This window comes from Talpa europaea, assembly GCF_964194135.1.
Source record: "Talpa europaea genome assembly, chromosome: 15".
NCBI lineage: Eukaryota > Metazoa > Chordata > Mammalia > Eulipotyphla > Talpidae > Talpa > Talpa europaea.
Window position 1 is genome coordinate 77,444,939 of NC_140083.1, and position 72,089 is coordinate 77,517,027.

Sequence of the window (72,089 nt, forward strand, 5' to 3'; positions counted from 1 at the left end):
CGCCGCCAGGGAGGCCCTGCATGCTTTACCTTTTAAAGTGGACTTAACGAAAAATCCTTTTATGCTCTATGGGGAAGAGGAAATGGAAGGGAACATAGTGGTTTATTTACTAGTTTATGGATGGGTAAACTGAAGTTGAGAGAAGTCTAGCAGCTTGGTCAAGGTTAAATAGATAAGAACTGGTAGAGCTGGACTTCTAAGCTAGAAAAGTCTTCAGACTGCAAAACTCTGAACCCTTATTCTATATAAGTCACCTTAATTTTCAGTTTCTACATTGAACATTAAATTCCTTCCAGGGTCTACATGAACAGGGAAGCCACAGATGAGACATCTTCAAAAGGCTAAACTTGTTTCTTGATAGCCAGAAAACCCTTAAACCTGGATGCTTTTAAAATCTGACTGCATCCAGCAATTCCACTCCTAGGTATTTACCCAGAAGACACAGAATCGTTAATTCAAAAGGGCACCTGCACCCCTATGTTTATAGCAGCACTATTTGCAATAGCTGCGCTATGAGAGCAACCCAAATGCCCCCAAAATAGATGACTGGATCAAGAAGATGTGGTATATATACACAATGGAATATTACTCAGCAATCAAAAAAAGTAAACTCATGCAATTCACAGCAACTTGGATGGAGCTGGAAGGGATCATGCTCCGCGAAATAAGCCAGAAAGAAAAAGAAAAATACCGGATGGTCTCACTCATAGCAGGAATTTAGAAAACCTAAATAAGGGACCAGGAAAATGACTAATTATAATAAAGTAAAAATCAAAATCGACAAGCAACTATAAACCAGAGACAGACTACCAGGGGAGCAGGGGATATAGGGTGGAAGGATTAGGGTCAAAATAAGGAGGGTGGGGGCCTCCCCAGTGGCGCAGCGTTTGAGCGCTGGGCTGTGAAGCTGTCCGCAGCCTCTGCAGCGCTGGTTTGATCCCAGGCTGCCAGGCGAGGGTCCGACATGGCGCGCAGACCTCTCCTGCCGCCCGCTGCTGCTCCCCTCAGCAGTGTGTTTCGTCAGTCTGCCTGTTCTGTTCCCCGCTCTGGCTCTGGTGAATTCTCTCACCCTCCCGCGCTTCTGGCTGTACCCAGTGCTTGTATAAATAAATGAATAAATCTTAAAAAAAAAAAGAGCAACACATATTTATATAAAAAAAAAGGGGGTGGGTGGGAATTGTATGGGAAATACAACCGAGATGAAAATGCATACATTGTGCAAAAATGAAAAAGGAATTAACAGTATATAAAATAAAAAAAAATATAAAAGCTCTCTACAGAGAAGAGAGCTGCTTAAAAAATAAATAAAATCTGACTGCAAGGTTAATTACCAGAAGCTAAGCACAATGACCTAAAAATGATTAAAAGAATGAAATTTCTCCCTCTGGTCCAAGGACAAAGTAACTTTATAACTGGTAAAGCATGCTTACACCAGAAATTAAAGTTAGTCAAAGGAAGAGGGAGGGGGAGAGTAGAGGTTAGTGGGGGTGGGGGTGGGGGTGGGGTGGAAGCATTCATCCTCAGTAGGTTTTAGCTCATGGTTCTAACTTTAGCGTTGTTATAGGACAGGGAGAGAGGCAGCCCAAACCCCGCAAACCTGCCTATTCTAAATGGGTTCTGCCATCCGCCGCATCAACACAAAACACATGGGACTTTAATGGGAAGGCTCTTTAATAAAACTAGGAAACAATACAGGTAAGGCAAAGAGTCTAGTTTCTAAATGAAGCACCCAAAGTTACCGGTCCCCTCGTGGGTAAAAGTCCATCCAAATGGGATTGGCCCAGAGCAAAGCCCCAAAGCCTGCCACAAGTCTAAGGCATCTTCCAGTGGGGACCCTCAGAAAAGGGTCAGAAACAACCAGACAAGCCCGGAAGGAAGAGCAAAATCAAAATCAAGATAAAAGCTGCCATTGTCACCTCCCCATGGGTCTCACCCACATCTGTGTCACCCAGTCCACGACCAAAAGACAAGCGCAGTTTCTTCACGTGTCTCTAGGCTCCATCCTGCTTCCTTCCTCAGTCCCTTCTGCATCTTCTCCTCTTCCTGCTCAGCTCCACCTTCCCTTGGGTGGGGCAGGGAAACGCCCCCTTTGCTGGGGACCACCCTGTTACAGTGTGATCAAGCTAAGACAGTAGCTTGTGCAATGGTGGACAGAGAGTTTGTTAGTTTTCCAGACCCCAGCCATAGAGATTCTATTTAGGAGGTTCAGGGTAGTGCCCACGAATTTGCATTTCTCATTTCTAACAAATTCCCTGAGGACCACTGCCTGAAGCCATTTCCTGCCACACCTAGTATTGTCTTTGATGGTAACTATCCTATATTCAAGATGCATTTTAGGGGCCTCCCTGGTGGCTCAGCTGTGAAGCTGTCTGTAGCCTCCGCAGCGAGAGTTCGATTCCTGGGGGTCAGGGGTTCGGTTCCCTGCCGGCCAGGGAGATTCACACATGGCACAGCAGCCCTCTCCTGCCTCGCCCATTTCAGTAGATCCACCTGTTCTGCTCCCCACTCTGTCTCTGGTGAGTGCTCTCACCACCCTCCCTCGCACCTCTGATCTGCACCCCAGCTCTTGCATGCATAAAAAATCTATTTTTTAAAAAAGAATGTTTAGTGTTTGCAGTCAGTCATTCTCTTGATAAGGATATTCTTTTATTACATTGAGTATGGAGCTAGTCCTTGTTTCAACTCCCTATGCCTATGATAGCCTTGGAAAAGCAAAGGAAAGGACTTATCTAAGTTTAATCTCATTCTACACTTACCTGAAATATGTGACATAACTGATATTCAGAAATGCCAGGCATAGGTGCTCACATGTTTTTGTATAGTCACTAGGTATGGTGAATTATTCTGAAAATATAACAGATGACTCAAAAAGCATAACAATCTTTTAGGAAACAAATACTCCCATACCCCCACTTAAAAAAATCAAACTATTAACTATGCCTCTGCCTAGAGAGGAAAACAAGCCTATTTTCAGCAGAGGTATTTGGAAGTTCCATTTAGCATATTAGATGTAACTGTGAGGTGAATTATTAAATATTGAGTATAATTAGCAATTTAAAAAGCACTGTATTTTTGAATTGGTAAAACAAGTGACTTATTTTGAATGTACACACTAATTTTCTTGCCAAGTCGCTTTCAATTTTCTAGAAAAAACTTTATCTTTATTCAGGGAGGAAGAAGGCCCAAGAACAGCCTAACACCACCATCTAGTGGTATGATTTCATAATAGCACTTACTCTACAAACATCAGACCTTTCTTTGAGCCTTTTCTTCCCAAAATGCTAAGGTAAAAGGAGGTTATAGCAGTGTAAAATTATAACAGAAAATAAATACTGGAAATTCCAAATGTAAATTAAAAGCTTTATTGAATAAAAATGTTTCAGAAAATGCAAGTGTATAGAAAGCAGAATATTTTACATCTCTGAAAAATATTGGAGTTAAATCTCTAAAAATGCAGTACAAAGAAAAGCCAATAGTTTAAAAACACTTCTCTCTCCACACCCACATACAATACGGAATATCAATTATGTACAAATTATCAAATATAGTCAAGTTTATAAAGTTCTAAAGCCATTAACACTAAAGTCCCCCTAGCCCCCAAATGTATATAATTGGTTTAATTGCACCCTGGGAATACTGTCCTCTATAAAAATCAATACATTTCAAAGCTGGTATTTTAAAAACTGTCTGCGAAAGGGGATATCAGAAGTGGAATACAGGGCATGGGGATCTGAACCTTAAGATATTCCCCTCTGCTCTTCCTCTTTTAAACATCTCACTTTGCTCTAATGTGCAATGTGGTAAACAACAATACAAAAGATCTTATAAAAATATTGCAGCTTTGGTAAATTATGCAAAGCATGGATGCCACACCAAAGAAAAAAGCGACCGCTTGTGGTGTAGTCAAACTCAGCAAATACCGCAGCATATTTTAGGAGACAGTGGATCTCTCCAAGCACCAAAGGTGCTCAAAGGGTATTCCAAAAAGATGACTGTGTCATATTTCAATAATCCAGTTCTAAATGTGGCTTAGAGAACAAGATACAAAGCAATAAATTCCCCATATATATCACAGTAAGAAAAGTAGACTAAAATATTTTTAAAAGACTAAATATTTGATCTCTTAACAGATGAATACGAAACAATTTAATTGATATTCATTTAAAAATATATAAACTGTACCCTTTATACCAAAGTACACTCATTCATGTTTGGGTCCCTAAATCCCTTCTGTATGTTCTCTAATTCCATAACTGAATTTTAGTGTAACAATATACTACTATCTACCTAATTTCATATTGCCTTTTGGGAATACAGTGGAATCTGGACTGTATCAGTTGGAATATCCATCCTCCCTTGGAAGCCCGTAAAGCACTTAGGCATGTCATCATTTGCTAAAACAGAGGATTAAAATAACTATCTCTAGATTGTAGAATTGGTTTACTTAAACTGCAGCATGGGATTTTTTGAAGCAGGAACTCTTCCAAAGTTACATCCATATAAATTAGACTTCATGCTAAGATACCTGTTTACATGAATTACTTTCATAAAGGGCAGTGGCTCTCTAACACTAACATGAATTTAAGGCCCTGCATCACGGTAATTTGTCATTCCTCATCCTCATCTTCATCCTCATCATAATACCGATTTCTCTTTATCTGTTCTTCCACAGACAGCTCTACATCGCCCTCCCAGAAGCCTGCATCCTGGGATTTCTGCTTCTGAGTAGTGAATTCATTAGTGGAGGTGTCGTCTGCAAAGCTGGGCCAACTTGGGTTGGGTTCCAGGGGCAACTGCTGTTTGAGAAGGTTTCTATCATCTTCATCTGAGTTTGCACCATTTTCTATCAGATTCTCATTCCCCATCTCAAAATCATGAACTTCCTTACTTCTCCTTCCGGCCTCCCCTCCTTCAGATTCCTTGTTCTGCCAGGTCGTTCTTCCCACAGCCCCAGTCTTCTCACAGGTGTCGGCATTTTCCACTTGTTTCGTTGCCGTTGCTGCTCCTCCTCCTAACTCCTCACTCTGCTCTGATACACTCCTGCCTTTCCTAATAGGTGAGGACAGGGTTTTGGGGCCCTTAATAGAAGTGGTTCGAAAGGAAGCTGCTACAGTGAAGGGGCGGCTTCTTTCCTTCAGCGAAGACGACCGTCTTAGCTTCTTCAAATCTAGATCTACATCCTCAGGAGCTTCAGGCTTGCTGACGTCATCCTCAGGTGGCCACTTGGGCTTGGATACCTTGATCCCTTCCTCCAAAGCACTTCCCGAACTGCCAAGATCCGTGGGGGGTGGCCAGGCGATCCTCAGTTTCTTAGTTTCGGCTGGTTTTTCCTCCTTCTCCCGCTGAGAGGAGGCCTTGGCTTCCATGCTCGCAGTTAGCACACCGACCTTAGCGATGGGGGCATCTTCAACACCTGGGCTCTGAGGGGTCTCCCCTGCATTTGGAACCTGAGCTGGTCTCTCCAAAGTCTCTTCATTTTCATTTTTGCTTGCCCATAGATCTTTGTGGGGTCTGTGCCCAAAGCCTTCATCATAATTGCCTTTAGATTTAAAGAGCTGATTGAAGTGAGGCTTGCAGTAGATTCTCCCATGTAAAGATGCGTATGTCCCTAGACTGTCATTAAAAGAAAAAGAGAACAATATCAGCAAATCTTTCCACTCTTATTTACACTAATGGGTTAAAATCTGGCAATTCCAGTATTTTCAGAAGGTGCTAAACGAGAAAAATGTCCTTAAAATGACAAATCATCTTCTCTACCCCTTTTAAGCACATTTGTTTTATTATCCTTATGAAAAGCATACTTCCGTGCCTAGAACTTCATAAGACTTTCTCTCCCCTCATACATGCTGCCATTGGTTAATAGTTTCTCTTCCTTCTGTCGAAACTGTTTAAAAAAAAAAATTACTTCTTCCAGTAAGTCTTCCCTAGGTAGTCCCACCTAGCACTGACCAATCATGTATTTCCTAAGTATTTATAATGTATAACGACTTATAATGTTACTCTCAGTATCCCATTTGAGTTGTAATTTACATATACATCATTACAGGAATGGATATAGTTTTCTGGGACTGGCCCCCTTGCATACACACGACTGACTCAATGGAAGTAAGCAGTGGCTAATAGAAGAGAGAACAGGAGTCAAGAAGTAAGTTCAACCTAATGTTGGTGCTAAACAGGCTTTTATCAGATTTGGTGTTTCTCACAAGGTATCAAATTTTATTTATTTATTTAAGATTTATTTATTTATGTACACAAGAATTGGGATGCAGGCCAGAGGTGCAGGGGTTGAGAGGATTCACCAGAGACAGAGTGGGGAGCAGAACAGGTGGAGTGAATGAAATACACTGCTGAGGGGAGCAGCGGGTGAGACAGGAGAGGTCTGCTGCGCCATGCGGGGCAGCTCCCTGGATGGGGATTGAACTTATGCTGCAGTGGCTGGTGATAGCTTTATCACTTGCGCCACCCTTGAGATTTCTTAATGCTTCTATGATACACCAAAGGAAAACATTCTACCACATTAGGTCCTAGAGGTGTTTCTCTGCAAACCATATAATTTAAGCTTCTGTCCTAACATATAAATTAACCTATAATACATCAAGAGTTCCAAACAGTATTATTATCATTTGATATGAAATACTTGTCATTAAGTGGTACTTTCCACTTTTTTCCTACTTTTTCAAGAGACTTCATCAGCACACTATCAACATAACAGCTTTTAGTACCAACCCATGCTATAAAAGCCAACGACTCCCTCAGAGATCTGACTGTACCAGGTGATGGCTGTTTGTGGAGGCTTACGTAAGTTTGTTGTTGCAGTAGGAGCACCGGAAGCAGCTGATGTGGAACACCTGCTGGTTGGCCAAAAGTCGCTCCATCGGGTAGACGGTCTTCTGACATTCCACACAAGTCTCTCTTGCAGGTGCCTGAAACTTCTAGGAAAAGGGAAAAGGGCCTCTGTAAGTAGCACAGGCAGTGGTGAATTAGAACTCTGCTGAGATAGGCCCTGGGATTTACTTTGTTGCCTAAGGGCCCGCTTACCTGGTCTGTCAATTTGCATAGGAACTAAGCCTGCGCCAGTCCTATCAGCTGACGATTTGAAACCAAGAGATTCCCCAGAATTCCTTTCCCAAATTGTCTGGCTGCCCCAAGAGTAGCAGTCACTTAGAATGGGTGGAGCTAGGGCTGGATTGCAGAGAAAGGCTTAGACAAGCTACCACACACACAAAAATGCATGTAAAATGTTTCCACATACAGGAAATTGGGAGAAAACATCATCACATATTGAAGAAAGAAGTTTGTTCGATTCAAGTGCCAAGTAAAAGCAGGACAGACTTTTATAAGAACAGACTCTGAGGGGGATTAATTTCCAGAAGAGCACTTGGCTTTGGGAATTAGGATACGGACATTGATAAAGGATCTTTTAGTTCCCTCTTATAATATTGACTTGCTCAATCAACTAGGTATAATACTTTTTAGATACATCAAAACTGACACACATGTGGTATGGTTTAAAATTTAAAAACAAACTATTAGCCTCCAAAAGAAAGCATACCCAATAAAGTTATAGGTTCTATAATCTTTTTAAAAACCAATGGAGAATAACACTAATGTAATGGGGAGTAGACAGTCATAATAGAGTGGGAATTCACAAACTATTAGTAAACTGTGCATTAAGGGTGGGGTGAGTACAGCTGTCTACCTGGTAAACCCAGCCCTAAATAACAAAATAGTTGTTAGCACTGATGAAAACCAGTATTTCAAAACTAAGTTTTCACATGATATTAAATGGTTACATTACTACTAGGGCTGGGGGTTAAGAAGTCTGCAGGGGAGCATGGGTATCCCCTAACTTGACCCTGCAGAAACACCTCAACCAGGAAATGCAGAAGCCGCTAGGTAAAGGTGACCAGGAAGCTCCCAGGCCGCCTCACAGGCTCCTTTGCTGCCAGTACCAGTCTGATGGCAAACAATGCAGATTCGTCCAAGGCCGAGGACCTGAATGGCTAAATTAAGCCTAAAATAAATCAAGTTAAGGGCAGATGAGATTTTTATTACTAACCCAAAAACAAACCCACAAAAAATTCACATATTGGTTCACTAGGAGGTAAAGCAAAAAACAGGAAATTTTTCCAAATAAATTTGGATAGAAAATAAGGATAAAATGGGCAAAAGTGGAAATAAAAGGAAAACGCTCTAAAAGGGATCTAATAAAATTAGCAGTAAACTCCCAAATAGCACCAAGGGACTTAAGAACTAAACTGCAGAACCAACTGGAAATGACTGGGAATAGAACCTCTATTCCCTGTGTTAGAATCTTAAGAAGAAAAATTTAAATAGTTAAAGACCCGCAAAATAGTTTACAAGCACAAGGGAGGTATTTATTTGAATGTGATCAGATGTTATTTTATTAAATATTTTGAAGTAATTAAGGCATTATATGGAGCTCAGAATTTCTTTCTTACACTGGCATTTTTTAACAAGATAGGACCTAAGTGGAGATTCCTAAAATTAAGTCATTGCATAGATAGTTTTAATTAGGTTTTCTCTAAAAGGCCTAGGTCCTTGACTAACGAGCAGGAGATACATTAAGATGGAAACAAAATTTGGGTTTAATAGTTCAACTGAAGTCACCGGATCGAGGGCCTATACAAATCATAGTTCACATAATACATAGACAACAGGACACTTTTTGTCAAATCGAAAGTCTTTTTCAGTTGCAGAGTGGATTTTGAATTTGTACCACTGGACTTAGGTGAATAAACATTCATTGAGGTCAGTGAAGATGGCGGGAGACAGAAATTCCGTGTGGTATAAGAGGAAATGGATGATTCTGCTAAAGGGGATAGAGGTCTAGGGAGCATTCCTCCCGTTACAAACACAGGGAACACACAGCAGGAGGAGGATGCAGCCCAGGGAATAGAAAGGAGAACCTGAGAGAAAGCTGAAAGTTGAGCTCACATTAGGAGGAAAGTGGAAGGCAGGAGCAGAAATTAGGTACCGGGAGCAGGAAGCAGAAGCTGGAAGAGATAAACAGGAACCTTCGGTGAATACACAGCATTCGTGCACCCTAGTGCTTTACTGCAGCTGGGCTAAAACTCAGTTACAGACTCAGATCCAAGAATAAAACCGTAATTTATAATTTATTTTTTCAAATAGCTCTGCCAATCATGGCAAAATCAGCTTCACTCACATCTACCTGAGGCTGGAACATATGCCAGCTCAGGAAAGAAAACTTTTATGAGCTTTCACCCACACAAGGAGGGTCTCATTAACAATTCTTTAGTGTCTTGCAACCTCCCACACCTGACCCACAACAGTTCTCTCTTGAATGGAGGAATGAAAAGTCATTCCTCCTCCTTACATCAAATTAGTAGACAGCCAGCTTAAGCAGCTGACTAACCACAGGCCTACTAGATTCCCATTATTTTTATTATTTGTTAAATACATCCTTTTCAATATTACTTAAGGTTTTATGTGGTAGCTGCCCGAGGGCCCTGATAGTTTCATAAGACAAGAGGATTCCAACATGGTCATATGCCAAGTCAGAGCGGCTACGGCTGTGCCTTCCCTCCTTCCCTTTATTTCGTCTATTCTGGGCGTTCAGCCATTTTTCTATAATTGCCCCCGTGTCTATTCAGACAACAGGAAATATAGTCAGTGCCCAAAAATCTCTACCATAATGGTGGGCCTGGCGTGCATCCTCCCTATGCCTTCATGGCATAGTTGGGCTTGGCACAGCTACGTTTAAAACACTGCCAAGATGAAAATGTTAGGCATTTTCAAATTTTTATATTTTTTCAGTTAGTAAGGTTTTTTCCCCCCTTTCTTTCTCATCTCCTCTCCCTCACCATTTTTCACATGTAAAAACTAAATCATTGCCATGTCAGGTGTTTTGGTCGCACAGTCAGCAGCAGAATTAAAATTAAAACTCAGAACTCCCAACTCACAAGCACAATAGCACCTGCTAAGCTGTCGGGAATGTTACATTTCTGTAACTAAAGGAAAACTCCTTGTGGGGAAGAGAGCAGGTGCAAACCCAAATGAAAACACCCTCACTACAGCAGGGCATTGTGAACCAACATCATCACACTTTGTTTCAAATTCAAATATGTAGACAATATCATCGGGATATTCTAGAATGAGTGAGGCAGTATGTAAATAACTGATGTTCATGAACACTTTCCCCATGTGAGGGTTCTTACAGGTCCTCTGTTAACAGCACCTACTTGAAGCTATTTTCCCAACAAATTTCCATGGCTTCAGCAACATTCTTTCATACTCTTGTCTTATGTGTATACTTTTAGCCTAATGAAGGCTTCAGTTGGGGCATATGTACATGCGGGCGAGGGTGAGCGGGGGCAGCAGCTGGCAACACACAGTGACACTAACTGACCTTTAGTCATAGTGGAATCAAAAGAAAATTTTGTATTGAGGGCCTCCCAGGTGGCGCAGCGGTAGAGCGCTGGGTTGCGAAGCTGCCCGCGGCCTCTGCGGTGCCGGTTCGATCCCCGGCTGTTCCCCGGCCACCAGAGGAGGGTCCCACATGGCGCGCAGACCTCTCCTGCCGCCCGCTGCTCCCCTCAGCAGTGTACTTCGGTCCCTCTGCCTGCTCTGCTCCCTACTCTGGCTCTGGTGAATTCTTTCACCCTCCCGCACTTCTGACTGTACCCAGTGCATGTATAAACAAACAAATAAATAAATAAAAACATGCCTCAAAAAAAAAAAAAAAAAGAAAATTTTGTATTGATGTCAGGCCTCCATTCCTCAGAAAGAACACCACAAAATGCTTTCATTTCCTCTTTCCAATTTGTGCAAAATATTTAGATAGTTAAACTCATTGTTCGCTGTAGTAAATGGTCAGACTGGCTCTTTATAGCCTTAACCCTTCCCCTCGCTTCCTGGAAAACTCTTTTTGAAATCATTTGGGGGATATTCCTATCTTAAACAGACTGCTTTCAAAGTAGAGAAAAGGTTAATATTTTGGATACGCAGTAATAATATATAGTGAGAAAAGATTCTTTTTTAAAAAAGATTTTATGTATTTATGCATACAAGAACGGGGTGTAGTCTAGAGGTGCAGGAGGTGAGAGGATTCACCAGAGACAGAGTGGGGAGCAGAACAGGTGGATCTATTGAAATATACTGCTGAGGGGAGCAGCGGGTGAGACAGGAGAGTTCTGCTGCTCCATGTGGGTAGCTCCCTGGCTAGGGATCAAACTCATGCTATAGTGGCTACGGATAGCTTCACAGTGCTGTGTCTTTAACTCCTACGCCACCAGGGAGGCCCAAGAAAAGATCCTTGAGGCCCATCTAGCATAATTCTGACAGCTATGCATAAGAGCAGATGCCCGTAGAGGGAGAGACACCCAGGGCATGTCTATTCATGCAGACCACCGAGTTTCCTCTGCACATCCATCAGGAGGACCAACCAAGGAAGCCTCCGACTCAGTAGTACTGGACAGTTGGGGCACCAACTAGCCTTTTCCTCCTTTAGCTTCCCTCTGGGAACATTTAGGGGATAATGTCTTTCAAACATACAACATACAACTTAAAGACTTCTGGGTCTCTTGAGTGAAAAAGCCCTGATCCGTTAACAGGGTCCACGGAGCTCTGCTCCCCTTTGAGAATGAACCTGCTACTTAAAGCTGCAATCTTCATTAGCACCAAGTCTCATCAACTGAACTCTCTAGTCAGTGTTCAAAATCCTTACTTTTAAAGACCAGTATCATTTTTTTTACTTCATTAAGCTAAATTTTGAAATGAATTTAGTGTCTATTTTAGATGTCTTATTTTCAATAACATACAGGCACTAAGGAATAGTCCCCAGGATGTGTGGGACCTAAAAATCTATTCTAAGTGAATAAATTTATTCTTAGCTGTATGTAATGTCCAAAAATGGAGACTCAACTTCTGTTGCATGGTCTATAGCTATGAGACCAGTATGTCAGCAGGTCTTCCGATAAACACTAAAGTATCTATATTCTTGCCGGCAGAATATAAAGGGTAACTTCAAGGAAGAGAAAGTAAACTTCCCTTAGATAAAAGTAGCGACCTGACTGAGTCCCACCCAGGCTCTATACATGATCAGTTGAGCTTTGAACTGGAAGCAAACATAGGTAGCAGGGCCACTTTATTCCAGTCTTCAAACAATGTTCAAAACCTGAGGTGTATGTCTGATGAAAGGAGGCCTGTCTGCATTCTACTGCGGAATAGCCAGGTCACAGGAGCAGGTGTTGAGGGAGTTTTATCTCCATTTCCTCGCCAAGGGAGGCCAACGTGTGGGGTGTTTCTTTTATATTGCTCATTAGCTCAGACCCTCAGACACTACAGTTTGTTCCAAAGGGATCTCAAAGGTCCAATCCAGTACCAGGAGGTTTGGTCTTGAAGTTGAAGGAGGGAAGCAAAACTGGGTGGAGAATTCAATCTACTCAAGAAGAGATTTTAGTTCTTAAATTAGTCATGGAACTCCCCTAGTCTCTCAGTTCTACAGTATCCACAGTCGGGCCTCCCCAGTGGCACAGTGGTTGAGCGCTGGGTTGTGAAGCTGCCCACAGTCTCTGCAGCACTGGTTTGATCCCTGGCTGCCAGGCGAGCGTCCCACATGGTGCGCAGACCTCTCCTGCCGCCCGCTGCTCCCCTCAGCAGTGTACTTCGTCAGTCTGCCTGTTCTGCTCTCCACTCTGGCTCTGGTGAATTCTCTCACCCTTCTGTGCTTCTGACTGTACCCAGTGCTTGTATAAATAAATAAAATTTAAACAAACAAACAAAAAAACAGTATCCACAGCTGAGTCAGATTTGCTGACTTTTCTTGATCCAGAACCCAGGGACTCAAATCTGGGCAGGGTTGCTGATAGTGAGAAAATTAACACCACAGCATCGGCTGCTTTGTTGGACTTCAGATACTGGAAAAAGTGCTGATAACATCACAGGCCTCTTTAAGGCCAGAAGTGAGAGTCACTCTGAGTACATGTGTAGATTCAATCACTGTAATTCGGTTCTCTTTACTTGCTTCTCTCTTGCTACTGTCTTCCTTTTCAATAAGCCTTCCTTTCCTCATAAATTTCTGCTGCCTTTAAAATTTTCACGTTTGCACTTTATCCATTTTCCCCCTTTTAAATCCACCCTTAAAATCCTGGATTCTCCCCTTTCCTCCTTTTGTTTTGAACACTCATCTATGTTCTCTTCAATTTTGGGGGTACTAGAACTTTCACTAAGGGCTCAATCACACACACAGCTGAGAGTTAGAAGCTTTGCAGATGCGTGCATGCAGTTAGAGCAGTACACCTTATAACTCTACCTATGAGTTTCTCTCAACATTAAAATTTCAAAACAAAATCCACCTACTTATGAGAGTACCAGAGGAGAAAGACACTAAAAAAGTGTATATTTGGTTATTAATCTAAATAGGTAAATTAGTACTGCATAGAAGAGCATTCTGTGAAAACAAGTCAGTGTTAATAATAAGCCTAAAATAAGTGTTTGGGTTTTTTTTTAACCTTTGTTTATTTTCATTGGAATATATTTTTATTCATATATACAATATATCACTGCAATATAGACATTCCATCTTTAAATATGCTGACCATCAATTTTGTTATGGTCAAATTCCTCTGATCAGGGGGCCACCATCTTTAAACTGACATTGCATGTCCGATCTAAAGGGCTGCTCTGAGTTTATAGACCTCTTGTATTTCTCATTCATGGGCTCTTATCCATTCACAGATTTAAGAACTTGGACTTCATTTTTTCAGAAATGTTTCAAAAATTTATTTCCTTTAACTTCAGGTTTTCTTGAAACTTTGAGATTTCCAGATTTCAAGTTGAGATATTAGTGAGCCTCCCCCTTGCTGATCCCAAACCCGAGCATAACAAGATTTCCAAGGAAAGTGGGCCCTTATTTGGCATTTTTATCCCAGGAAAGCAAAAACAGGGTATAGTCAAAATAATGACAGTAGGTACATTAAGTTCTACTACTGAGGGCTCAGAGAGAAATCACTATCATACCTTCACTGCTTTGGCAGGAGAACTTTCAGAAAGGCTGGAGGCTCTGGCATCTGGATTTGGTGGCTTGGGATGGACCGGCTGTTGGACCTCACTCTTAACCTTAGAGTTACCTGTGTAAGTGACCACAGGAAGATGGTTTAGAGCACCTCATGGAAAGTCTCAGAAAATATTCCTCCCCAAATCAGTTTATGTACTTTGCCTAAAGATTGATCCTTTCACCCACCAGGAAAAACATCCTTCTGCTGAAGAATATTCTAATACTAAAAACTGTGCTCTAAGGTTCTCTTACACATGGGGTTCTCAGGTAGAAGGCTTGAGTCTCGCCCTTTGCACACACAGTGGGAATCTAACCACCATATATAAAAAAGCTTTTTGCTCAGGAGCATTTGTCAGTTTTAAAGGCTTTGATAACTTTTGGTAGCTGGCACTTGTAATAACTCCTGGGGAGATTCAACTGAAGTTGGGGCAATGTGAGGGTAAAAATTTCATTGTGTGTGTGTGTGTTTACTCTTTCTTTGGTCAATCCTAAAACAGAATATTATGGGAAAAGGCTCCATGAAGCTTTTTCATAATCACTGAAATTGTCCCCGGTGTGAGTTAATTTCCTGTCAATATATTCATTATGTGGAAAACACAGAAAGACATAGAAAAGTCATTTACATAGCTGCTAAGGAGCCATAAATGGATTCTTTAAAATCTGGAGTTAAGTCAACAAAATACTAAAAAGGCTTGTTTTTCAAAAAAATGTTTTGCAAGTCTAGTAAAAAATCAGAAAAATTTCTAGTCCAAACAAAATGATTCCAAAAGGAATATTCCTGGATTCAAGCAGCAAGAACTTTTCGCTGAGTTTTCCTGGTAGGTTTATTAGAGATCTGTTTAGCTCATGCTTCTACTTTAGTTGCAGAATTTCCAGTGCCTAGTAATCTAACTGTGGAAAAACTAGAAATCCACATAAATATGTATTTGAAAAATAATACACTGAAAATCAGAATCAAAAGTGACTATGGTAAGGGGAAAATAAACCCCAAGTTTCTGTCTTTTGGAGAAGAGAGGCTCAAAGTGACTCCAAAATAGGAAGAAAAGGTGAACAAATTTAGCACTAACAGGGAAATCTCTACAATCTGGCCAGAGGGTAAACCACAATACAAACTGAGATAAGTGTAAGTAGGGGAAAGGGTATTTTTAAAAGGTTACTTAAATACCAATTCCTTATCCCTGTAAATGAATAAAATCCTTTTTGGCTAAACTTCTATTAAAATGAAACTTCAAAATTAGTTTTCACAGCTTTAACCCCTGAAGAGGTTTGGTACAAAAAGGTGGCATGAATTCAATGAGAGAAGCCCCAAAATAATTCACTTGGCCCCATGTTAATAATATTTAATTGAATTTAACTTCTTCCTAAACCAAAAAATGTATGGAGGGTATGTAAGCATCAGTCCTTAAAATCAAGCGCAAGATTTGATCAGCTAAATAACTGTATTTAATGTTACTTTCTCAACACCGACAATTGTGGGAACACCTCCTGCAGCAACTAGGAGATGAAGAATAAGACCCTCACCTTCCAGATCTAAGAACAAATGCTTACAGGAGTCATCTTCAGCAGGGGTGGAACGGACTGGCAGGCTATTTTCAGTTGCAGAAAACTAGAGGAAAAAAAAAGGGGGGGATTAAGAATCACATTAAAAATAAAAGAGCAAACTGCTGTTAATGCCATAAAAACCTGCTGACTCCAGTCAGTCACTGGCTGCCTGGGGGAAATTAAGGCCCCAGAACAGCTGAGCATTTAAACAAGAGGCAGCAAAATGTCTTTTATGAGGATATTAACATGCCTCTCAATTACAAAGTAACTGGAGAAACAGACTGCACTCAACTGCCAAAAGTGTGCATCATCTCCCTTTACAAAAGAACTTCTAAATAATACTTTCCTAGTCTGGAAAAAAAAAGAAAAAAGAAAAAGTAAAACAAAACCTTCTATCAGGGAGAGCAAAACTGCTCACTGTAAAACCATAACTCACTCCAAGGCAAAATAAAAGATAAAGTTTTCACATATAGGAGCTATTCTTAGTCATTTATTTATTTCTAGTCATTTATTTTTCTAATTCCTATTTCCCAACCAAACACAAGCGTGCCAGTACAAAAGACCTTTCAACAGCTATAAAACAAATTTACTGAAAACCAATCTCTGGCATTATCTTCAAGGTTAGTTTGGATTTTCAACCCTAATTGCAAGATGGCACATTTTATGCATAGGTATCTTTTCCCAGAAGCAATCAAATTTAAATAAAATACTTTCTGCTAGCTCTCTTTCCTTTCTACACTCGCCTACGAATTTCTGCTCTGCTCTTCACACTCAAGATCATGAAGGATCAATAGGTGACCCAATAATCCCTCTTCATGCACTTAGCCTTTCATTCAGATGTCAGGGTTTCATGGGTGATGCTAAGAGTTTATATCAGGATGTCTAAGATACTGAATAAATTTACAATGGAGAGTAAATTGTTGACTGACTGCACCTGAATTTCAGTAAGGTCATTTGCCCCACTATTCTCTTTTCATTACAGGAGTCCTGTCAGGGCATAAAACAAATGAATAAAATAATAGCATTTATTGAATGTTTACTATGTGCCAGATATGGAGTGATCACCTTACATGCATTATTTCATTTACTGATATGAAACACTTTTAAAAAATATTTATTTATGCACACAAACTGGGGTATAAGCCAGAGATGCAGGCGCTGAGAGGATTCACCAGAGAGAATGGGGAGCAGAACAGGCAGATCTACTGAAACACACTGCTGAGGGGAGCAGCGGGCGAGTCAGGAGAGGGCTGCTGCACCATGTGGGTTAGCTCCCTGGCTGACTAGGGATCAAACTAGTGCTGACAATAGCTTGATAGCTCTGTGCCTTTAACCCCTGTGCCACCAGGGAGACCCTGAAACACTTTTTTTAAAAAGATGTGCATGGCCATTAAAAGCTCTGCAATTCTGCTAATTAGTAGGTACATCCACACCAGGATGGACTCACCCCAGCCAGGACACTAGCTTATCTGTGCCCTTATTTGGCATTTTTATCCCAGGAAAGCAAAAACAGGTTATAATGAACATAACCTGTTTCAATTTGGTCACCTTGAACCTACAGGGTAAACTTCATGCCAATCATGACCTCATTGCACATGCCCAACCAGATGACTTCACTGCAGGAACAGCCAGGAGACAGCATGTGAGAGTTTGCTCAAACATTTCATTACAGGAAAGTACAAATTCATTCATAAGAGGAAGAAGCAAAGACTAATATCTTGACAAAATATTCTATTTCAGGCAAGTTTACCCTAGCATTAATGTCCTTTTATAACATGCTTAAGTTTAAATGGCCTTTGGGCACTGATTTAAACAAAAGCTAAGTCAACATCCAAAAGGACAGCTGAGGCTCTGTAAAATTTTGATGAATTTAAAAAAAATTTTTGATGAATTTTAAGACAAAGTTTATGAACCTGTAGTATGTGCCAGAACACTGCATCGTCTTTCTCTCCTTCTGTCCCCACCTATTCCCCAATTTGTGATGCAGTTGCACTGATGCCCTTTAGGCTATAATTCAAATGTTGTGTTCCTCCAGTTCAGCTCAGAGTTCCAGTTTCACAGCAGCACAAAGACAATCAAGATGGAAACATAAAATTAGATATAGGGACAATGCAAGTATTATTTTCTGTATGATCAGTTCTCAAACTCTTAGGGTAGGTGGGGGGACTTCAATGCTGGAAATATTTTTCCCTTGAAATGTTACAGTATATATAGTTATACAGTCTAAATTGAGCCCAAACTCAATTGTTCTTAAGACCACCCCTTAAGAATTGTGAAATCACCCACTTAAACAATGCAAAAACTGGCAGTTGACTTAGTGACTCACTTGAATGACATGTGATCCATGTCATATGCCCACTGTTGCAAGGATCTATATAATTTTATGCTTTTGATTATGAAACACATTATTGTCAATATTTTTCTTATTATTTCAACATAAATTTGTGACTTTTTGAAGGGATTTAATTTTTCTAATTATTTTTCCTACTTTATTTTATGACAACTTTTTAGCCAATCATCTGAGATCTTTTTTTATATACTCCTACTTTGGTCCAAGTGTACAGTATATTTCCTGAGTTCCTGTTGGTGTTCTATCAGCACAACAGAATTTTTTTTTTTTTTGACCCATTAGCTTCTGCCACTCCTTTAATAATTAGACTGGTTGAACCTACTTATAAATCATGCAGTATATTGCAAAATATTTCTTCAGTGAATTAATTTTAAACATGAAATAAGGCATTGCTTTGTTATCATGGAATTTGTGGCCTCTTATATTACATTTTCTAGAAATAATTGATCTTACAGAATGATAGGATAGCTTCATACAGCCTGTCATCTGCATTGAGATATTTAGATTATGGTCACAATGAATACTATACATAATATATATATATATATTATAATATATATTATAATATATATATTATTCAGGAAATAATACATGTTGTTCTATTCAAAGTCAAAATGCCCATGTTTAGAAATCAAAGAAAGGGAGTAGAAGTCTCATCAATCATAACTGTAACTGCTTTTAGTACCCAAAACCTGTTTCTGTTGCTCAGAGGTCTAAATTCTTTTTTTTTTTTTTTTTATAAATTTTATTGTTATATTCCCCATACAATTGCAGCCCCCCCATTCTGACCCCAATCCCTCCCCTCCCACCCCGCCCCCCTAAAAGTGTCTCTGGTTCATAGTTTTTTGTTGATTTTGATTTTCACTTTCTTATAGTTATTCATTTTCCTGGTCCCTTATTTAAGTTTTCTAGATTCCTGCTATGAGTGAGACCATCCGGTATTTTTCTTTTTCTTTTTGGCTTATTTCGCTGAGCATGATCCCTTCCAGCGCCATCCATGTCAGCACAACAGAATTTTTAAAGTCTGTTAAGAGTCATAAGTTTGAGAACGACTGCTCTTAACGCATTTTAATTATGTCCTCACCTTTTGGAAGAATGGTGTCGATATATGTTAACAGAAGCAATGATTTTTCTCCTCAGTGAGATAATTGCTAATAAATTTGGAAAGTTCTTCTTCCTCATCTAACTTCACATTTGATTATCACATTGACTGAATGAGTGAGGAGACTAGGTAATAGATTGCCAGAGAAAATGATAAATTCACCTGACATAGATGTTTCTACTTACTCCAGTTAAGACATTTATCTACCAGTTAATGCATAAAACATAAATCTGATTTGCTTAAAATCTTCCAGTGGCTTTCCACCATTGCAGGACTACATCCAAACTCTTTTTTTTTCTTTTTATTTAAAGTTTTTTTTTTTTTTAAATAGAGGCATGTTTTATTTATTTGTTTGTTTGTTTGTTTTGTTTATACATGCACTGGGTACAGTCAGAAGCGTGGGAGGGTGACAGAATTCACCAGCGCCAGAGTGGGGAGCAGAGCAGGCAGAAGGACTGAAGTACACTGCTGAGGGGAGCAGCGGGCGGCAGGAGAGGTCTGCGCACCATGTGGGACCCTCCTCTGGTGGCCGGGGAGCAGCCGGGGATCGAACCGGCGCCGTAGAGGCCGCAGGCAGCTTCGCAACCCAGTGCTCAACCGCTGCGCCACCGGGGAGGCCCTACATCCAAACTCTTAAAGGTGGCATACAAAGTTTTCAAGGTCTGTCCTGGCCTTCTCTCTCCCTGTCTCTCACCATAACATTTCAGTTACGAGCCACATCATGAAGTAAAGTTTCAGTCGGGAGCCCTGACACATAGTCTAAGTGTGTGGTAGGGTATGTCATGTAGGCTTGGGAAAGTACACTCTGTGACACTGGCACAATGACAAAACCATCTGACCATTACAGGTCATTAAGCGACACACGACTGGTATTTACCTCATGCTCTAATTAGGCCATCTTGGTTCAGATCTCTGGTTTCAAAACCTCTACTGTGTCTGCCGGAATGTCTCTTTTCTTCTCTTTTTTTTTCTTAAAGATTTATTTATTTATGCATACAAGAACTGGGGTATAAGCCAGAGGGGGTTCTGGGTGGTTCTGGGGGTTCTGGGTGGCGGGGGGTGAGAGGATTCACCAGAAAGAGTAATGAACAGAACGGGCAGATCCACTAAAATACACTGATGATTGGGAGCAGCGGGTGAGACAGGAGAGGTCTGCTGCACCATGTGGGTTGGCTCCTTGGCCAGCTGGGGATCGAACTTGTGCTGCAGTGGCTGGCGATAGCTTGATAGCAGTGTGTCTTTAACACCTGTGCTACCAGGGAGGCCCCTGGACTATCTCTTTTCTTTATTTAACCTTTCCCTTATATATTTGGCCTATTTCCATACATTCTTCAACATTTGGCTCAGACATCACCTTCTTGAGAAAGTCAGGTTAAGTGTCCTTAGTCTGGGCTTCCATGGCCCAGCACAACTGTCTCCCAGCACGCTGTCACAGTTTTATTAAGATAGTAACCTGCTACTCATCTCCCCTTTAATCTACCAGCTTTCTTATAGATCGAGACCATGGAATAGTTTGGTTGGGGTTTTTTTGAATGGAACAGTTCTTTACTTTCAAACACTTTCACAAAGCAGTTTTCAGTAAATAAACTTTCCAGTGGAGGAAAGAATATGAAAATCCACCTTGATTCATCACAGCTGCTCTGCTCCTTGCCGAGGGGTGGGGTGGAGGTGTGTATACTTCCTCTCCTTGGTTAGCTTATCCTGCTGCCTCCTGATGGCACTCAGCTGATGCTTCATTCCTGCTCAAGTGACATTCTGCAATTCTATCTTGCATTCTTTCTCTGCTCAAATACCACCAATTCCATGTGAACATTCTATCCATTCCTCTTCAAAAGCATGGCATCGAGCTGGGACCTTACAAAACTGCTCAGTGTGCTTTGAATTATCATTGTGAGGCTTAAGTCAAGGCCCTGCCATTACCGCTTGTCAAAGAAAGGCCTGGCGTCTGCCTCCCACTGTGCCCTTGCCTCCTGGCTGGCCACTCCACCGCACTCTCTGGAGTGGGTTTTTTTTTTTTTTAAGGTTTATTTTTATTTATTTATGCATACAAGAACTGGGGTGTAGCCCAGAGGTGCAGGGGGTGAGAGGATTCACCAGAGACAAAGTGGGGAGCAGGCTATGTGGATCTACTGAAATACCCTCCTGAGGGGAGCAGCAGGTAAGACAGGAGAGGTCTGCTGCGCCATGTGGGTCAGCTCCCTGGCCAGGGATCAACTCATGTTGTAGTGGCTGCGGAAAGCTTCATAGTGCTGAGACTTTAACCCCAGCACCACCAGGGAGGTCCTGAAGTGGTTTGTTTGGCTTGCAAAATACTTTCAGTGAAAGGGTGAAATATTTTTGCATAAAGTGTATTAAATTGAGACTATATAAATAATTTGAAAACAGCATCTCTAATAAAAACAGACTAAAAAAAAAATGACTAGCGGGCCTCCCTGGTGGCCTAGGGGTTAAGGTTCAGCTTTACCACTGCAATGGCCTGAGTTCAATCCCGGTCAGGGAGGTACCCACATGGCGCAACAACCTCTCCTGTCTCGCCCACTGCTTCCCTCAGTGTATTTCAGTGGATCTGCCTGTTCTGCTCCCCACTCTGTCTCTGGTGAATCCTCTCATCTCCTGTACCTCTGGGCTACACCCCAGTTCTTCTATGCAAAAATAAATAAATATTTTTAAAAAATAAAAAAATCACTAGCCTATACACTCTGAGCATTTACTGGGCAAAAGAATTTTCCGATGAAGGTTCATTATTTGGTCAGTTATAAGTCACAGAGGTCTCCAACCAATACTATGTGACCTGCAAAAACTGACAGTCTGTCCTGGCACCTGTTAGCAAATTCCCAGGCATTCTACAGTCTGCAGTTAGAGTTGCTTCTAATTTAGGCTTTAATTTAGAACACATGCTTTCTTGGCAACTGGACATCAGGCTTTTCAACCCACCTTTTCTCCATCCTGATGGGAGATGCAGACCTCAGGACCTGGAGGCACATTCTCCTTTTGCTCCAACTTATGGGTTTTGATTTCACCACCATTGGCTCTCAACTCGTTCTACAAAATAAAAATAATCTTTCAACTAAAAAAGACATACCACTCTTCTAGTCTCTTCATACCACATCTATTAAGTCAACTTGGCATGTTAAAAAAAAGTCTCCTAAGAGATCTCAGGTCAAATCAATCCTCTAACTCTCACAAGCAAAACCTACTGACTCGTGAAATGACAAAAGTGGCTTTGTGGACACATACCTCAGAGTTAAATATTTGTACACATGTCTAACTAGATGCTCATTAGAATACAGACACATCAGCACGCGCGCACACACACAGTCTTGTGATTCACTCTTGTGGCAGCAGAGCTTGTGGGAATGCAAAGCTTGTGAGTTTTGTCAGAAAAGACCATTCTGGAGCAGGGGAAAGGAGATGCCAAAGTGCGAATAATTAAGAAAATATACTGACCATATATATATAAATGCCCGGCCTGGAAAGAGAGACAGGATGATGTATACATATAAAAACTGAAGTTAGGTAGATCTTATAATCACATTTTACAGAGAAGAAATTTCAGATAATGTAAATTTACTATTATGAGGGAAAAATTAATTTCATTTATTTCCTATAAAAAGAATATATGTTAATAAAACATGAAAAAGCTAAAATTATATTTAATGATACCATAAAGCAAGCCCTTTTTGCGAACCCTTCAAAAGCATGTTTTTCACATAAAATTCATACATTGAACTAAAGACATTTTATCCTAGTTCTCATCACAGAACTTCAACATAAAAAAAACAGGCATTAATACTAATACTGTTATAAGCAGTAAGCATAAACACATATTTCTTTGTGAAGAATGCTTAGGGCAAGAATATTTAAATTGACAATGTGTGGAAGGACAGGTAACTATGGCAAAAGGAGTCAATTTATGGAGGTGGAAGGAAACTAGACTTTTGATGGGGATCATAATGCAGCATATGCAGATGTTGAATTATAACACAGTATACCTGAAACCTATATAATATTATAAACCAATGTTAATTCAATAAAAATTTAAAAAATAAGTATAAATAAAAGGTGATGAGACTGTTACTTATAAAATCTAAAAACTACATAAATTTAAATACAAATAACCCAAAGCTTCTGCAAAACAAAAACAAACCAACAAAATAAATTAAGATATAAATCAGATATGAATATGAACATTTCCTACTTTTTGTTCCTTAGTAATTTAGTATTGTTAGTATCTTTCTGTTCTCTGTATTTATTAGGGTTAGGGAGGAAACATAACAATTTATGGCAATAGGGTCAAGGAAAGGGATATGAGTGTGCTGACTTATTCAGGTATGGGATTCCAGATTGAGCTCTGGAATTGCATCTGGGGGCACACAGCTATAGGGGTACATCTCAGGAGGAGCTGGCAGCCAAGACTGCAGAATACACCAGTACTGCCCAGCAACTCATTTCTATCTAACCCATCTCAAAGTCCAACCTCCAGTATCACTGCCCACAAGAGTACTTTGTTAGAACCATCCTCTGTAAGGGGCTGAGAAATTCACTTACTTTTTACAAGAATTCTTAAGAATTTTCAACTCTTAAAATTTATAGCACAGGAGAACTGCAATGCGGAAACTCTATTAGGAGGTTAGAGAAAAAAGTCACTGAACAGGTTTTTCCACTTAGAGAGTCACCGGGTTGGAATGTTATACCAGGAGGGCACTGGGAAGCAGCAAAATCCTATAACTAGAGGGAATGAAGCTACACAGATGACCTATTTGCTGTATCTCCTGACTTGCCTTCTAGGAGGAGTCTAAATTTGCTTAATTTTTATCCTTATAGTGAATAATGACCCTGTGACATTCCACATCGCTATACAGACTTACATCATCTTTTCTTAAAACTTCAGTGAAATCAAGATGAAGTTATTCATACCCAAAGACTTAGGTCCATCCATAAATACTGAATATTGTAGAGAATGCATATTTTAATATTGTGGGGGAAAGAAGGCTCAACTCCTGGAATACATGTCATGATTTCTAATTACCAGTTTTAGAGTGCCCAGGAACAAAGGGAATTCAATACCATTCTTTTGACTTCATTTAAAAATTGGGACATCAGGGGCCTCCCCTGGTGGTGCATCGGTTGTTTGGGACATCAGGAGATTAACAGTGTGTAATCTGAACTCTCAGAAGGAACAAATGCTTGAAAGATATACACATGTATGTGTGCATATATATATATATATACACACGTGTGTGTATGTGTGTGTTATGTATGAATTAATGCCATTTAAAATAACTTAGTTATTTTAGTTCTGTTGTATCAGTCTGCTAGTTCAGCCTAAAAAAATGTAAAATGAGACCTTCCATTCTATTTAGAGTACCGAATTTTGGTGCTTCCTGAGCATATCATCTTCTTGTCATTTCTTGCCACTTCTTCTTATCCATTCTATTTCCTTAAAAAACCATTATATCATAAGGATTACAGAGTATCCTTGTAATCCATATATCACATGATTTCATTAATATGAAATATCCAGAAATAGGCACACCCAATAGACACAAAGTAGATGGTGGCTGCCAGATGTGGGAGCTGAAGCTGGGAGGCACTACACAGGGGTGGGGTGTGTTTCTAGGGTGATGGAAATGTTCTGGAATTAGACAGTGATGAGGCTACATAACCATGTGAATATATGAAAAATCAATGAATTATATAATTTAAAATGGTGATTTTTTATGCCCTATGACATATATCAATTAAAAAAACGATAACCTCCCACCCTGCGTTAGTATTGATCTGATATTTCTCTTCGTATTCTACCTTTCTTCCCTCAAAAACCAAAATAAAATAAATGTTTCTATTAATATGAATAAAATACTATTTATTTAACAATGACAAGATTAACTAAAAGAGATAGGCAATCTATGACATGACTAGATGGTCACATTACCAAAAAATGAGTGGGGTGGGAATAAGGAAAGAGAAGTCAGGATTAGACCATGGTAAGGATTATGATGAAACTAGGGTAGGGTTTATGGCTAGGGACAGGCAAGAAGCCAGGGCTCACAGGTCAGGAAGGTATTTCTCTTTGCTGTGCTCAGTGACCATTTGATATATGAGTGAATGAAAAGATGATCCAGAAAACATACCAAGTAGTTGGTGGAATTGCTTTGCTTGGACACAGCAGCTTGGTACTTTGCCATTCGATCCTTGATGGAAGTTTCTGACAGGCGGGGTAGCTCCAGATTTCTCCGACTCTCGCTTTTCTCTGAGTTGAGTGCAGAAGATGACAGCTGACCTGGAAGCATAAAACAATGAGCTTTATTAGAAGATAAAATGTGATTTGAATGGTTTAGTCAAAATCTTGGGCTATGGCAATGTAATGTAATCATTTCTTCTAGTAAAAGTACAAAGAAAGAAATCAGGAATATAACTGTCATTTATAAGGTAATCACTTGCCTTCCAACATGAAAAGGAGAACCCTTACTATAATTATGTATGACATATTTAAAATTTTTGGTTTAACATGTGAAAAACATTAGATATCAATGCCATTTTAATTTGCATTTCTTTGGTGAGTAGATGGTGATTTTCCCGTGTCTATTAATTTTATTTTTTCTTTTGTAAAGTGCCTGTATATGCTCCCTTTGAAACACAATAATTTACTTCCAAAGCTAAGATTCGTTACCATTAGTAACACACAACAACCAATCTTGATGGAGGATTCTGTCCATCTATGGTGTCCCCTACCCACAGGTGACCATAGTCAAAACTGTCAGTAGCACTTTCCTGGTGATTCCATAAAGGTCCCCTTTGGTTACCACTGACTAGTATGGATTAAAAATACTAAGAAACTACTTGTGGGGAGCAATGAAATTTGGAAATGTGTCCAACAGGCAGCCTTCCTTTTGATTTGTTCCACTTTTCCTTTAAAACATTGGTTTTGAAGCTAAAAGTTATCAGCACCAATGATTCCTTCCTAAAGAACTTCACATACTTGGAGGGACCTCTCTATTTACCTGGGCCTAGTTCCAAGTCATCCAGAGAATAGTTGTTTTCAGAGACCTTCCTTCCACCTGTACTTCTGCTTTGGGTCCGAAGAAGCTGTTTGGAAAACAAAATCCAACATTAGGCTTTGTATAGATGATCGGAATTCTTGATGCAATGCTCAACAAGGAGGCCTGCAATCTCCTTTTTAAATAAAACCCAGAAGAGATTTGATTTTATATTAGTTTTCATAGTCCACAGAATGTGTTTTCAACATTATAAATATCAAGCACTCTATACAGGGGCTTAGGGAAAAATAACTATATGGGTAATGCTCTCTGCTAATGATCATGCCTAACCAATTTAATGAGCAAGTCTTGTAATTAAACAGTCATTGGAGGGGAATCCTTGTGTCCCAGATGACAAAAACATGGCTCTCCAAATTGCCAAGGGCTGATGCAGAATCTGCTATTTGCCTTCTCTATGCTACTTTCTCTCTCCCATTCTTACCTTCCTTCATGTATTCATCTCTTTCCCTGGACTACTGCATTACCTTTCTATTCTTCTATATCTTCCATCAAGTCTCTATGATACTGCCATTATCTGAAGTAATACAAAGTGATTATCCCAAAATATAAATCTATGTCATTCTTTTGTTCAAAATTCTTTTAAGGATCCCTAGTCACTCCTTGAATTAACTCTAAAGTGCTAGTATGGGGGGGCCTCCCCGGTGGCGCAGCGGTTGAGCGCTGGGTTGTGAAGCTGCCCGCAGCCTCTGCAGTGCCGGTTCGATCCCCGGCTGCTCCCCGGCCACTGGAGAAGGGTCCCACATGGCACGCAGACCTCTCCTGCTGCCCGCTGCTCCCCTCAGCAGTGTACTTCGGTCCTTCTGCCTGCTCTGCTCCCCGCTCTGGCTCTGGTGAATTCTCTCACCCTCCCGTGCTTCTGACTGTACCCAGTGCTTGTATGCATGTATGTATAAATCAATCAAGCAATAAATAAATAAATCTTTAAAAAAAAAAATAAATAAATAAATAAATAAAGTGCTAGTATGGGCCTCCCTGGTGGCGCAGCGGTTGAGCACTGGGTTGCTAAGCTGCCCGCAGCCTCTGCAGTGCCGGTTCGATCCCCGGCTGCTCCCCGGCCACCGGAGGAGGGTCCCGCATGGCGCGCAGACCTCTCCTGCCGCCCGCTGCTCCCCTCAGCAGTGTACTTCGGTCCTTCTGCCTGCTCTGCTCCCCGCTCTGGCTCTGGTGAATTCTCTCACCCTCCCGCTTCTGACTGTACCCAGTGCTTGTATAAATAAATAAATCTTAAAAAAAAAAAAAGTGCTTAGTATATTACAGAAGACCAGTTCTAGACCAGGTCCCTAAGCTATTCTCACTGAATATTCTCTTCCTCATCCTTTGTCCTCCAGGAAAGGCAAACTGCTGTGAAGTCCATGATATTGTAAATGCTTTCCTGGATTACTTTTTATCCTTCCATTGTCTAGCAAATGCTTGTTCCTGCAGGATTCAGTGCAAACCATGAGCCACAATTCCCTCTGGACAGCCTGCCCTACCTCTCCTACAGAAATCTAAGTAGTCCTTCCTGTGTTCCCAAGGTATCTGGCCACACTTCCATTACAATTCCGGTCAAATTATTGTGTGTCCCTTTACAGGGACTGAAAGTTTACTGAGGGCAGAGATCATGACTTTTTCATCTATATATTTCTAGCATATAAAGAAAAGTATTTTGTAAAGTATTTTGTGATTTTTACAAATATTAATATACCTATACCTCTCAGACCTAGGGTAAATCTCGTAATTTTTAAGACTAGAAAAGTAACTCAAGAGAAAGTAACTTAAGTTTTACAGATTGCTCCCAGACATGGTACACTGAAGGTATGCCATGTTTATTCAGCTTGTAATGAGACCCTTCAACCAGAGTCTATCATTCAAATCTCAATTTATTTTCAGACAACTTAAAGTAGGATCTCTGATATCCAGCATGACAGGAGATAAAACACCTTTTTGAATTCAATATTAGTAATTAGCGTTCAGTTCAAAGGACTAATAAACTCAACAATAAAGTTTAAGACTGTGAACTCTCTATTTTGTCTTCTCTCCCCTTGGAGATATAAAATGTGTCACTTCAGAAATCAGAGCCAAGGCTTGGTTGCTTATGCCACACCATTAAGAGTTTCTTGCAGATTCAGTGTACATTTAATATTATTTATCTCCAGCCAGATTTTCTATTTACACTGCACTACTAAATCTATTTTTAATAAAACCCCAAATAAGCTGTGGTAACTCTAACCTTGCCACCTCATCTTCAGATCAGCTGCATCAACACTGACCATGTTCAAATGGCTCAACACACACCACCAATACACAACAGGGAGCAGCCTCCCATATGAAAATTGGCTGAGTCCCCTTTTTTTTTTGTGGGACCCTCGCCGGCGGCCTGGGAATGAACCGGCGCTGCAGAAGCTGTGGGCAGCCTTGCAGCCCAGCGCTCAACCGCTGCACCACCAGGGGAGGCCCTGAGTCCCCTACATTTGGCTAAGTCCCCGATAGTCACATTTTTTGCTTTTGTTTAGTTTTTAAAACATTTCTCATTATCTGACCATTATAGTAAAGGAAATTCCAACGATTTATTCCAAATACTGCTGCACTGTAAGATGATCACTATAAAAATTAGAATTTTTAGTGTTCAAAAGGGGAAAAGCCTGGAAATCCCACTTTTCTTAACAAAAAAGGAATAGGTCCTGCATTCATACTGCTGGAGCAATGTTTCAAATATTTACATTCTGTTAAAGGTAAAGTTCAAGTATTATTCCAAGAGTGTCACATGTCACAACCAGTAGAGTTCAGTTTTCTGTCTGTACTTGTAGTTGCATCCTGTCTTGTGCAAAGTCCAGGCACTGGTGTGACTGTCAGCAGAGCCATTTAGAACCAGAACAAGTGTTCTATTAGGGTAGAGGCTTTTTTTGACTTTAGATACATAAAATTTCCCTTCTGTTCTAACTTTTTAAACCTTTGGGTTAAATTAAGAGCTTTAAAAAAAAAAAGGCTTCTGGTTCATGAGGGCATTGGTACTCTGATTATTTTTTCTCAAATACTAAAAAAAATGAATCTACCAAGCCATTTTGTCTTAAAGAAAAAATAGAACTGTCTCTGGAAATCAGTTAAACCGACAGTGAGTGGCTCTGAGATGAGCTGGCACTTAGGGAGCTCCCAGGGGCCCTGAATGTGTCTTTCAGTACCTTTTCACCTCCAAACCACTGATTATTAAGGGTAACAAGATCTCAACTACTCTGGCCTTTGCCTATGCTGTATTTATGATAAATTTTATGATCTTCATTTTATAAGTGGTAATCTGAAGTTCAGGAAAAAGGAGGGGTTTCCTTCAATATTTCTCAAGGAAACAGAGGGGCCCTGAAAGAAAAACAATCTCTTACTGAAATCCTCTTCAGTAACACATTTTTATCACACTTCAACCCTTTTTACTCAGATACCTGAGGGAATGTTAATCATCATGATCTGTTAAGAGAGAATAGACACTTTAAAGATTACTTTCTGGAATTTCCTAAGGCTGGGCCTCTGCCTCACCCCACCCCACAAGTCCTCTTTCCTGTCAGCTGACTCTCATTAGTGTGAACGCCCCTGAAATATTCTCTGTGAAACCATAAACCAAATACTTGTACCAATAAGAGAAGAATGGTTTGGGTCTTTTAGTCAGCAGTCTGTAGAATTTTTTTTCTGGAAAATATTTTTAAAGAAATAAAATAAGTTAGGTTACAACTTAAACCCAGGATTTCCTGTGCCCTGTATCCCTATTTTCAGGAAAAATTTCTCTTAAAAGCTGATTCTGAACACTTTAATTACTGAGGGGCTCCTACCTTTCTCACCTACTTCCTTAAGCCTTCATCTTCAAACTTTGATTCTGATTCTCTCACCCTTCCAAAATCAACTGGGAGGAAGGATGGTTTTCAGGAAAAATGGAACTTTGCTGAACGATGGCATAGGATAAGAGGGTGTAGATAAAACTTGGCTTTAATTTCTCAAAATACTGAAAGAGAAGCATTTCTGTCTCCAGGAACCCTCTTTAAAAAATTACAGTCCACTTGAGTAAAACAATACACATAGAAGGAGCACTTATCTACAGCTGGTGTGATTTCTCCACATTTTTCTGTATCCCTTAGTATTCTACAAAAATTATGTGTTTGTCTTACAACTAGAAAAAAAAAAGGTAATATTTACTAAATTAATACAGATAGATAAAATGATAAAACTGAATGCTGACAAGGTTTTGAGGATTGTTCTCAGATTGTGCGGGTGGTGCTATTAAATAGTATAATCTTTTTAGGTGCATCTCTTTTGATCATGACTTCACTTCAGTTATATGGTTCCCCCCCCACAAAAAAAAAGACTAAAAACAAAATGTTTCTGCTGAGATGCTTAGAGCTTTTTGATTAGGCTGAAAGAACCTAGTTATTGGGAAATGATTAAACTGTAGAATGAAACGCCATATTACCATGAAAGGATAATTAGATGAAATAGGAAGATGTATAGGAAGGTCTGTATAGAAAACAGACTAAACCAAAGATAAAGCACATATAACAGTAAGCACAGTGACTAAAGCATGTAAAAATTAGTTATGCAATGATAAAGATATTACTGTGCAAAATTGGTAGTTAAATCTTTCCCCAATTTACTTGATGACTAACTTGATAAGTCTAATTTGATAAGACTTACACAATAAGATAAATAAACCTTCTAAATGCACAAACTTCTACTACAAATCCCTTGCAGGCCAATGTACTGCTCTTCACTGCCTCAATAAAATGTGGGCAGACAGACAGCTAACGTGAGAGCACAGCTAAACGTTTACCAAGGTATTTTAGATTTGCCCTGATTTCCTTAGATGTTGTTTCTCTTTTCTGAAACTCTGTCTGTTCTACTGCTAGACTTTTGCCTGTGCTGATATGTAAAGCCACGGTCACTTGTTTTTATCCATTTAAACAGTTATAATATCTCCGAAGATAGTGTTATATAGTAGAAGGGGCACACCACAACTTCAGTTCTTGTTCTGAGACGAATTAGCCATATGACATTGTATCTCAGTTAACTCCTTTGACCATAGCTGTTTCCAGCTGTACAACAGGAATTTTAAAATCTGTACAATAGGAGTTTTAATATCCTAACTATATGTGTAAACTGAATTAAATAACTGCCCAGAGTCCCTTAGTTATAGGACCTATATAATTCACCCATCAGCTAGAAGACTAGAGGAAATGACTCTAGTACGTTCACTGGTATATACACCTAGGCTGCCTAATCCAGCAGCAAATTCAATAGCATGAAGACAAAGGTGCTGATATTTGGGGAGCAAATGAAGTCTTTCTGGTTTCTCCTAACTCCAACATAGCCAACATTGCTTACAAAATGTTCTATTACCCTGACATTACTTTTCTACAAGTTTTATTCTAATGAAATTGTCTAGAAACTGCTAAGTACTTAGTTGGCATAAAAATCAGCATAAAAGATATGCTTGGTCTCCAGTTGGCATATCAAGGACAGACATTTAGGGCAATAAATAGTGAAAAAGACCAGAATTCCTTGACTGGCATCTTTACACCTGAATCCATTATTATCTTACCACAAAGACCAAAGAAATACAAAGAGTTACTAATTAAAAAAAAAATAAAAATTTAACTGGAGTGAGGTTTTTAAGAGAAGTGTACCACTATAGGAAGAACTCAGTCAAAAGATAATTATCGCTGAGTAGTCTTATTTACATTTTGAAATTACAGAAGAAGCTATAAAATAAAGGTGAATTTAATAAATCAACAAATATTAGTTTTTACAGAATATATGAGAAAGATGGGACTGACAGAAAAAGATAACCTTTGTGTTTATTTAACAAAATCAGTTATCCGCAGTTAAAGTGCTAGCAATGTATCTATTGGAGATTCAATGTGTTGATTTAAGATTTATGATGTGCTGATAAGCAAATTAAAGATATAGTCTATTGCATTTGAGTGACTTTATTAGACCCCACTGTAATATTAACAGTTATTCAAACCTTTTTCCTCCCTGAGCCCATCTTAAAATTATAATTTAGTTATAATTTAGAATCATGCAATTAAAACCAATTATGAACACTTTCAGAATTGTATCCTTCTTGGAATATAATTCCAAGCAATTTACTTAAGACATTAAGTAAAAAGAAAATTCTTATTAAGATAACATTGTGTTATAAGTTCCTAAGATAAGGAAACACACACACAATTACTAACCAAGTGAGGAGAAAATGTTATATTTTTTTCAACAATTTAAGGATTCCGAATGGACATTCTTCAAGAAGACAAATAAAAAATGGTTTCTTTGATGTAGATTAAAGATTAGTTTGCTACGGATAAAATATCTGATGAACAAAGATCAGATTTTAGCTTAGTTGCCTTATTTCCTAAGGGTTTGTTCCACTATACCAATATACATATACTATTATATTACATAGTCGTGTTTTGTAAAGCTAAATATAAAGCCAAGTGTCACTTCCAGGAACATACAAGAAAAAAACCACAAAAATGCTGGACTGTTTAAAGAAGGATGGTTTTATTCTCATATTATCCACTGCAGCAAATTTTGTTGGTGTTTCGATGCCAGTCATACATATAATGATCCTGGTGATAAGAGGAAAAGATACTCTAAGACAAGCTGATGGTCTTAGGGGTTTAAGGGGAGACAAGTAGTTGACAAGTTCAAGAGGGACAGGGCAGGGAAACTTCCATTTTTATTTTATCTAAATGTACTGGTTTACCTTTGCATTATAAAATAAGTCAACACAATTAAAACACGACTAACTCTCATGGTGAAAATAAACCAAGAACGACAGGGAAAAAGGAGAAAAGTTTTTTTCTAAATAGTTTTAATTCTGCTCATTAAATAGTTTTAATTTTGTTTCTATATGGTCAAATCTATCACTACCTTCTCATCACTATTGTCACAGGGTGGTCCCCAGGAAAAGGGGAGGTTCCAGGTTCCCTGCCCCACTCCAGGAAAGGTGGAGCTGAGCAGGGCGGTGAAGAAGCTGGAAAGACTGAAGGAAGGAAGGAAGAAGGAAGCAGAGAGCAAGAAGGAAACCTGGAGGAGGCACATGGAGCAGAGAGAGACAAGTGAAGAAGCTGCACTTGCTCTTTGGTCCTGGGCTGGTTGAAGCAGATGTGGGTAAGAGACCTGTGGGGCGGTTAACAATGGCCGCTTTTATCTTGATTTTGCTCCTCCTGTCCCAGACGTCTGGGCCCCTTCTGCCCCTTCCTCTGGGTCCCCACCAGAAGGTGCTTTAGACTTGAGGCAAGCTTTTAGGCCTCAGTGGCCCTGCTTTGGGCCAACCCTGTTTGGCTGGGCATTTTACCTACAAGGGAATGGGTAATTGGGTGTTTGATTTGGAAACTTTATTCTTCCCCTTTCTTTCTTTGTTGTGCACTAATTCTATTAACGTTCCTTTCCATTAAATGTCATAGTCACTAGAGTATGTTTTATCTTGATGTGGCGGATGGCAGAACATATTTAGAACAGACAGGTTTGGAGGTTCTGGGGTGCCCCTCTCCCTGCCCTGTAACACTACCTCCTATCCTTGATTAGTCACCAGAAATTTGTTCATAGGAATTAGAACAATCATGTTCAACTAAATCATCTAACTTGAGTAACTTATCTATTCAACTAAGGGAGAAAATAAGTGAAGAATAGCTTTCAATGAATTCTCATCATTTATAAGTTATTCAAGTTCTAAGCTTCTTTTCTTCTCTTTATTAAATAAACACTAAAAGCTGAGTCATTGTGCTGACCACTGGGAAATAAAAACACCCTTGGCTTGGAAAAAAATTATAGACTGGGGAGCATACAGATTCAATCCTGACTATTAAGGAATGCATGCTATAAGTACCCAAAGAGAAATCAAAAGAAAACTCATTAGGAGTGAAATTAATTCCATTTGAAAGAAACTGAGGAAAAGACTTCATAGTCTTCAACCATCCTGAGTAAGAGTTCAAAAGGTAGCAATTTGGGGACTTACGTGAATAACTTAGAGAGGAGGAGTAATCTTGAGTATAAGATTGGTTATAATATTGAAAAGGTAGGGTGAGGGCTTCCTTGGTGGTGCAAGGGGTTAAGTCTCAGCACTATCAGCAGCCACTGCAGCATGAGTTCAATCCCCTGCCAGGAAGCTGCCCACATGGCACAGCAGACCTCTCCTGTCTCACCTGCTGCTCCCCTCAGCAGTGTATATCAGTCAATCCACCTGTTCTGTTCCCCGCTCTGTCTCTGGTGAATCCTCTCTCTCACACACACATACCACCTCTGCAGCTCTGGCCTGTACCCCAGCTTTTGTATGGATAAATAAATAAAATAAATCTTTAAAAAAAAAAAAGGTAGGGTGAGCTCAGACTGTGGAAGGCCTGAGTACTAACTACAGATTAATTCTGAGGCATCAAAAGTTTCTGATCAAGGGAATAAAAACATAATTTACAACTATAATCAGAAAAATAAATGGCAACAGCATGGAGGATGGATGGGGAGAAATGAGAGGCCAATGGGGAGAGGCCGCAGGAATACTAGAGACAAGCCAGAAAGGGCTTAACAAGGGTATTGTACAGAAGGGCCTATATCAGAGCTGTGCAGAGGCTGAACTGATGCAGATAGCTTAAAAATGGGAAGAGGCAGGCAGAAGGAAGAAATGATTCCAAATTTTACAGACTAGATGTGATAAATGGTGCGTGTAAGGTACACCTCTGGTAGAGCAGGTTTAGATTGGAAAGGTAGTAATGTACAAGGTAAGTAAATAGATAAACAAGATAATTTGAAATCATACTAGGTATGCTATTGAATAAACAAATAAATTGTAATGTACAAGGTAAGTAAATAGATAAACAAGATAATTAGATTGGAAAGGTAATGGGTTATTTTTTTAGCTTTCTTCAATTTGAGTGCCTAAGGGGTATTCACAGAGATGCCTGATTTGAGAGGCAAACCTGGGGGCTGACACTTGAGGTTAAGAGAATTTAGGATTAGAATCCAATTTGTGGGTTCATCTACTGGAGTCTTACAATAAAAAAGACTACACAGGCAAAGAGAAAAACAGGGCAGAGAAGAGATCAGGAACGGAAGTGGACAAGAACAGAAATCATCTCAAACAAAAGGGAGCAAGACAACTGAGTGGAACTCAAGCAAGTTAACTTTGCTTTCTATAAATAACTCTGATAAAGATTCAGGAAAACACAACTCCAGACTCTCCTTCCTCAAGGAATCAGTTGAGATTCTGCTCAGTTCTCTGAAATTCAATTATGGAATCAGTCATACAATTTGTAGCTAATATATTCATTTGTCTCACTGAAGTACTAATTTGTTATGTCTGAGTGTGCATTCCTATTCCTAAAAGGGCTTCTAGTGTCCCTACCTTATTTCTCAGATCAAATCTTGTAACTTTCCCGATTAAAGCCTTATCCATATTAAAGCTGAGATTGTATTAACATAACCATAACTTAATTTCCTCTTTTTTTTTTTTTTTGGTGGGACCCTCACCGGTGGCTGGGGAACGAACCAGTGCTGCAGAGGCCGCAGGCAGCCTCGCAGCCCAGCGCTCAACAGCTGCGCCACCAGGGGAGGCCCCCATAACTTAATTTCAAACTGATTAATTACTTCATAACCTAAAATAGAAAAATATTTTTAAAACAGTTTTATTTAAATACTAGAGAAAACTTTAAAATAAACTAGATTGTTTCCTGGATGATGCTTATTTGGAAATAAGAGCAGCTGTATTTTACACGTCCTAAATTAGCCATTAAGTGACAAATGACTATTTAATCAGGAAGTTTAAAAAGGTAACCCAAAAGCCCAGGTCAATGTTAGCACCTCCATCTTTCTATACTGTTAACTGCCAGGCAGCAAGTGCTACGGAAGATGTAGGAGGATCCTTCCTTATATGACTGTTTCTCGGTTCTGACCAGCTACTAAGAGATAGGCTTGTTCTGACCCATCTCTCACCAGACATTATGAGAAAAGTCTCTCACCAGATTCTTACATATAATCATCATTTTTGTTTGCTGCAGTCCCAGTCATTTCCTACCTCAGACCAGTCTCAACACGCACTAGCTTTTTGCACTGAATCCACACTGTGTGTGTGTTGGTGTGACATCAGCTGTCCTGCCCCTAACATGGCCTTTGAGGAAGAAACTTACAATGGTGCTTTGAGTCCCAACAAAGCCCCTTCCTCTCTATTTAGGATCTCTGACATTTCCCCCCTTCCATTTAAGATTCTTCCTATTTAAATTAAAAAAAAAAATTAAGTAAGACCATAAAAGGGGAAGAGGCGTAGGGAGGCCTAGAGGGCTAAAATTCACGAGGGAAAAATAAAAGAAAAGGTATAAAACTGCTTTGTGGTTACATCTTTTGCCAACTGGTTTCAGTGTTAGCTAGAAAAGGGTTCTAGCTGTGCAAACTTTTAAAAATTGTTCCTATACCCTCCAACAGATGATTCCCCACTCTCAAGAAATGTTCTAGGCAGGAAATCAAAATGCACTAAAAGGTATGGGAAGAGATGGCCCAAATCATACCAAACATAGTCGAGGATGAGTTATCTAGTTTATATCTCAGAAAGAATGCTTCATATCATTACTTCATAAATGTAGGGACTGAGCCAAATATTTAGTTTGAAACAATTTGGCTTTCCCATGGAGATGGAATCTGATGGCTGTGCTCCCTGTCAGATCTGTTTATTTCATTATAATGACGGTTGTAACATACCATCCCCATGTACAAAGCCAGATATGCAGGAAATATGAGAAAACTGGAAAAATTTACCAGCTCTGCGGCCCCTGGATTGTGTTATAAGTCACCAGCATATGTAACTCATTTTCTTGTTAAGTAATTCCCTCTGGGGACTGGGTCTGCACTCCACATGAAGGATCAAATTTCATTTGCAGTTGTAGGAAAATGCAGCCCTGTGCATTTGCAAGTCAAAACTCCTGAAGGCCACAGCTAGTCTGGCTATCTTCGTTGATTTTCTTGGGAGAGGATTTTAGCAAACAGAAAACATTTGTTGGATGGGACAGAAGAGGAAATTGAGAAGAAAAGGAGTTCAGCTAGCAAAGAGACAACTAAGCCTCAGTCTTAATGTTAAACTCTGGTCTTAACACTCAGCCTGCAGCTGTGTCCAAGCAGAGAGAGATTCAACAGTAATTCCAACCCCCAAGGCTACAAATGACAAAAGGCACAGGAAGACAAATTAAAAGGGCAAGCATACAAAAACACATAATCCAATGGACATCAAACTCTCTTTATTTCTCGATATTAACTTGAATCTCAGCATGCGATTGATTTCACATGAAATTGGGTTAGAGACTCATAAATCTTAACATCTGTGCAAATAATTCATTTGTGAAGTTTCATTAACTCATCTGATTTGAAGCAAAAGACACAGTCACCACATATTCGCCACTATTAAACTGTCTAGATTTGGAAGTTTTCTTTAGTTATCTGAAGTAGCATTTCTTTAGTTATCTGAAGTAGCATTCCCAAAGTTTTAAATCCGCCCGATTCTTACCTTGGTTTGAGTTGGTTCACCTTTCTCAAACATCATCTTAAGCCTGTTCAGTGGAACATTGTATTTCTCTATTTTGTTTGCAGCTTCTGTGTTTTCACTGATTTCAGGTTTTCCTATTTCATGCTTTGATTCTCCCAGCCAATTTTCCATTTTTTCACTTTCTGGTGAGTGGTTTTGGAGATCCTCACCGTCCTCAATGCGGGGATACCGATACTGAGGAAGGGCTTCCGGAGGCGCTGTGACTGTAGGTGTGGAGGGAAGTGGGTCCGCTTGGTCAGCTTCAGTCCCCGAAGCAGAGCTGCGTGCCACTTCAGCTGTTGGATGGTCGCCTCTGTGCCTGACCTCAGCGCTGCTGTTTCTCAGGGAGTCTGCGTGAGACTCTGTTTCCAGCCCTGGGTTCTCCCACTTCTTCTTCAGCACAGTTAGGATCCCCCTTCTGAAGTGCTGGGGGTGATTGTCAGTGTTCTAGAAGAACAAGAAATAAGTGCCAGTTATAACTTGCCTGCTGAAACACTCAAACATGTTGGTCTTGGTAAAACGAAAGTTTAAAACTCCAGGCTGCTCCTGGTCCACTGGCGTTTCAGGCAGCCGTGAGCAGTTACAGCCCTGCCACATGGAGAAAGCACCCACCCCAGCAGAGGGAGAGGGGAAGAGAGAATAAGTCAGAAACTGAAGCAGGAAGTGATAAAACAGGATAGCCTTATAAGGACAAAATGGGAAGAAAGGAGAGCCCAGATCTAATGATTGGAGACAAGAGATTTTTATCCAAATATTAATGGGGAAAACAAAGAAAAAGCAAAATACTAGGTACTTAAACACTGTAAATATGTACAGTAAAAGTTCATCATTGCATGCCACAAAATTATGTGAATTCTGCTGGGTTTTTTTTCCTTTAAAATAAGGCACAGATGCAGGAAAGCTGAAACTATGCAATACCAATAACTGTGGACAGTAAGACCAAGGATGGAAACTATCTGTACAAATCTTAAGAAGTCACCAGACTTTTACAGTTATTTGCATAAACCATATTTCATCATGTAACATAATTTACACATAGCTAAACAAACTTTATTTTCACTAAGACTCTAATCTCTTTTTTCTGCTCTTTGCTGTATGTTTACCTACATGAGAAAACTCATTTACAAGAAAAGTCATGATTTTACAGATCCTTTTGATGAAAATATCCAGCTTCCATAGGAACTACCACCACTCACTTGATTGCAAGATCCAACTTACACACTCAAGAGGGTTCACTTTCACCAGATCAAATTAATATGGAGACAGACTGAAAACCTGGCCATTGCCAATGTTGCTCCACAATGAGAAAACATGTTTGATGAAGCAAGATGAAATGTCCCCTACTTTGTAAGCTCTCCCACACACATGGAGCAGCACCACCTTCCCAAAAGACCTGAACTCCAATTCTTTCTTGCCCTCCATTCCTGTGGTCTGTGACTCACCTGTCTTTCAAGAAAGAAAGGACAGACAATCAAGGACACTGAGAGTCTTCGGAGAATTAAACAGGATTAGCAGCTATATTGGGAATTAAGTCTCACCCTATTGCTCTTCTGAATATGCTCTGAAAGCCACTCTATCAAGCAGCACCAAGACAGGAAAAGAAAGTTAACAAAGAGCAACTGCTTGATTTTGGCATTTAAATTTTAACTGATAGATGAGCTATGCATTGGAGGAACCACGTACAGGTCAGAGAGAAAATAAGCACAAAACGTTTTCTTTTTGGAAAAGAGAGAATTAAGTAAGATACAGCTCTGGAAGCTGGAGCTACCTTAAAGATAGCAGCACCTTGGCTGAGTGCTGCCTCCTGCCATGCAATGGACCAGTCACCTGGGTCCCAGACTTCACCTGCCCTGCTTTTCCCCAGCTGGAGGCAGAGAATCAAAGCAGCTTGGTAAAGTGCCTCACTAACTGGACACTGCTTTCCTCAGAGACAAATCATGTGATCAAGTATATTTGTTAACATAATAAGATGCTTTTGACTGACAAAAGCAAATTATATGACAGCATGACCCCATTTTATAAAACACGGGTATATTTAGAAATATAAACAGAAAAGTATTCTGGAAGAAAAGACATCAGGGTGTTAACAGGTTATCTTTGGATCATAGACTAAGGGCAATTGAATTCTTTTTTCTCTTTTTATAGTAAGTGTGTATTCATTGTATAATAACACAAATACAGAAATAAAAGTATACGTCATCTTCTATCACCAAAAAAATCGCCCTATAAAAAAGTAATAATCTTGATGTTGTTGTAAGCAGCTTGAAAATTGTCATTTCCACTTTACTTGATCACCTGGAAGCATTTGTGAGGTGGAAACTCATACCAGTGTCCCCAGCCAGAGTATGGGGGAGGAAACAGTCAGGGAGCATTTTATTTTATTATTTTTTAAAAATTATTTATTTCTGCATACAAGAACTGTGGTGTAAGCCAGAGGTGCAGGGGGGTGAGAGGATTCACCAGAGAAAGTGGGGAGCAGAACAGGCAGATCCACTCAACTACACTTCTGAGGGGAGCAGTGGGCGAAACAGGAGAGGTCTGCTGTGCCATGTGGGTAGCTCCCTAGCCAGCCAGAGATTGAACTCAGTGCTGCCTTGGCTGGCAATAGCTTGACAGTGCTGTGTCTTTAACCCTTGTGCCACCAGGGAGGCCCCTATTTTTTTAAAAAAAGATTTATTTATTTATGCATATAAGAGGTAGGGTACAGGCCAGAAAGGCAGGGGTGAGAGAATTCACCAGAGACAGAGTGGGGAATAGAACAGGCAGATTGACTGAAATACACTGCTGAGGGGAGCAGCGGGTGACACAGGAGAGGTCTGCTGTGCCATGTGGGTGGCTCCCTGGCCAGGGAGCTAACTCATGCTGCAGTGGCTGCAGTCAGCTGCATCTTAACCCCTTGAGCCACCAGGGAGGCCCTACCTGCTTCATGTTGTTTCACAGCATTAGTCACCACCTGACACAGTTTCTTTATTGCCAGTCTCTCCCCCTAAAACAAACTCCATGATGACAGAAATATAGTCTATATTAGTATTGGCATGTAGTAGGTGCTCCACAATTAATTTGCTAAATGAATGAATGAAAGAAAAGGAAAAGGAGCAGGGGAGGAAGGGGGAAAATAACAGATAGAAGAGAGATAAGAAGGAAAGAAAAGAAAAAAGCAATTGAGTGAAATGATGGTAACTTTTCACTCCATTTTTGAATTATAGGAAAATGAAACCAAGGACTTAGAAAGTATTACCTCCTTAGACAGAGCAAATTGACAGGGGCATGCTGTGTACTAATTTAAGTAAGTTAGGCACTAAAAACTGTGAAGAGGATATTTTTGTAATGTTAGCCAAATTAAAGAACTCTCCTCCAAATGAAGCTTTTTTCTTGGTAAGATTTCAAAAGAAATACACTATCCAGCTCAGCTGAAAGTGAGCCAATGGGGAGAGTAGAAAATGGTTATGAGCAGAGGGCTTGTTCTGAATCTTCAGTTTTTGATGAATCCTACAGCTAACAAACTTGCTAACTAGACTGGGGCAAGAAGTTTGCTTTAAAAAAAGAACCCAGAGGCTAACAAGAGCTGCACAGCTGCTACCACTTAATTGCATAGATACAGAAATTCTAGTTATTTGAATTGGAAAAAAGATGTCTGCCTAAGAAACCCTGTATTCTAATTTGAGCTAGAGCAGTAAACCAGTTTACTAGCCTCAGGCAAAGCACTTGGCCTTCTGTCCTTCACTCAATTCAAGAAAGAAAAAGTGGTTCAAAAAGAAAACCTCAGTGAAAAAGTAAGATCCCCTGTGCCTAAGCCAAGTCCTCCTGAGCAAATGGCTCACAAATCAGACCAGTTGGCACAAATGCCCGCTCAGCTGTCAGGGAGCCCAAGCCCGCAGCGGCTGCAGGTGGCCGGCCACACAGGCTCTGTTCATGGAGTCCCGCATGCCCTGGGGTTCTGAATACTTACACTTCTCCTCTTTTCCATGTTTGCTTCTTCAGCTGCTTTCTGGTACCTTCAGAGAGTGGGGAGAGGAGTGGAAAAAGAATGTTCTCAGATTAAACTTGTATTTTAACTCTTTCAATCTTTAAGAAAACACTTGTGTAAACCTATTTCTGCCAGCAATTTGTCTTTAATCAACTCTATCAGAAGAAGCAGGGAATTGGAGCAGCTCCCACTTCCTGTCCTTTCCCAGCCTCCTGTTCTGATATAACAGAAAGATCCAAATGGATGAGGAAAATGCTTGGAAGCAACTGGATAGAGCAGAAACTCTGGGGCTTAAGTACTGGTTTCATCACTTATTAACTGTGATCTCTGGCAAGTCAATGGCTTTACATACCTACTTTCAAGGTTGCTGGGAAGATTAAATGAAATCACATGTGTAAAATGCTTTGGAATCAGTTAAAGGATATAGCATGGCATTAATCCTGAAATGTATATTCCCCTACCTGGTTGCATCTGAAACTATTACACAATTCTTGTCTGCCAAATGATAGTTAGTCATACTGCTCATACATGTGTCAATTTTTATTTATTTATTTACTTATTTAGTTAGTTAGTTTTAAGATGTATTTACTTACGCATAGAAATGGGGTACATGCCAGAGGTGTGGGGGTGGGAGGTAAGAGGATTCACCAGAGACAGAGTGGGGAACAGAACAGGCAGACTAACTGAAATACACTGCTGAGGCGAGATAGGAGAGGTCTGCTGCGCCATGTGGGTCACCTCCCTGGCCAGGGATCATCGAACTCTACTGTAGTGGCTACCGATAGCTTCATAGTGCTGTGACTTAACCCCTTGAGCCACCAAGGAGGCCCACATGTGTGAATTTAGTCTAAGTTGTTTGATTTGTCACATTTGCTCAGTTAAATGTATTTGGTGGTACTTAAAGTATCTTTAAAGAGATTACACTACATTTTGGCATTTAAAAAAAATCATTTTACTTTTTAATGTATGCATAAGAGGTCTATGTAAGGAAAGTTTATGGGATAAGCAAGCACTGGTCCTTTTCATTAGCAGAATTTTTTCCTTAGTGATTTATTATTTCTTCTTTCTTACTACTTCAGTCACTTTATTTTACTATCACTTAGATCATAAAATCCCTGAGAAACAACTGAAGTCATAGGGCTTTTCAGAAGGGAGCAGGTTTTCTCATTTTGAGGACAAAGGAGGGCAGGGAAGCCCAAACTGCAAGCACACCTCCAGGCCACCCAGAATGACCTTACTGGCCTCCTCAATTGCGCTGGGCCTCTCAGTCAAGCACTGAAAAGGCACTACCACTTGGAGACTAACCACCATTTTCTTTCCTTGGGTCCTCATGACTACAATCCACATAGTACCAACTCAGCCCTACAAAAGGACACATTCAGAGGGTCACTTGTTCTGTCAGAAGGTAAAATTTCAGAATTCACAAGGCATTTGGGGGAGGAAAAAGAAGATAAAAAGCATAAGTTTCATGAAGCATATATAATATATAATTCAATGTTACATCAGTAAAATTTTTTTAAAATTGAAATTTAAGGGGAATTTAACAATTAAAAAAAAAGAAAGAAAAAGAACCAAATGGGGAGAGGGTCCATTTGTCTATCAAAACCAACTTTCAATTTGTAAAAGCCTTCATATGCCTAGTGTGCATGTCAAACAGAACTTTAACTAAAATAAAATGGAAGTCAGAAAAAGTCCTGGTTCTGGTACCACTGCTTACTTGTTATATAACCTGATTTTTATCACTTCATATATTTTGGTCTTATCTACAAAATGAAATGACTCTGTAAGAGGATTTCTAAGGTCTCTTTTTATTCCTATCATTATTTGAACTTTTAACAATCAGATATGAATAAACATCTCATTTACTAGGCTGGGAATTGCTCAGCAAGTAAGCAGAGCTTTCTAATAGGAGAGGGTGAAAAGACTTCCAAAAATTTCTGGCATTTCCTTGACCATAAATAGAAAGAAAATGAGATCAGAACTTCTGTAAGTGAAGGAACAAGTTGCAAAGACATTTTTGCAACTTCTGCAATCAGAAAAGGCTGATATTCCTAAAAAATACAGGATTCTTACAAATCAATATGAAAATGACAACAGAAAAATGAGCATGTTTACAGAAAAGAACATCAAATGGTTCTTAGATAAACAAAAAGGATGTTTAATCTCAAAACAAAAATTCCAACAACACAAAGAACATGCCTCACATATCAAGTAGGAGATTTTTAAAAGAGGTTAACATACTGTTGGTGAGGGTTATGGGGAAACAGGACCTACCTTAAAATTGCTGGGGTAGGGAGGTAATGAATTAGAAAAAAAATTAACAAAAATTACAAAAGCAAAAATATTATGTAGTGGGCCTCCCCAGTGGCGCAACGGTTGAGCGCTGGGTTGCGAAGCTGCCTGCAGCCTCTGCAGCGCCAGTTCGATCCCCGGCTGCTCCCCGGCCACCGGGGGAGGGTCCCACATGGCGCGCAGACCTCTCTTGCCGCGCCCGCTGCTCCCCTCAGCAGTGTACTTCCGTCCTTCTGCCTGCTCTGCTCCCCGCTCTGGCTCTGGTGAATTCTCTCACCCTCCTGCGCTTCCGACTGTACCCAGTGCTTGTATAAATAAAATAAATAAATAAATCTTAAAAATACTCATAAAAAAATTTAAAAAAAATTTAAAAAAATATTATGTAGTTACTAATTATGTTTACAAAATTTATCTTACAGATATACTTACACAAGCAGAAATGACCTTTTTTTTTTTTTTTTTGTGGGACCCTCGCCGGTGGCCAGGGAACGAACCAGTGCTGCAGAGGCTGCGGGCAGCCTTGCAGCCCAGTGCTCAACTGCTGAGCCACCAGGGGAGGCCCATAAATGACTTTTATAATAAATTATGTCACAGCATTTATTCTAATAGCAAAAGACTGAGAGCAACCTTAATTTCTATTATGAGGAGACTAGGAAATAAACTATAATATATTCATGCAATGGAATACTATGCAGCTATGAAAAGGGAAGATGGTGGTGACTGAACAACAATGGAAATATGCTTAATACCACTGAGCTGTGAACTTTAAAATGTTGAACAGCAAATTTTATGTAGTGCATATTTTACCACAATTAAAAAAATATTGGTACTGGCAGAAACAATATGGCATCCACATGAAGACAGAGATCACTGGAATAGTATAGAGAGCCCAGAAATAAATCCTCCCACATATGGTCAAAGGATTTTCAACAAGGGTGTCAAGATTATTCCATGAAGGAAGGACAGTCTTTTTAATAAATGATGTTGTGGGGAAATGGATGAACATGTGGAAAAAAAAAAAAAGAAGTTGGACCCTTACCTTATACTATATGTAAAATTTAAGTCAGAATGGATCAAAGACCTGTATATAGGAGCTAAAATTATAATACTCTTTTTTTTTTTTTTTTTTTTTTTTAAGATTTATTTATACAAGCACTGGGTACAGTCAGAAGCGCGGGAGGGTGAGAGAATTCACCAGAGCCAGAGCGGGGAGCAGAGCAGGCAGAAGGACCGAAGTACACTGCTGAGGGGAGCAGCGGGCGGCAGGAGAGGTCTGCATGCCATGTGGGACCCTTGACCAGCGGGCGGGGATTGAACCGGCGCTGCAGAGGCTGCAGGCAGCTTCGCAGCCCAGCGCTCAACCGCTGCGCCACCGGGGAGGCCCTAAAATTATAATACTCTTAAAGAAAACAGAAGCAAAGCTTCATGACAAGGAATTGGCAATGATTTCTTGGAATGACATCAGAAACATGGGCGACAATGATAAAAAATAGATAAATTGGACCTCAGTATAATCTGTGCATCAAAGGGAATTATCAACAGAGAAAAAAGGCAACCCTGGAAGGGGAAAAATATTCGCAAATCACATCTCTAATAAAGGATTACTATCCATTTTTACATAATTTTTAAAAATTACAAGTATGGGACAACATTGTACATACTACTCTGCATCTCATCAATTTGGAATAGCTGAAGTTTTCATTCAAGAATATATTCTAAATAATAGAGAAAAAGTAGCAAAAGTTTTAATGAAAAGAGACAGTTCCCACTCTCAGGCAGTTTACAGTTCAGGCTTTAAACAAATAAAGACAGACACACACATGCGTGCACACACACACACACACACAATGACTCCTCAATTTGGTTCCTGTGTTAGGTTATTCAATACCATTCCATTATTTTTCTTTAAGAGTTATTGCTCTTGTTCTGTGCGTGAGCGTGTGTGTGTGTGTGTGTGTGTGTGTGTGTGTGTGTGTGTGTAAGAGAGAGTCAGAGAGAGAAAAGCCTCCCTGAGGAAATAACCTTTTAGATCTGAAGTTTGACCAGAGGAGTTAGCTAGGCAAAAAAGGTGAGAAAAACAATCCAGGCACATAAAAGGCCCCAAGGCAAGAAAGCATCTGGTCATCTGGGTGTCTAGGGTTTGCATGTTACGCCAGTGCTGCTGAGCACACTGAAAAAGGGACAGTACACTTGATGCTGGTGGGCAGGGACTATGCGGACCATGTTAAGGATTTTGGATTTAATTCTAGGTACAATGAATGGTCATTGATCCAAATCATGTTTTTAAAAGAGTGCTCTGGAGACTAGAGGGGACTGAGGATGAAGGTGAATTTGTGGGAGATAATTCTGGCTTGGTTCAGAGTGGGACACTGAAGATAAAGAAAAGTGAATAGATTAATATTTCAGAGATAGAATCAACAGGATTGGTAAAGAGGGAGGGAGAAAAGAGATTAACAATGGCAGATGAGTAAATCAAAGTACTGTTTTCTGGATGAGAAATTCTGAAGAAGGAGCAAATGTGAAGATAGGGGAGATCAAGAGTTCGGTGTTAGCCATGTTACTAAAACATCCATTAGGTGGTGGGAGTGATGAGATACATATGTCTAAAGATGAAAAGAGATCTGAGCTAATAAGGTAAATTTAGGACATGTCCGCCCACAGATAAGAAAAAAGCCAGGAGTATATAAAATCATCGACAAAGAGTGTGCAATGTGAGAAAAGTCCAGAACTCGGCCCTGGACATGCAAGTAATTATCAGTCAGAAGACAAAGAAAAAGTGATAAGAGAGAATGATAAGGAAGAGAGAGAGAGGTAGGAAGAAAGTCAGGAGATTGTCAGAGAAGCCAGGGGAGAAAAAAATGTAGGAAATAAGAAATGGTGAGAGGTCATGGAAGATAAAAGTTAGCAAACATCTCCTCCATTTAGCAACACAGAAGGTGGCAATTCTTTTCCATTACAAATATATGCTATTCACCCATACTCCATTTAATGGGCATCTGCATAGTTTCCAGCTTTCAACCTTTACAAATAGTGCTTTAGCAAATGTCCAGGTACAGGTATTTTTCCCATTTGTATTAATACATCTACCTGAGTGTCCCTAAAAATGGGAATGCAGAAATAGATTTCCATAGCTAGAAAGGAACTTGAACTTGTTTCCACACCCCTTGGATAGCTACTATAGAATATTATAGCAGTAACTGGCGAGAGCCAATCAGCAGACAGGTTTCTCTAGGGCAAGGTATTTACACTGTGGTTAACTAGGTAAATAAGCTCAGGGGTTCATTTCCCTTAACTGTCTTAACAAAAACATAGACATAAAAAAGACCAAAGTCATTTTCATCTTCAGTCTTGTCCTTTTAGTGTTACGGCAGCTGGGAGACACAGGTGGCGGTTTTGAATCTGGCTTTGAAACTCCCATTCAAATGCCCCCACCTTTATTTGTAAAGAAATTCTTGCTAAATAGCAGATATGCAGGGAGCAAAGTTCTACACCACTGCTCTCTTCCCAGCCAGGTCCTTTGGTACTTTTGCATTGTATGCTCTCAGAAAGCTAAGACAACAAAGCATGATACTGCTGGATTTAGTATTAGAACAGAATTCAGGCCTCAAATTTTCTTCAAAGATGCTTACAATAACTAGCATTATTCTGACACAAAATGTGAAGGTCACTGATTTGCAGAGGAAAGGAAGGTACTTTTCTTTTTTCCATCTTTTTTTCAAGAACTGGGGTACAGGTCAGAGGCGCGGGAGGGTGAGAGAATTCACCAGAGACAGAGTAGGGAACAGAACAAGCAGGCTGACTGAAATACACTGCTGAGGGGAGCAGCAGGCAAGACAGGAGAGGTCTGCAGCGCCATGTGGGTCACCTCCCTGGCTGGCTGGGAATCGAACACCATGCTGCAGAGGCTGCAGACAGCTTCACAGCACTGTGCTCAACCGCCTGTGCCACCAGGGAGGCCTAGGAAGGTACATTTAAGACCCAGATTTGAGGGAAAAAATATTTGCAGTGAAGTTTCTGTAATTAAAATCTTATCCCTCATCCCTTGCCAGATTTTTTTGTCCTCTAGTCTCCTCCTCTTCCCATACAAAATCAAACCTTGTAACTGTTCGTTAATGCTCACTTCTGAGGCAGGCAGTTGATGGAGGATGCTAAAATTATCTGGGGAGTAATAACAGTGTCTCAAACTTTTCTAATGCCAGAAAACAGAGTTCCTGAGCCATGACTCTTGTTTGTATGCCCGCAAACAGAGCAAAGGGAAGAGAGCTTAAAAAAAAAAAAGGGAAAATGGAAACTCCCAAGGATTAGGCAGTAAATTTACTTCTGGAACAATTTCACCACTAAAATATTACAGGAGAGAAAAAAAAAAGAAGTTAAATAGGGAGAACCGAGGGTCATTTCTTTTAATTAAGGCAGAGCAGTCACAGCAAACTAAATACAAACCCTGTTCTTTCTTAGGACTATGGAACAGGCAAAGTTGTAACAAGAGTGGGAGTAGCTGTGAGATGCAGGAAGGCATGATGGGCTGGGGAGAGATATGTGCACTAGGTTCAACTTTGCCACTCCAGGTTGCCCCGATATCCAAAAGTAGAGCAATCATGTTTGGTATGATTTGGTAGATTATTTTGGGTCTAGGAATGCTATTACCATTAAATTATATGGAAAACAGGGTCTCCCTGGTGTGCAAGGGGTTAAGACGCAACCTATGGAGCTGTCCGCAGCCACTGCAGCACGAGTTCAGTCCCCGGCCAGGGAGATATCCACATGGCGTAGCATACCTCTCCTGCCTCGCCCGCTGCTCCCCTCAGCAGTGTACTTAGGTCAATCTGCCTGTTCTGTTCCCCACTCTGTCTTTGGTGAATCCTCTCACCCCCTGCATCTCTGGCCTGTACCCCAGCTCTTGTATGCATAAATAAATCTTTAAAAAATTTTATATGGAAAACATTTTGAGCATTCCTAGACTCCCAAAATAACCTACCAAATCATACCAAACATGAACATTCTGCTTTTAGATAGTGGGGGAGAACTATATCTTGATGTGTGCTCTTCAGTTAAAATTGCTGGACCTCAAGTTCCTTATCTGATAGAACAATGGGACAAAAGTTAGCCAGATCAGTCGTTTTAAAACTCTCTTCACTGCAAAGTTTATTTTTCAAATAATATCTTATTTAGAACCTAACATATAAAAGAAATCAAAGCAGGACAGCTGGGCTGGAAAGTCCCAGGCTGGCTCACCCCTTTAAAAAGCAGGCAGTCACCATTCAGAGAGAGAAAGCTTGTCAAGGGAAAGTCAAGCTTAAAGAGAGGTGGGGCTAGGGTAGGGAGGGTGAAAAGGGTAAGAATGTGGAGGTTTCTCTGCAGAACAGTTTCCAAGTTCCATTAATCACATCTGAACACTATCTCAAATCCTTCTCTTCCTTTCCTTTCCATTCCTGCTGCTCACTATCAATAGCTTTCACTTAGTTTCTCAAGAGAGTCTCATAATTTGTCTTCCTGCTCCCAATCTCTCAGTTTTCCCATTTACTTTGAGAGTGTCACCAGAGCCTCTTTCCAAAATAGAAGTGTGATCATGTCATTCTCCCTGCATGAAAACCTTCAATAGTTTTCATAGTTTATGTAACTAAATCCTAAACTTAGCACAGCATTTGAGGCCTTCCATCATCTGGCCCTAACTGAACGGTACCAGTCCCTTCTCCCTTTCTCCATAACAGATTGCTCGTTTTCCTATTTCTTTGATTCTTATTCAGTTTTCATAACACTTTGCTTGAACTTCCTATCAGAAACCTTATTCACTTTGTTTTATGTTCAAGTTCACTGTTTTGATTTCACAAGTCCATCTTTTTCACTACTAGTGCTTTCTAATTTTCCTGAAGATATAAACCACCTGGGATACTGTTTAAAACACATAAATTCCTGGGCCCCATCCCAGACACATTGAGTCAGACTCTTCAGAGAAATATTCACAAAAAAAAAAAAAAACTTTAATACTCCTCCCATCAAAAAGGAAAGTCAAATTCTCCCCTTGAAAATGAGCCAGCCTTTGTGACCTACTTGTAATGAAGAGAATGTGGCAAAATTGATACCACATAACTTCTAAGGCTAGGTCATAACAGGCAACACAACCACTGACCCCAGTTTCTTGCCTTCTTTTACTGCTCCCTCCCTGTCTTTGGCACTTGCCCTGGGGCCCTAGTCAAACAAGCCAAGCTGCCACATGGAAAAGTCATGTGTGGGTGTTCCAGCCAGAGTCCCACCTGAGAACACAAACGACTGTCAGTGTCAGCACCTGACTGTGAGGAATGAGCTTTACCTGCCTGATGCCCCCAGTCTCTGAGCAACCCCAGTTGATGCTGAGGGAAGCAGAGGAAGTTCTGCCCTAACTGGAGAGTCAGAAGCAAAATAAAGGCTATAATTATTTAACGTCACTAAATTTTGGAGACTTTTTTTTTCACATAGCAATATATAACTGGAAGACCTTAATATTAACAGGTATTCCATTATAATTCTTAAGATGAAAGAAGTTTGGGGATATCCTCTAATATATAAAACATACTGTAAATTTCCTTAAGGCCAGAGATTAAGTTTTAAAATTTCCTGATCTCAATGCCTTTTCTGAACTATCTTTATTGATTTTATTTTTTGACAAGAATAATACATGTTTGACATAAAATTATACCAATATAAAATGTATATAATGTAGAAGGCAAAAGGGCTGTGCCGTCTCATACTGCCTGTGCCCCCCCCAATCTCCCCCACTTAAGAGATAACTAAGGGCAATGGTTTGGAAGGAGAATACTTCCCATACCATAGCAGGTGCTTGATGGATTTGTTACTGAAGAAAAGGTAGTTCTGTAACTTAGAGAAACCTTCTGTTGGTATTTAGCTACATCCTAGATACATCCCCCAGAGTCACTCTCTTCAAATCTTTACCATCTTTCTTCTCTTAAATTTATCATAGCTTCTTATTAATTAACAAACTTTACTAGTGAGATAAACCTACCGCCCGCCCAAAGCTACTTCCTGCTATGGGATCTCTGGTATCTTATTTACACATATCATTCCTTCAATATTTGTTGAGTGTTCCAGTTGCCATGTCACAAACTGGGGATATAAAATAAGCAGGAAAGAGGCCCATATACCAAAGAACAACAAGGACCAGAGAGTAAATATTTTCGGCTTTGAGGGCCATCTGGTATTCCCTGCAAATCTGCAACTCTACGGTGGGAGCACAAGAGCACCCACAGACAATACAATGATGGACATGGCTATGTTCCATAAACCTTTACTGACTCAAACAGCAGACAGTGGGCTATAATCTACACTGTTGAACAGAATTTTATGCAATGATGAAATGTTTCCACGATGTCCAATATGACAGTCACCAGCTATATGGAGCTATTTGCACTACACTGAAATGCATCTAGTGAAGCTTATGAACTGAATTTTAAATGTCATTAAATTTTAACGAAATAAATAGTCATATATGTAGTGGCTACCATATTGGACAATGTAAGTATAGAGTGAGCTTAATACTCCCTTCAACAAAATCAAAACTTGCTTCAAAACTCATCTCAACCAGAGTCCCTTCCTAACTAGCTTCAGCCCATGATGACCCTCTCTTTGTCTCTTGTTCTTTATCTTATATCTATTCCTGTTCATTTTAGACTTACTGACATTTTACTTAATAATCATGTGGGTTTTTTTTAAGATTTATTTATTTATGGATACAAGAACTGGGGTACAGACCAGAGATGTGGGGCCGGGGTGTGTAAGAGGATTCACCAGAGACAGAGTGGGGAACAGAACAGGCAGACTGACCGAAATATACTGCTGAGGGGAGCAGCAGGCAAGTCAGGAGTGGTCTTCTGCACCATGTGGGTAGCTCCCTGGCCAGGGATTGAACTTGTGCTGCAATGGCTGTGCATAGCTTCATAGGTTGAATCTTAATCCCCTGCGCCACCAGGGAGGCCCATAATCATATGTTTTATAATTATATTTTGTGTTTGTAACTTTTTCTTTCCTCAAAAAAACAAACATTCAAAGACAGAAATGTGTCTCCTGATAATCACCTTATTCCTTTTCCACAAAGCCCTGCATAGTCCTAAGATCAAGAAGATGCTTAACAAAACCATTTTATATCATGGACTTCCTTTAATGATTTCTCTGACAGATGGTAATGTTTCTTCAAGGCAGATTTTTTTTAAAAATCCAGATCAGTACTTACTTGGAGAATATTTCTACAATAGCTGAAGACTTGTTCTTGTTGACGAGAGAAAGTTCTTTGGCTGTTACTCTCACTGATTGTGAAGTCCATTGCCGTCTATTAAATGGAGTTGATTCCATTTTGTCTACAGATACTGAAAGACCTATGGAACAAAGAAAGTGAGAATATTAGACACAGAAGAGGACTCTCCAGCATCCAAAGTCTGGCAGCAGAGGGATGAAAAAGCGGAGAGTCTAGACCCGCAGACCATACTCCACTACCTTTGCCCTCAAAAAATGTAGCCTTGGTCAAATGATTTAGTATCTTTGGATTGCAGTTTCCTGGAAAATGAGAAGGTTAGACCAGATGATCTCTGAGGTCCCTTCCAGTTGCATCATTTTATGACTGACCCCACTGTGCAAACATCAACTGGCCTTTCCCTGAACTTAAGACTATTCCAAAGTCACATTTGGAGTGAAGTGTTCCACTCTTCTAAGTTACATCCCAGGGGAGGTACAATCAGCATCTCTGTAGAGTTAGGTCCAAATTAGGTTCCACCTACATCCAAGTTTCTTTTGGCTGTTCTCTATCCCAAGTTCTGGAACACTGACCACTTGCGTTGGGAAAGCACTGGGGTTATAGCATGGTATAATATAAGGAGCAAGGGCTTTAAGGAAGATAGACTGCAGTTAAAATGTAACTTGGTTACCTTGAAACACCTTTTTGGCTTTAGTTTCTTCAGCTGAAAAACAGTAATACCTATTTCTTTAGGGTCTTTGATGTGGATATAAGGAGGTAATATATTAAAATATAAGGGATATTTTAGTTGTCTTAGAGCATCTTCAGTATATATTAGTATTGACTTTTGTTATAATTCTTATTATTTTAAAGTCTTTTAGCAGGGCCTCCCTAGTGGCGCAAGGGATTAAGACGCAGCCTATGCAGCTAGCCGCACATGCAGCATGAGTTCAATCCCCGGCCAGGGAGCTACGCACATGGTGCAACAGACCTCTCCTGTCTCGCCCACTGCTCCCCTCAGCAGTGTATGTCAGTCAATTTGCCTGTTCTGTTCCCCACTCTGTCTCTGGTGAATCCTCTCAACCCCCACACCTCTGGCCTGTACCCCAGCTCTTGCATGAATAAATAAATAAATCTTTAAAAAAATAAAGTCTTTTAGCAATTGGGGAAAGTACAATGTACTTCATACTCAGGACATAAAACTTATATACTTGAATTCTTTTCTAAAACCCCTTTGAGTCAAAGAATACATAAAGCTTTGCCTGTGACATCACGTAGTCCCTATTCAATAGCCTGGAATGTTTGTTTTTTGTCCCAGTAATTACCAAAGGAGCCCAAACTTTGCCCAAAAGAGATTAGAAATGAGTCAACAGTTTCCTTATTGAAGGGTAAAAAAATAAAGATGAGACTACTACTTGTAGCCCTCTTGGCAATCACAGAGCATAACTACATTCTGGTAAAATGTTTGGTTCATCAGGTACTACTTCCAACAACCTAGACAAAAGTAAAACACACAGTCGCTTAACCCAGCAACCAGGGCAACTATTTTATACTAAAGGACTGTAAAGCAAAGTGATAAGCAATTCTAAAAGACCAAACTACTTTTCCACGTGTATTTGTTCTCAATTAAAGCCTTATCTGAAAAACAATACCAGTTTTGTTGCGTGTTTTTTTTAAATTTCATTTTGTTTTGATCCCCACATTGCAAGGCAGCATAGTAACTTCTAATGGTAAGGAGGTCTGTTAGAAACAGATATAGCTAAGTAAGAGAACTGGCCCCATCACTTAAAGTTATGTGCCCTTATACTCAAGATTTTTCATCCATAATAACACTACTTATTTCATAGTATCCTTATGAGGAATACATAAGATAAAGAAAAGATCCTAGCATTGAATAAGCACTAAATGTTAATTTCTTACATTATTCCTGGAGAAAATAACCTTAATTATACCCATGTTCTTTGAAATAAATCTGAATGTATCAAATAATACTTATTTTTTTAATCTATCTGTTTACCAGTTTGTAATTGACAGACCCACTGAATACTGTCCATTTTTTCCCTAACAAGAAAAAGACACCAAGCCAACAGACAATTCAGCTAAACTTAATAACATAAAACCACAATAATGATCTTTTATGCCAAATTTAGGAATTATGGTCCAATACTTTATGACATTATCTGGTACAATTATGCTTCCAATGTAGGTATGGATATAAATGTCAGTTTTTCTACAGAGATCAATTCTGGATCCAAGAAAAAATACAGAAGATATGTTGTCAAATTTGTTCATAAAAAAGGAAAACCATTAATTAGTTGAGGGATTGAGTATGATAAAGAAAAAGGAATTTAATTCCTAATTCTAATTCTAGTCAGAGAGCCAAGGAAAATCAAAACACCTATCTTGGCAAGAAGTTAGATAAGCTCAGTTTATACTCAGGGCATGATGTGACCCGTACTTCGATTATATTTCTCTTCACAGAAACATACTGCTATCTCCTACCAATGTGATTAGTAACCTATGACAGGTGAAAGTAATAATCAGTACATGATTTCTGAGAAACTGAGTAAATACTTCCTACAAGGTATAGCAAGAGGGCACTGCCCAAACAGTATGCATAATCTACTGGGTTTGCTAACATGTACCCAATAATTATAGCACTAGACAGATAGTGAAAATGTGTGGTCTAGAAGTACAAGACTTGATTTTCTGACTTAGTGGGAGGGAAGGAGGAGACACTGGACTGACTTGGGAGTTACAGAATGAGTAGAATTTCAACAAATGAGCAGGATGAGGAAAATGAATCTCAGGTAGGGGCAACAGCATTACTCCATCAGGGAGTTGAAATAGCATAGTCTACTTCAATGGAGTTAGATTCGAGGTGCAGGAGAAGTTGAAAACCGGGGAAAGATAGAAGGAGCCTTAGAAACCATGCAAAGGAATTTTGGCCATACTCAAATGGAATAGTGAAAAGAATTAGCCTATGAGTAAGCAGAAATGAGGTCTAGTCTTTTAAAAAAATTTTTAAAGATTTTATTTTTGCGTAGGAGAACTGGGGTGCAGGTCAGAGGTGTGGGGGTGGCAGTGAGAGGATTTACCAGAGACAGAGTGGGGAGCAGAACAGGCAGATCTACTGAAATACACTGCTGAGGGGAGCAGCGGGTGAGGCAGGAGAGGTCTGCCACGCCATGTGGGTTAATCCCTGGCGGGAGATCAAACTTTTATTGTGGTGGCCACATACAGGTTCAATAATTTCTTTTTTTTTTTTTTAAGATTTATTTATTTATACAAGAACTGGGGTACAGTCAGAGGCACGGGAGGGTGAGAGAATTCACCGGAGACAGCGGGGAGCAGAACAGTCAGACAGATCGAAGATACTACTGAAGGGAGCAGCAGGTGAGGCAGGAGAGGTCTGCCACGCCATGTGGGATTCTCCCTGGCCAGCTGGGAATCGAACCAGCACTACAGAGGCTATGGACAGCTTCACAGTGCAGGCTCAACCTGCTGCACCACCATGGAGGTCCTGGGTTCAATAATTTCTAAAACTAGTTTAGTTCATCTAGTTAGTATGCGAGCCAGAGTTCTATTAATAATTCCTGATTCAGTGTTCTTTTATCATATCAGGTAGCTTAAAGTGGGATAGCTAAACATACAATGAACGGGAGACCTAAGGATCTTTCAAACAAAGGTCCTTGCAAGTTTTAAGGGTTGGGCAATGACTCACTGAAAAAATCTGGCCCCAGGTACCTGCCTCCTCAAGCTATTGCTTAGGGCGAGGCCTGTAGCTACTGCAGGAAACCTACTCTAATAAATTAACTAAAAGACTTACCTAAGCAAGGGAATAGTCTCCCAGAAAGCAGGCTAGAACAAAAAGCCAATGAGCTACAACTGACAAAATATAAAATCCTGTTGTTATAAACCCAATCTCAAGTGTTTTCTCTTTCCTTTCATCCCTCTCCTCTCTCTCAATTCACATGCTTGAAAAAAAATTGAGTTAATACATTTTTAAATAATTTTAGATTTACACAAGAATTATAAATGTTGGGCCTCCCTGGTGGCGCAAGTGGTTAAGACGCAACCTATGAAGCTATCTGCAGCCACTGCAGCACTAGTTCAATCCCCTGGCCAGCCAGGGAGCTACCTACATGGTGCAGCAGACCTCTCGTGACTCGCCCACTGCTCCCCTCAGCAATGTACTTCAATCAGTTTGCTTGTTTTGTTCCCCACTCTGTCTCTGGTGAATCCTCTCACTCCCCGCATCTCTGGCCTGTACCCCAGTTCTTGTATGCATAAACAAACAAATCTTTAAAAAAAATTGCAAATGTTGTACAAAAGTTCTAATACATCTTTTACCTAGCTTTATTTCACATTATCACAAGATAGTTATGAAACTAAGAAATTAACACTGGTATAATACCATTAACCAAGCCACAGCCTTGATTCCAATTCTACCAGTTTTTCCACTAAAGTCTTATTTCTGTTACAGGATTCTATACTGCATTAAGATGTCATGTTTTCTTAAGTTTCTTCTAAGTACACTGCTGAGGGGAGCAGCAGGGGAGTCAGGAGAGGTCTGCTGTGCCATGTGGGTAGCTCCCTGGCCAGCGGGTGATTGAACTCATGCCACAGAGGCTGTGGAAGCTTCATTGGCTGCGTCTTAACCCTTTGAGCCACAGGGGAGGCCCCTCAACTAATTTTTTAAAAGCAACTTCACTTTCTATCAGAATAAGATGCTCCAGGCTCATCTTGCATTTGCCCCGCTTCAGTCTTAGAATCAGCCACTTCTCTATTGGAGAAGAAGTGCCACCTTCTTATTGGAGGAACTAAGATCTGGGCACTAGGTGTGCATCTTATTACTGAGATGCCACTGCCTTTAGGCTCTCTTTGGGAAACATGCATTATATGATTCCATGTAGATATACATATTTACATTTTTGTGTTCATCTCCATGTCTATCTCTCTAAATAAATAAACTCTATGCATCCATGGAAATACTTCTGCCTACAATTCAGCATCACAAGATTCATTCTAGTATTCCCTATTTCTTATTTGTAACTTCTCTCTTTGATAGAGAGAAATCTAACTCCATATAATTCTGACTTGAAAAAGGATCTAGAGTCTCCAAAATTATGCTATTATCAGTCTCTGCTCCCTTTATACACCACATATATTTTTTCCACCTGGAATACTACCCTTTTCTCAATTTATTCACCTTTCAAGACGCAAGTGAAGACCACCTCCTCAAAGAACTCTTTCCTGAACTGCCCTATCCCTATTGACTAGCCCTTCCTCTGCCTTATAATTCTATAAATCCTACTCGATATAAAGATTCTTAAGGTCAGGGAACTGCTCTACTTTGTCTCTTGCTTTTCTAATATTCAGTATATTGCTTAAACTGCATGAAGATTTAAATTTTATCCAAAATACTATCAATACAAGAAAAATGAGTGCTTATTGTGCAGTCCTAAGACTATTTGAGAAAATGCATGTCATTTTTCAGAATTGTGACTTACTCAGTAATTAGCTAATTCAAACTCTGAGATAACTCAAGTAATAATATGAAAAAATGTAACCACTCAACTTCAAATACTACACATAAAAGGCTCACTTCTTTATTACTAAGCTACATGGTTACAGACACATGCTAAGTCTGCAGGCACATTCCAATAACCACATGCTGCTGTTCTGTCTGCCTGGTCTCTGTGGAAACATATATCCTAGGTAACACGTAAATTGGAACAATGACCAAATTCCCAGGAGTAGACAAGGATGTAGATGTTTGCAGCAGGGCAAAGTCACTTTAACAACATGTTGTCCTTTTAAAATTCCTTTAAGGTTATTTTGTCCACCGGGTGAGGGTCCCACGAGGCACGCAGACCTCTCCTGCCGCCCGCTGCTCCCCTCAGCAGTGTACTCCATCAGTCTGCCTGTTCTGTTCCCCACTCTGGCTCTGGTGAATTCTCTCACCCTCCCACGCTTCTGACTGTACCCAGTGCTTGTATAAATAAATAAATAAATCTTTTAAAAAAATACACACAATTAAAAAAAAAAAAAAACCACACAAACCAAAAAACCACTAAACTAAGATCCAGAGCAAGAGCAATGAAAACGGAGTTATGTGGCCGAGAAGCAATTTCACTTCTGGAAATGACTCACCAAAATTCAGAGTAACAAGCATTCATTCTCATTGAGTCACACTTTACCAATCCAGAAACCTTTCCCCACTCCCCTTGCCTAAGTCAGGGGAAAATTAAGTGTCACAACATTCCACTTGAGTTCCTGATTGTTCCCATCTATCTTCCTAGAATCTCACTTCATCTCTACCTCTGACTTTGCCCTCTACCTAAAAACATGTTTACAGTTCTGTAAGTACATACACACTTGTTCTCATATACATATGAGAAGTTTGTATCCAGATGATCCCCAACTTATAGCTGAAGACTTTTTTTTAACTTTATGATGTTGTGAAAATAGTACATTCAGTAGAAACCATATTTTGAATTTAAATCCTTTCAGGGATTAGAGAATGCTCTCTCGTGAAGCTGGGCAATCACACAATCACAAAGGTGAACAACCAATACTCTCTATATAGGCTGTCTTTCACTTTTGGCACAGTATTCAAGAAATCAAATGAGATATTTTGCGGGTTTTTTTTTAAGATTTATTTATTTATGCATGCAAGAGCTGGGGTACAGGCCAGAGGTGTGGGGGTGGGTAGGTGAAAGGATTCACCAGAGACAGAGTTTATAATGTTTATAATGTTTGCTATGAGCACTTTGAGCAATTACTTTTTGTAGCTTTTATTCAGAAGTCAAATTAAATATTAACCACTTTCTCAGTATAAATGAAACCGAACACAGTGCATAAAGAATAAGTCCAGATATAAATGTTGGGCCTTCAGAAGGCTCTTGTGCAGTTTAAAACATTTTAATGTTTAATTAGAACAGTAGTTGTCAAAAAGTTTCAGTAGCCAGAGTAGAATCCATGAGCATCCTGCCTTCTTCCTCATCCACTTCCTTCCCTTTGGGAAACCTCTCCTCCAGAGGTCTCAACAAGCACTCCAAATGGGAGATACTTTTTCTTCACTGTCCAGCTTCCTTGAGTGACTGACCAAAGCTCATTATAAACAATTATACTGGAAATATGCAATATGAAAATAGAAGTCTCTGCCTGCTTTTGCCTGTTCCTTCCCCAAGACAATTCCAAATCCCCAAGGTAACCTCTGTCACAGTATAGAGAATAAATTGTCTGATACTGCCAAAGGTGTAAATGATAGTAGCAAACGCACAGCATGATGTGTCAATCACTGTCCCAAGCATTCTACAGCTTTCATCTCATTTTATCTTCATGGCTCAAGAATAAGATTATGACGACTTATTTTACAAACTTGAAAACAGAAGTTAACACCACCATGCATAAAACACACATTTTTTAAAATTTAATGTTAATGTGCTGCTCAGTGATTAGTTTCTCTTGGACATCTTTCCATATCAGGAACTATAGCTCTACCTCAATTTTTTGGTACCACATAATATTTCACTTTTCAGTAGTCTATAATTCATTTAACCAGGTTCATGTCAAAGAACATTTAGCTGCTATTAGTTCTTCCTTTATAAGAACAAGACAGCAAATAAACATGCTTCTATTATTGCCTACATGAGGGTCTGCATTGATGGTATAAATTCCTAGAAGCAGCATTTCTAGTTAAATGGTCTATGCAGTAAACATTTTATAGACATTCTTAAATGTTCCTCAGAAACAGCTGCATCAGGAGATCTTGCCTTCTAAAACTGCCTGTCTGTGTCTGTGCGGGCATCTTTCTTTCATTTTCTTTTCCTTAATAAACTTGCCCTGTGCTGATGAAAAACCACCAAAAAACAGTAGCATCAATGTATAGATATATTTGTATCAATCTATATTTGAACCATCAGCTAGGTGAGAAAGCATATTCTTCACATTCTTATCATTAATGAGTATTATTAATCATTTTTATGTTTCCAGTTTGCTAGCTGTATGAAAAATGGTATATTATTGTTTAGCTTTTATTCCTTTAGTCATGGGGAAGCTTGAGCATATTTTCAAATGTGCATTGGTCATTCAATACATTCACTTTTTGAAACGATATCCATTTTTAAGATGTCGTTTATAAATTGTTCATTATCTCCACAACTTAATTACTTTCTAAAATTGCACAAGGACTTTCTGAATATCATGCGTAACTCCTTGTACAATTCAAAATGCCTCTCACAGCAACTGTCCTTTCTTGGTGTCTGATTCCTATCCAGACCTCATTAATATCTTTTCTAAATGGAAATGTTGCTGACTATACAGAGGAGATCCTCATTTCAGTAAATTTCCCTCTTGCAGGGCGTCTACCCATCAGCTGCTCATTAATATTCACACCAGAGTCCTCCCCATGAGAAGCTTGATTGACACTAAGTGACAATCCAGGCATTAAGATCACAGTTTTGGGTTGTGCTAAGCCACTACCCTTTATTTTCCAGTCTAATGCTTCTCAGCCGGGGGCAGGAGGGAGGCACACTCTGAATATCAGATTGTCTGTGGAATCTGAATCTCTTCTGTGGCAAGTCCAGACATGTGTAATTCTGAATTTTTCTGAAAAGGGTCCTCTATGATTTCAATCTATAAAGTTTTGGGGAGTGTTTTGTTGTTGTTGTTTTTAATAGACCTTAATTAACCACCATCTAGATGTAATGGTAAAATTAGGTAAATAAGTGTGGTTGTTGAGTACTGATCATATTCATGGGGATTCATTTCATTTGCTCTTATTCACTTAATTCTTCGCCTCCATGAAGAAAATATTATTCTTATTTTACAGAGGAAGAAACCCAGACTCAAAAAGGTTAAATAACTTGCCGGAGGTCACAAAGTTAGTAAGTAGCAAAGCCAGGATTTAAACAATCCTATGCACGGGAGATCCATGCTCTAATGATTTACTGCAAATCATACCTTCCCAGTAAGTGTAGGTGGTCTGGGCCAATGTTATCCTCTTAAGGGCCTCAAAATTAGAAATGATAAGGGCTGGGCCAGATGCCCCATCCTATTCCACATGAAGCCAATTCTGCCCCAGGTTCCTGTAGCTGAGGCTCACTGCTTGAGTTCACTGCTTACTTATTAGCTGACATTAGCAAAATTACTCTAAAATGCTCTTTTAGCTCAGTGCTAGGGTAAGTGCTTAAGAAATGACAGAGGTGGTGGCAATAAAAATACCTAACATTTTTTGAATGTTTGCATGCATCAGGTACTGTTTCAATTGTTTTGTATATATAAATATGTTAATCCCCACAGTAACACACTCAGAATATTACTGTCTCAATTTACAGATGAAGAAACTGAGCCCAGAGAAGTTAAATAAATATTAGGTTTTGTTTTGGGGAGGCTGAACGGAAATAAAATTACCTCTAGCAGATTATAAACCAGAAGTGTTGTTCCACTGTGTTCTATTATTCCTTTTTTACAAGACTTTCTAACAAGTGCACATTCCCCCCACCACCCCACATTTTGAGTCTTTGTGGTGTCAGTATTTTTTTGAAGATTTTTTTTTATGCATACAAGTGCTGGGGTACAGGCCAGAGGTGCTGGGGGGTGAGAAGATTCACCAGAGACAGAGTGGGGAGGAGAAAAGGCGGATTGACTGAAATACATTGCTGAGGGGAGCAGCGGTTGAGACAGGAGAGGTCTCCTGTGCCATGTGAGTCACTTCCCTGGCTGGGAATTGAACTCGTGTTACATTAGCTATGGATAGCTTCACAGTGTTGATGCTTAACGCCTTGCGCCACCAGGGAGGCCCGGATGTCAGTATTTTTTGTGTCAAAAGTTAAACGTATAGAAGGCATGCTGAAAATATTTGAGAGGTGACTTGACACAATTTTGGAGAAGCCCACAATAAAGAAACTATGTTAAACTTCCTAGGCACTTTTCTTCTGGTCTCACCAGCAAAACAGGAAACATTCTGCTGTATCAACAGGGCATTCTAATAGGCTGTGCATGCATGGTATGGGTGTATTTGGAGAGTCTATCAAACAGATCATTTCATGTTCCTCTATCATATTATACTTATCAAATTCCTCATGAGTTATACTGTCAATTTTAAGGGACAGTCTTGGAATTTTATTTTTTTAATTTTTTTCAGTTTTTTAATTTTTTTTCCCTCCACCCTTGACCATACCCTATCTGCCTCTCTACTCCAATACCAGTACCCTTTCCCCAAACTCCCTTTGATAACCATTACCTTTTTTGCTGTTCAAATTTTTACTACTTTTATTGCTTGTTTTTAATTGGGTTTTTTTGGGCCTCCCTGGTGGTGCAAGGGTTAAGATGCAACCTATGAAGCAATCGGCAGCCACCGCAGCCACAAGTTCAATTCCTGGCCAGGGAGCTACCCACATGGTGCAACAGACCTCTCCTTTAAGGGCTGACTTTGATCTAAAGTTTTAATCAAGAAGAACCACTCAGGAATTCTTCTAATCTTTTCTTTTTTCTTTAAGGAATTACCAAATCTAATCCAAGTTTAATTCCACCTCTCTCCCAAATCAAATTTTCACATATTCACTTGGTCCTTCTCTTGCCTTCCCCCACCCTCACCAGTTGATAATTAACTCATTGCAAAGGCAAACAGAATCCAAAGGGGTGAGATTTCTTTTTCAATATTTTCCACATACAGTAAGAAAAATCTTTCAGTAAGTAAAAAACCAAATAATTATATCAGTAAGAATCTTATACTGAAAAGCATAACTAACTAAAAAAAAAAGTAGGTATTTATAGTTGACTGAGAATATAATATAAAACTTAAATCTACTATGAACTTTAACCTTTGAACCACTCCACACTTTAACATGAGATGCATCAACTATCAGTTCCTGGTACGGGGCAGGGGCTCAGTAAACATCTGTTATACAAATAAAAAACAGCATTATGCCAGTTCTCAGTTGCCACATATCTTGACAAAGACCCACTTAAGTAATTGAGTATCTGCCTAGAAAGCACATGATTAGATTGTTATAAATACTATTACTTTTAAAATTTCCAGGTCTTGCCATTTACAAACTTAATTAAGACAAGTGATTAATTAAAGAGTCTTCTTTACAATGTCAAAGCAGAAATATATACACTTATTTTAAGACGGCTGCTCCTGTTAAGATAATAACCTCCTTATAACTTTGTCCTTAATAATTAATCAAGTTTTCTCCAAACACAAGGCTTCTTAGTTTCACTCCTGACCACTTCCAGGAAGAGACTGGCTTCCATTCTCCTTATCTGAAATTTTAGATGATGTGTTGTTTTCAGGACTTGCCCAATCTGAAAAGCCAGTTCAGATCAATTTAACCAATCCCTTCAAGCAGGAGAACTAAAACAGGTTTACTGAAAAGTGACTCTTTTCTAGGCAGATTCTCTAATCTTACCTTTCTGTAAAAAATCTGAGAAGCTAACACAGAACAATGCTTGAATCAAGGACAAGCAGAGCTTAGTCATATAAAGAATTACCAAATCACACAGCCATAGAAGTGATAAAGTTTTACTATGTAGCTGAACAAATGTTATGCATCTTAAGGATAGGTTACAAACATATTAATGTTAATGTTTTAATTAATTTTTAATGTTTACCTTCTAAAAGCTTCATCAAATTATGGTGCTGTTTAAAAAAGTTATTAAGAGGCATTTATTGAGCAGTGGTCTTTTAGTTGGTATGGAAAGGTCACTCAACTTCTTTTGGTCTCAGTTCATTTCAAAAACTGACACTAATTCACATGGCATTGTGATGAGGATTAAATGAGAAGATAAAAGTAAAAATATTTTGAAAAGGTTTAGATTGTTATAAACACTATTATTTTTAAATTTCCAGGTAGCTTCAAGAAAAAATAATGGAATTAAAAAATAAAGTTACCCAATGACGCATCAGAAGAAATTGGAACAACTTGGTTTCACTGTTTGGTTCAACTAGGTATTAGCAAGAAACATTGTTTAGAGCTGTGGCTGAAAATCTTTGTAATAATAGTGTTTTATTTGAGGGGGCCTCCCTGGTGGTACAGGGGTTAAAATCTCAGAGCTATCAAGCTATTGCCAGTCACTGCAGCATGAGTTCAATCCCCAGCCAGGGAGCTAATCCACATAGCACAGTAGACCTCGCCTGTCTCCCCGCTGCTTCCCTCAGCAGTGTATTTCAGTAGGTCTGCCTATTCTGCTCCCCACTTTGTCTCTGGTGAATCCTCTCACCCCCTGCACCTCTGGCCTATACCCCAGTTCTTACGGCATAAATAAATCTTTAAAAAAATAGTGTTTTATTTCAAAGCATGTACAATACAAAGCAAGTACAATTAAAATATACATTCTTGAGGATGCTAGGGAGCTTTCTTATTTTTGTCCTAGAGAAGGAAAGCATAAGAAAACTTCTGGTTGCTTGAGGATTTTAGTCAGTAGGATTCTAGTTTTGTTATACTTGCTTTTAAAAAGTAATGAGAACTGATAGACTAGTATTGAACAGTGGTAACAACCCTGAAAGCAGATGTTGACAGTGGTAGTAAAATAGTGGCGTGGGTCCTGGGAACACCTTGGAAAACCTGCACTCCGGGGGAACTGATCCTGGCTCTCTCAGGATCCCAGCCTTTGTCCTTCTACTTTCAGAAATCCTCAGAGATTGCTACCTGATTTGAACCCTGATGAAACTACATCAGCTGTTTGCAATACAACAAAAAACTTTGTATTGCAAACTAAACCAAGACTTGTCAAAATGAGTAGCCTATCTTCAAGACTTAGTCATTTATTCAACAAATACTCAGCAATTGCCATGTGTTAAGCAGTGCTCCATGTGCTAAGGATATAATGTCAAAAGTGAGGACACAGTCTGTGCTCATGAAGCTTCTATTCTACTGAGGAAGAGACAGTTAAACACCAAAGGAAATACTTAGTAACCTGAGTGGTGGGAGAAAGGGGGGCAGATACTTTAGATACTTATCAGGGAAACTGTCTTTAAGTATATGACATTTCAGCTAAAACCTGAATGATGGCAAGGAGACAGGCAGCCAGCTAAGTGAAGAGATGAAAAGGTAAGTTTTCCAGGTAGTGGAAACAGCCAATGCTTATTCGAGGTAGGAATAAGATGGCTAGGGAGTATGAAGAGTAATATGAAATGATGACACAAATGATTGCCAGAGTAAATAAGGCCTTATCAGCAATGGTAAAGGATTTCGATTTTATTCTAAGTGTGATGCATAGCCAAATGTAATAGTGTGTTTGAGAGATATATTTCATATATGTTATGAGTATTTAATTGCTTATTATATGGATAATCGCTACCAAATGAAGCATAAGGGCAGAGTTCTCATAGTTAGAAGACTTGTAATCTTTTAAGGAAGCAATAATTCATAAATAGTGCCAGCATGAAGATGAAAAATGAAATAAAAATGAAGTGCTCAGTGAAGTCTAGGGAGGGAGCCCTAGATTCAAACAAGACATTAGAAAAAAGTGGCATTTTATTTTAGCTCTTAAGGAAAAGGATATCAGCAGAAGTGGGGGGAGAGGGAGGAGCATGAGGCTGTGGGAACTGCATGAGCAAAGGCACAGAGGCAGGAAAGGACAGGGTGGGTCCAGGAAACCGATCATTGTATGCCTACAGTGCTAGATGGGTGGGTAATGATGAAGGAGATAAGCCTGGAAAAAAGGCTGTTGGATATGGGAATGGGGGCGAGGTCTTGGATGGCCGAGAAATTTTCTTGGGCATTGGTCCCCATAGTGTATCGATGAATCTCTTGAGGTACTTGTTAAAACTGCAGATTCACAGGTTTCATCCCCCAGATATATTCATTTGTAGGTCTAGATCGGAACCGAGGATTGACCTTTCTAACTAAGACCCCGGGGTTTTTTTGGGGTTTTTTTTTTTTTCTTAAAGATTTACCCATCTATGCATACAAAAGCTGGGTCACAGGCCAGAGATGCAGGGTGTGTGTGTGTGTGTGTGTGTGTGTGTGTGTGTGTGTGTGTGTGAGAGAGAGAGAGAGAGAGAGTGAGAGAGAGAGAGGATCCACCAGAGACAGAGTGGGAAACAGAACAGGCAGACTGACTTAAGTACACTGCTGAGGGGAGCAGCGGGCGAGTCAGGATAGGTCTGTTGAGCCATGGGGTCTGCTCCCTGGCCAGCCGGGGATCAAACTTCTGCTGCAGAGGCTGCGGATTGCTTCATAGTGCAGTGCTCAACCCCTTGCCCACCAGGGAGGCCCCAAGACCCCAGATTCTGAAGTAGGTGGTGGTGGGAGCCAAATGAAAATCAGTGTTCTGGTTTTTATTATATGTGCTGCCGAAGCGAGCACTTTTGGTTTTTAATGACAACTCTAGACTGCAAGTGAAAAGTGAAGCCAAGTGAAGGGATTGCTCAAGGACTCTAGCAATAAAAAGGGGGTGGGGGAGATCTGAATTAAAGGATATATAAAAGAGCTATTACAATTCTTGTAGAACCAACTAAACGAGGTGACTAAGTGTGAGAGGAAAGGAGATCTGAAGTGTTCAAGACAAATTCCAGGTCTCCTTAGGTAAACTAGATGGATTAAGGTGAGTGTGCTTAGGGACTACCCATATGGTCCAATAAGAAATTGGAAAAATGAATCTGAAACTCAGAAGATGTACAAAAGCACTAAACATACTTGTTTGGTATTCCAAAGTAAATTTGAGGCAAACTGAATTATTAAATATAGAAAATAAAACCACACAAAACAGAAGGCAATTGGAATGAATACTTAACCCATCTCTGGATGATAAAAGACTTCTAAACATAAAAGAAATCCCAAAGGAAAAAAAATCTATAGATAAGTAATAATACATTATCTACAAAACAAGAGACAAGTAGTTAAGCATTCGACCATAGGACAAAGAATTCTTAAAATGAAATGCTTATACAAATCACAAAGAAAAACACTGACTAGTTTCTGTATGGAATACATAGAAGAAGTTGGGAAATAACTTGGCTTAACAACATCATCTCTTCACAAAATAAGACTTGTTTCACATCCAACTGATGATGGGACATTGTGGTGTAGATCAGAGAGGCTCTTATTACCTACTTGTCCAGGTTGCCTCATGTCAGTACATGGCAATACTTAAAAAAATACGGATATTTGTGACTTCTAATGTCCTCAGAGTTAGAGGGCACCAACACATGAAGTAGCCCTCAGGCTCCATTAAACCTTGTTGCCGGCAAGGAAAAGCCTTTACTGCATCCAGTCTTGCCCCAGGGTCTACATATCTAAAGTGGGTGAAAGGTTAGGGATGGGATAGAAAGTAATTTCATAACCTCTAATGAGTTGTGGTTTATTAAGTCACCCTTTCAGCACTCAATGCTCAATGCTCAAGCCTCTCACTCCGCAGATAAGACTCTGAGAAGATGGACAACTTAGTTGAGACCACATAAGTGGCTAGTTCCCATCAACGAGTTGAGAATCTTGACTCTTAGAACCTGTTCCATTTTGCAATGCTGTTTCATTTGTCGTAAGCGCTGGCTTCTCATAAAAGGTATTTAAAACCTCACAATTTCAACTTCTGTAGTACTTTGTCACTCCACTCATTCAATTTGGCCTAATGAAAACCTGTACTCTCTCACCAAGAGCTCCAAATTAACAGAAGATCCCCAAACAAACAATATAATTAAAATATTAAGACTCAAAAAAGGGACCAGGTTAGGCAAAAGACAATTTACAGAAGAAATGGAAATGGAAATGAATATATGAAAAAATGTTCATATTCACAAATAAACAAATCACCTTTGCTCATTAAACTAATAAATTTTTTTAAAAATTCAGTGTTTCAAAGAATCTAAGATGGGCAGGCTCAGTCGCTGAAAGTGAGAATTAATTAATCTTTATGGAAAACAATTTGGCAGACAGTTTAGTATTTTAAATTTTTCATACTCTTTGATCTAGTAATTCAATTTCTGGGAATTTAACCTAAGGAAATAGAGTGATTTGTACAAAGATTTACAAATAAATTTGTTATCAATTTTTTTCACTTGTTAATATTATAACAAAACACCTTAGTGCACAGTTAAATCATGCAATTCATCAATTCATTAGGGTTTTAAAACATCCATTAAAATTGTTTCCAAATAACTTTTTTAAAAGACTTACTCCTTTTTTGTAAGATTTTTATTTATTTTTGTGTAGAAGTGTAGGCCAGAGACAGAGGATTCACCAGAGACAGAGTGAGGAGCAGAACAGGCAGAACCATTGAAATACACTGCTGAGGGGAGCAGCAGGTGAGACAGGAGAGGTCTGCTGCGCTATGTGGGTCAGCTCTCCAGCCGTGGATTGAAATCAAGCAGCAGCAGTGAGAGAGCTGAGACTTAACCCCTATGCCACCAGGGAAGCCCCGCATTCAAATTAATTTTTATGCCATGGAAAATTATGACATAATGTAAAGTGAGAAAAAGTAGATACAACTATATCTACTATAAAAATGAGTCCAATTACCTGTGTGTTTATATGTATGTATCAAAAATTAAAAAAAGACTGAAAAGAAGTACACTAAATGAGAATTCTTTCTGAAACAGATTATGGAAATATTTTGTGCTTTTTATAATTCAATCCCACCCCAACGTCAGGTTTTCTATAATAAGCATATAAAATTATTTTCCAAATGTATAAGTTTGCACATGTGAAAATAACACAAGAATTATATATAAAATAAAAAAAATTTTTTAAAGATTTATTTATTTACGCATACAAGAGCTGGGGTACAGGCCAGATATGCGGGCGGGGGTGGGTGCGGATTCACCAGAGACAGAGTGGGGAACAGAACAGGCAGACTGACTGAAATAAATTACTGAGGGGAGCCATGTGGGTTTCTCCCTGGCCGGCCAGGGATGGAACTCAGTGCTGCAGAGGCTGTGGATTGCTCCATAGTGCGGTGCTTAACCCCTTGCGCCACCATTTTTGGGGCTTCCCTGGTGGCACAGGCGGTTGAGTGGAGCACTGTGAAGCTACCCGCGGCCACTGCAGCACAAGTTGGATCCCCAGCCAGGGAGCTGATCTATATGGTGCAGCAGACCTCTCCTGTCTAGCCTGCTGCTCCCCTCAGCAGTATATTTCAATGGTTCTGCCTGTTCTTGTTCCCCACTCTGTCTCTGGTGAATCCTCTCACCCTCCCACACATCTGGCCTGTACCTTGTTCTTGTATGCATGAATAAATAAATCTTAAAATTTTTTTTTTTAGCAACAACAAATGTTGGCGGGGGAGTGGAGAAAAAGGAACTCTTCTGCACTGTTGGTGGGAGTGCAAACTGGTCCAACCACTATGGAGAGCTGTGTGGAGATTTCTGGACCTACTAAACATAGAGCTTCCATATGATCCAGCAATTCCACTCCTAGGTATTTACCCAAAGGACACAGAAACTTCAATTCCAATGAGCACCTGCACCCCTATGTTTATAGCAGCACTGTTTACAATAGCTAAGCTTTGGAAACAGCCCAAATGCCCAAAAATAGATGACTGGATCAAGAAGATGTGGTACATATATACCATGGAATATTACTCAGCATTCAAAAAAGATAAACACATGCAATTTGCAGCAACATGGATGGTGCTGGAAGGGATCATGCTCAGCGAAATAAGCCAGAAAGAAAAAGAAAAATACCGGATGGTCTCACTCATAGCAGGAATCTAGAAAACTTAAATAAGGGACCAGGAAAATGAATATAAGAAAGTGAAAATCAAAATCAACAAAAAACTATGAACCAGAGACACTTTTTGGGGGGTGGGGGGCGGGAGGGGAAGGATTGGGGTCAGAATGGGGCGTTTGCAATTGTATGGGGGAATATAAAAATAAAATTTAATATTAAAAAAAAATAAATGAAGCTAACTCCATCAAAAAAAAATTTTTTTTTAAAGGATTGACAAGTCATTCAAACAAAGATACTTGCTGAAGTGAATAGATCTAATTGCATAGGGAGAGAGCATAATGGTATAGAAAGATAATGGACAGGGCCATGGCAAACACCCACATGTTAAAGGCGCAAAAAGATCATGAATCAGTGAAGGAATTTGGTAGGAAGTGGTTAGACTAGAAAATGGGGAATCAGATACAGCCATGTCAAGAAAGCCAAATGAAAGGAAGAACAAAAAAAATTGTCCAATTGGTCAAATGTTGCCACATAGAGGAGAAGGACAATAATCAACTATTAGAGGAAAATCACTGAATACTATGCATAGACAAACAGGCTTCCTCTAGCTCTGGAACAAATGTTGTTACCTGTTTAGTAAAACTGAAGAAAAAACTCCTGAGTCATTTGCTTGAATTTCAGTTTATGGGGGAAAAATATTATGGAAATCTAAATAATACCAGCTAACAGTATGTCAAAATTACCAATCTATGAATAATAAAAACAAAAATTGGCAATATTTTAGTGTTAGGAAAAACATGTTTAAGGGAATGTAAAGTTCTTCATATATTAAGTAAGCTCTGTTATCAGATAAATAAGGGGAAAATTTATCAGAAGTAAAAAAAAACAGTTGCATCTTTTTCCCCTAAGGATGAAAGTTCTTAGTTTCAAAATAACATTAAGACACTCTGGGGCCTCAGTGGTGGCGCAAGGGGTTAGCAATCCTCAGCCACTGCAGCAGGAGTTCAATCCCTGGCCAGGGAAGAACCCACATGACGAAGCAGACCTCTCCTGACTCGCCCACTGCTCCCCTCAGCAGTGTATTTCAATTGATCTGCCTGTTCTGTTCCCTCTATGTCTCTGGTGGATCCTCTCACTCCCCACACCTCTGGCCTGTACCCCAGCTCTTGTATGCATAAATAAACAAATCTTTAAAAAAAAAAGAAACTCTTTGAAAGAAAATAAAAAGAAAGCAAAATTTCATGGTATCATGTTAACTTCTTATGACTAAACATCTGAAATCTCTGGAAACATTTTCAAATATAAAGAAATCATTTGACATGCTGAATAATGGATGCTTGTTGGCCAAACATTGTCTTTTCTATGAAAAGAAGTTTGCCTTAGCACAATAACTTGACTGAGTTGCAAGTCTCTACATCCTGTCACAGAATAAATATATCAGTATTGTCCTACCAAGAGTACCATTAAAAATAGAACCTCAACTCCATAATCATTAAGTAGAAACTACTCAATTTAAAAACACTCTATTTGTTACTAAAGAACTTTGAGAGTCTGTGTTAAGTATTTTGAAGATTACCATACACAATCCAAAAATAAAGTACTTTAAATTCTGATCAAAAACATACAGTGCAAAACCACAAAAACCTCAAAAAAGTCTTTTCTTACAGAAATTATAGACTTAGGAATAAAGTTACACATTTTCCTATGGGTAGAAAGGTACAATTCCAATAGAGAAATTAAAGTCATCTATCTCTAAGTGTATGGAGTTAAGAATGCCTGAAAACTAGTTTCACAATCAACATAAATAATGATAAAGTCTCCCAATTTGTAGATAAGTGGCCTTATAAGGCCAAGATGTATAAAGATTTCCCACTCTTAACATTTTTTCTGTGTAAATGTACGTCTTGAGGAAACTTTCTGTTACAGAAGCTCTGACTTAATTACAGTTGATAGTTTAAAATATCAGAGGAAAGTCAATAATTTGAAACCCTAAGAGGAATAATAATTAAAACTGAACTTGAAAACATATAGGAAAACAACACAGTTATTGTAGATACATGAAATACACACACGTATATCTACTGCCTTTCCAAAAATTCCTGGTGGAGACCACTTTACAGGAAATCACTTCCAAAGAAATGTTTTGTTTTGTAGATTTATTTATTTATTTATTTATTTATGCATACAAGAACTGGGTTACAGGTCAGAGGTGCGGGGAGTGAGAAGATTCACCAGAGACAGATGGGGAACAGAACAGGCAGATCTACTGAAATACACTACTGAGGGGAGCAGCAGGAGAGAGGGGAGAGGTCTGCTGTGCTAGGTGGGTCAGCAACCTGGCCGGAATCGAATTTGTGCTGCAGTGACTGTGGACAGTTTC

The 72,089-nt window shown here is 39.5% G+C and overlaps 1 protein-coding gene across 2 annotated transcripts; it reads right to left on the reverse strand.

The window, feature by feature from the left end:
- Positions 1-4,607: 4,607 nt before the first annotated feature.
- Positions 4,608-52,216, reverse strand: LIMA1 (LIM domain and actin binding 1; the record flags this gene model as incomplete). 2 transcript variants are annotated; one of them, XM_084255520.1, is made up of 10 exons in its annotated part: positions 4,608-5,613; positions 6,799-6,932; positions 14,005-14,114; positions 15,590-15,647; positions 21,970-22,077; positions 25,170-25,318; positions 26,040-26,124; positions 37,594-38,058; positions 41,561-41,606; positions 52,092-52,216. In XM_084255520.1, 10 exons carry the CDS (start codon positions 52,208-52,210, stop codon positions 4,608-4,610), a joined length of 2,280 nt encoding a protein of 759 aa, XP_084111646.1. The 2 variants fall into 2 exon arrangements, with proteins under 2 accessions (XP_084111646.1, XP_084111645.1); XM_084255519.1 differs by having other exon boundaries at positions 37,594-37,785; positions 52,092-52,210.
- Between the last annotated feature and the right edge of the window lie 19,873 nt (positions 52,217-72,089).